We start from the raw sequence: 72,089 nt of genomic DNA, 5'->3' as shown, positions 1-72,089 counted from the left end.
TGTAATGGGCTCAGATTCCTCCCAACTGATATGCAGGACTGATCAATAGTTATCAGAAATGTTTAGCTGCAATTATTACTGCCCAAGGGGGATACAAATGAAGTGAAACCAATTTTTACTTTGGTCCTTAACCATATATTTATTTATTATTTATTTATTAATTTAATTTCTATACCGCCCTTCTTCCGAAGGACTCAGGGCGGTGTACAGGGCAATAAAATGCAATAAAATACAATATACAAAAGTTAAGATAAGAATTAAATAAAAAAGCCTAATTAGGGAGCGGAAAGAGATACATACGCCGGGTAAGGCATACCCCCCATAGATCTCTCACCTCTAGGGAGGGTAGCAGATGGTATAACTGATATATAAAATCCCCAAAGTTCTATTTATGAAAAAAAATCATGTTTTGACCAATAGCTGATGAATGCAACACATATAGAAAAGAAACTCTTCAGAGTGGTTTCTATTATGTTGTTCAGAAAGACAGACCTACTCTGTCTCATTTTAATCATTACCACTTTATTAAAATCTCTCATATGCATTCTGTTCAGAGGTTGACTTAAGAATTTTAAGAGATTTGTTGCAAAGGAGACTTTAACCAGCTAGTCTTGGCCACTACACTCCATCTCCCTTTTTTTTCCCTTTCTGAAAAGCATATCTTTATTCAAGGAGCCTGATCTATGCTGATTTACGAACGTGGTGATATAGTGTTACCAAAATAGGTCTTTGGATTATTTCAAGCAATCATCATTAAAGAAATAAGCATCACGGCTTGCATCACGGAGACCTGGCTGGGCCAAGAGGGAGGTGTTTCCCTCTCGGAGTTATGCCCACCGGGCTTCCGGGTGCTTCACCAGCCATGGGCCCAGGGCAGGTGTGGGAGGGTGGCGGTTATTATTAGGGAGAGTCATAGACCCGATTCATAATGGAGGTCACACACTCGACCTGCTTTTTATCTCTGGGCAGTGGATTAATGATCTGGGTAGGGGTGATTTAACCATACATCCTCTGTCATGGTCCGATCATTTTCTTCTCTGGCTAGACTTTCAGTATGCCATCCAGGTGGTTCCGCCCCAGGTGCCTGATGGAACCTGAGAGGTTCCGGATGGAGCTTGGGACATTTCCTGCTTCCCTTGCCCACGGCTCTGCCAAGGCCCTAGTGTTAGCCTGGGAGAGGGGGGCTGCTGGGGCCTTGGATCAAGTTGTGCCTTTGTGGCCTCTGACCCGGCGTGGATCCCGGGTGGCCCCCTGGTTTACCGAGGGACTCCGAGAGATGAAGCGCCAGAAAAGACACCTAGAGAGTCGTTGGAGGTCCAGCAGATCCGAATCTGACCGAACACAGTTGAGAACTTATCTTAAGTCTTACCTCGTGGCGATGGAAGCAGCAAAGCGTGCTTACTTTTCCGCTCTCATCGCATCTGCAGATAACCACCCAGCTGCCCTGTTTAGAGTCACCCGCTCACTGCTTAATCAGCGACCGAGGGATGACCCCTTGCAGGGTATGGCTGAGGAATTTGTACAGTATCTGCAGGACAAAATTGCTCAGATTCGGTCTGGTTTGGACTCTGACTGGGTAGAATCTGGCAGAGTGGAAGGGGCAGGTCTTGGTTATACCATCTGGGGTGAGTTTGACCCTGTATCTGCAGGATGATGTGGACAGGATTATGCACAGACTGAGCACTACAACCTGTTTACTGGACCCATGTCCCTCCTGGCTAGTTTCGGCCGCCAGGGAGGTGACAGGGGGCTGGCTCCATGAAGTTGTCAATGCTTCATTGACAGAGGGTGTCTTCCCTTCCGCCTTAAAAGAGGCGGTGGTGAGGCCTCCCCTCAAGAAGCCTGCTTTGGATCCGGCCTCGTTGAATAACTATCGTCCTGTCTCCAACCTTCACTTTGTAGCGAAGGTTGTTGAGAGTGTTGTGGCGTGTCAGCTTCCGCAATTCCTGGATGAAGCGGACTACCTGGACCCGTACCAGTCCGGTTTCAGATCTCATTACAGCACGGAAACGGCATTGGTTGCACTGATGGATGATCTCTGGTGGGCCTGGGACAGGGGCTGTTCCTCTGTCCTGGTCCTACTTGACCTCTCAGCAGCTTTTGATACCATCAACCATGGTATCTTGCTGCGACGGCTTGAGGGGTTGGGAGTGGGAGGCACTGTTTTACAGTGGTTCTCCTCCTACCTCTCGGGACGTTTGCAGTTTGTATTGGCAGGGGGGCAGAGATCCACCCCGAGGCACCTTTCCTGTGGGGTGCCTCAGGGGTCGGTTCTCTCCCCCCTCCTGTTCAACATCTATATGAAGCCGCTGGGTGAGATCATTCATGGTTTTGGGGTGAGGTATACCCAGTTGTTCATCTCCACCCCAAACCAACCCAGTGATGCCCTTGATGTGATGTCCCAGTGCCTGGAGGTGGTACGGGTCTGGATGGGAAGGAACAGGCTCAGGCTCAACCCCTCCAAGACTGAGTGGCTGTGGATACCGGCATCTCGTATTGTCCAACATGTTCCATCTCTTTTGATGGGGGGGAGGTATTGCCCCCCTCTGAAAGGGCTTGCAACTTGGGTGTCCTCCTGGATTCACGGCTTAATTTGGAAGAACATTTAACTGCTGTGATTAGGGGGGCCTTTGCTCAGGTTTACCTGGTGCACCAGTTGTGCCCCTTTTGGGACCGAGATGCCCTATGCACAGTCACCCATGCCCTTGTCACTTCTCGCCTGGATTACTGTAATGCTCTCTACATGGGGCTGCCCTTGAAGTACACCCAGAGGCTTCAGCTGGTGCAAAATGCATTCGCGCGGGTACTTATGGGAGTTCCTCGATACTCCTATGTTACTCCACTCCTGTGCAAGCTTCATTGGCTTCCAGTTGTCCTCCAGGTGCGATTCAAGGTGCTGGTAATTACCTTTAAAGCCCTACATGGCTTAGGCCCGGAGTATTTGCGAGACCACCTGCTGCCATTGTCAACCTCCCATCGCCCGGTTCACTCACACAGGGTCGGCCTACTCAGAGTTCTATCGGTTAAGCAATGCCAGCTGGCAACCCCTAGGGGGAGAGCCTTCTCTGTGGGTGTGCCGATCCTCTGGAATAAGCTGCCTCCGGAGCTGCGGATGGCCCCTGACCTTCGGTCCTTTTGCTGTGACCTGAAGACATGGATGTTTCAACAATCGGGCCTGGACTGACTATGGTTTTAAATTTGGTTTTATGGGGTTAAATTACTATGTATCGAACATATCTACTGTTTAATTCTTTTTTAAATTTGTATTTTCATGTTCTTTTTTAGTTTTTATTGTTGTGAACCGCCCTGAGTCCTTAGGGAGAAGGTTGGCATATAAATATAATAAATCAAATCAAATCAAATCAAAATGATCTTAAGATTATTGTGCAAAATTAGCCTGAAAGGAGGTTCTTGTGTATGTAAATTTGCAAAGTTATGCAACTATTTGTGAAATCATAATATTAGAATAAAAATTGCATACTTCGTCAGATAGAGAGCCAGTGTGGTGAAATGGTTAAGATGTTAGACTAGGAACAGGGAGAGTCAGGTTTTGTTTCTCAAGTAAAGAAGCCAGTTGGGTGACCCTGGGCCAGTCCTCTTCTTTCAGCCCTAACAATATCAAATTCAGCAACAAGGTGGGTGATTAAAAGAATTCCTTGTTGCATCATGCATTAAAAAACAAACAAACATAAATCCCCACCAACAATCCCACAACCAAACTGAACAAATGCTAAAAACAGCAACAATAATATGTCACATTACATTGTTGTTGGTTTTTTTTCCCACACATCAAGACTTATATGTCTCCCTGGGGGCGGGGGGAACACAAACAAATGAACAACTGGACTCCCAGATGGGTGTTTGATCACTTCAATTAAAACTATATGTTAGAAGGGCAAAGTAATATATTTGAAGCATTAGTTTGGCAGCAGCCTGATAGCACATTGTTTAGTATGAGAGCAAAATTTGTCATACAAGCAAAGCTTATTTCCAATTTTTTTTATTATTGTCTTAAATTATATAGCTGGTATAAGGATCGCCCCAAACAAGCATGAAAAATTGTGTAAAGGATGATTACATGCACACATATTCACATCTACTGGTGGAGTGGGAAGAAGAGAAAGACTAAGAATCACATTTGCATTTCAAAGCAGCAGAAATAAATTTGTGATCAAAACAAAGAGTAAATGAGACTCATTTTATTAAGTTATCTGATTGATAAGAAAATTACCAAATCTAAATTCCCTTGGAATGGAAAAGTAAAACTGTTTTCTTTCTCTTTCTCTTTCTTTCTTTCTTTCTTTCTTTCTTTCTTTCTTTCTTTCTTTCTTTCTTTCTTTCTTTCTTTCTTTCTTTTCTTTTCTTTTCTTTTCTTTTCTTTGAGTTACTGAGATCTTGTTTGAATATGACCTTAACTGCTAACAAAACATGATGAGATCCCATCAGAACATTGTTTTCTACAAGATGGAATCCTTGCCTACAGGAGAAAAAGAAAAATCTACAATATTCAGATGTTAAAATAACAGGAGCAGCCAGCAGAACAGAGATAAAGAGTAATTAATTTCAGAATAAAAGTTCAATTCTTATACTATTTGAGGAAATGTTCTTCATAATCATAATGTAACAGTTACCTATTACAATGTCATACTCTTATTTTTTCCCCTGAAATAAGCAATTGGAAGAGTTACAAAATATTGTCTTTTTGTTCATATTGGAAAGTTTACTTAGGTGTAGGGCAAGGGTAGGCAATCTACTACTCCAGCAGAAGGAAGGAAGGAAGGAAGGAAGGAAGGAAGGAAGGAAGGAAGGAAGGAAGGAAGGAAGGAAGGGCAAACATTTTCACCAAGCCTCAGAAATACAGGTTTGCCATAAAAACTGTAAAAATATTTTAGTGCCACCTATGGTTATTCAAAATTTCTCATTTGTAATCTGGAAGATTAATTTTTAATAATCTTATCTAGGGAGACAGTGTGTGTTTTTATGTATTTTATTTTTCAAATCACACTCTGGATTGTCACATTTCCTACATCAAAGCTCCTAGAATAAAAAGTATCTCAGATTACAGAAGAAGAAATTTTTACAGCTATTAAGGAACTGAAGGTGGATAAAGCACCAGGCACTGATGGCTTGACTGCGGCCTATTATAAAAACTTACAATTAGAGATGATAAAACCGTTAAAGGAACTGTTCCAGACAATCCAGAGGGGGGGAAAGGTGCCCCCGTCTTGGAGAACAGCTTTTATCTCTTTGATTCCGAAGGAAGACCAGGATGCTACTTTAGTTAAAAATTACAGACCGATATCGCTTTTAAATACAGATTATAAGATATTTGCTAAGGTTTTGGCTAATAGACTGATGAGGGTTCTGCAACAGGTGATTCATGGGGACCAAACGGGGTTTATTAGTGGAAGACAAATGAAAACCAATGTGAGACATATAGTTGATGTGTTAGAGTTTTTGGAAAGGCACAACCAGATCTCTGCTGCGCTAATCTTTTTAGATGCTGAAAAGGCTTTTGATCAATTGAACTGGCAATTTTTGTTGAAAGTTTTAGACAAAATGGATTTTGGGGGAAAATTTTTACAACCGATTAGGGCATTATACCAAAAACAAACTGCCCGAATTATAGTTAACAATAGTTTGACAACAGTATGTAATATTGAGAAGGGCACAAGGCAAGGCTGTCCGCTGTCGCCCTTGTTATTTATATTAACATTAGAGATACTATTGGTTAAGATTCGGAATTCGGAAAAAATTAAGGGGATACAAGTTGGAGATCAGGATTACAGATTGAGAGCATTTGCAGATGATCTGGTTGTTACAGTGACCCAGCCAGAGAACTCTGTTGTGGACCTGATGGAGATAATAACACAATATGGGAAGGTTTCTGGATTTAAAGTAAATATACAGAAAACTAAAATTTTGGCTAGAAATATGACAGTTTCGCAGAAGGCTCTCTTAGAAGGATTAACTGGATTTGAGATTGTTAAAAGGGTTAAATATTTGGGGGTGATTTTGTCGCCCTCTAATACAAAGCTATATAAAAATAATTATGAAAAGTTATGGGGGAAAATTCAAAAAGAACTGGAGAGTTGGGAAAAATTGCAATTGTCTTTGTTGGGACGGATCGCAGCAGTGAAAATGAATGTCCTGCCCAAATTTTTATTCTTATTTCAAATGATACCGATTCTTAAGAAAGACTCTAACTTGGAGGAATGGCAGCGTGGTATCAATAAATTTGTGTGGGCAGGGAAAAAGCCACGAGTTAAACTTAAGATTATGCAGGATACTCGTGAGAGAGGTGGCCTTAAAATGCCTAATTTTAAATTATATTATGAAGCTGCTGCACTAGTAGGAATAAGTGATTGGATTAATTTGACACAATCGAGGTTATTAAATCTTGAGGGCCATGATCTGTTGTTTGGCTGGCATGCATATTTGTTGTATGATAAGAAGGTAGATACTGTGTTTAGGATGCATATTTTAAGACAGGCATTGCTGAGAGTTTGGAAGAAGTATAGACATAAGTTAAGCAGCAAGATACCATTGTGGGCAATCCCAAAACACGCAATAGAAAATATACATGCTGGTTTCAAACATGATGAGACTACTTACAAGGAAATTTTAAGTTTGGAAAGGAATATTTGGTGCTTGAAATCATATAGTTTCTTGCGAGAAGAGAAGGTTGTTCAGACTTGGTTTCAATATATTCAGTTACAGGCCAGGTGGAAAGAAGACCAAAAAAATGGATTTGCAACGACTGATGAAAATTTGATAAAGCAAATTAGAAATCAAGGACCAGCACATATTAAACGGATATATCTTGCATTGATAGAGATCGATTCAGAAACAGAGCTTGTTAAGGATTGTATGATAAAATGGGCCCAAAACATTCAGGAAGTTATTACAATGGACACGTGGGAAAAGATCTGGGTGAGGAATGTAAAATTCACTCAAGCTCAAAGTTTAAGAGAGAACTTTTACAAAATGTTTTATAGATGGCATCTAGATCCTAAAAAGCTTGCAAGTATGTATCCGAATTATCAGCCTAAATGTTGGAGGTGTGGTGATGAAGAGGCAACATATTTTCACATATGGTGGACATGTAAAAAGGTCAAGGCTTTTTGGATAAAAGTCTGGTGGAATATGCAGAAGATTTTTAAACGGAGGATAAAGTTTTGTCCGCAATTTTTTTTGTTGGGAATAATTGTTGACGCTACAGTTGTGGACTCTAAGTTGATGCTGAATTTAGTTACGGCAGCAAGACTTTTGATAGGTCAATATTGGAAGAAAGAGGAACTGCCGACTATACAAGAGTGGATTTTAAAGGTTTCCGACTTGGCAGAGATGGCGAAGATTTCGGCCTATTTGAAAGATTACTCGCAAGAACATTATATTATGGAATGGAGAAAATGGATTGAGTTTATCCAGAATAAGTATAGGGTCAAGAAGTTTTATCTAGCATTTGAATAAGTCTTCTTTCGTTTTCTTTTTTCTTTTTTTATTTTGTCTTCTATATATATTTAATAATGCTAAGTTTTGTTTGATCCTATATAAGTTAGAGAGTGATGGATTTTAGAATTTATAGTTGTTAGTATATGGTTGTTTATGATTGCTTTTTTATATATATATACCTTGTATTTAGCTCTGGGAAGTCCGGGGGGGGAGGGGGGTTAGGGGGAGGTGGGGGGGGAGGAGGGAGGGGGGAGGGGGGGGAAGGGGGGAGGTAGGGAGGGGAGGTAGGGAGGGGGAAGGGGGTTTTTTAAAGGAAAACTGTATTTTTAAAACTTTTCAATAAAAAAAAAAAAAAAAAAAAAGATTCCCAGAAAAAATAGTAAAATAAAGTTTTCCTTTTTTGGTACAAAAAAAAAAAAAAAAAAAAAAAGTATCTCTTAAACATAACTACTCACAAGCAATTTGTTTCATATAAATGCCAGTCCATGGTGTATTTGTTGACAATATTTTTTCCCCTAGTTCATTTGGTGACTATTCAAAGTTATAGCAGTGCTGAACAAGTGATACTTATGACTGGTCCTTGTAGTTGTGGCCAACACAGTGTCTCCATGGTCACATGCTTGCCATTTGCAACGTTCAGTCCAATGCCTAAAAAGAAAAGTCTTGGAGGAACCTGGCGGGAGGTTACAAATGCCAATCATGTGATATCATGCTTAATGACAGTCATATGATGTCACATTTTATAATTGTGTCACTTAGTGATGGAAATTATAGCCCAACTTATTAAATGAGGACTACCTGTATGCTTACTTCTGGCACACAACCTGGGCTTCAGCCCCAATACATTTGCAAAACAGGAGTAAAAGTGTGTGGGAATCACATTGGGAGACACAGAAAAGAGTCACAGCCAGGACAACGGTCAGATAAAAGGCAATGCAGTCTGCAGAAGTATTGTGGATGTGACAAATGTCTCAAAAGGGACCATCCCTATTTTTGGGGGGCTGGAAAGGCGATGGGGAGAAATGTCTTTTTAGATTTGCAAGATTCTGTTAATAGTTGCTCTGTAAGATGGGTAATCTCTAAATAGGATGAATTAAACTAATAAGAGAAACTTTGAATAACATAGAGCTGGTACATCATTCCCAGAAACATTTCAGTCAGCAAAGATAATATAGTTATCTTGTTTCACTTTAATGCCTTATGGTGAACACAAAACAAAAAACTCTGCCAACCCAAGCACTTGTAACAGTAACCCGCAATTTCAAAAACTGAAATGTTTATGTGTCATGTACTGCTACATTATTTCCTGAAGCTTATGCATTTTGCTTGCTGAGAACGCTGGAAATTGGTATCTACTTTTCTGTTGCTATAATTATTTCACTTTCTTTTTTATACTAAGCTACTAAAAAAAACACACAACTTTTTCATTGATATTTCATTAGGTACCTTGATGCCCTAATAGATGCAATTTCAAAAAGCAGTTCTTCAACTTCTTACTTGTATGTCTGTGGCAGCATATACTTGCTTTGTATGATGTGTTTGTATTAGCTATTATTATACCTAGAGTATGTTGATATAAATTGTTCTTGAATTATATTTCATTCACATACCTTTACTTTAATTTCTAATTTAGATTTGAACTTTTCTATAAAAGATCTTAGCCATAATAACTATGTTATTTTTTTTTTTTTACAAATGTATAATGTGGGTATTTATTGTAATGTAAATGTATGTGTGAGTATATTGGCACTTTACAACCATATTATTTGGCTTAAAATATATATTTAGATGGATTTAGTGATAACACTAATGCATGGTAAGAACTGTGTTCATTGATTTCTTCTGGCTTCCATGTATTAAAAAGCTCTTTTGTAAAATACAGAAAAATCAATAAGCTTAAATGTTTGAGAATTCCTTTATATACAGTCTGTCTCCATAAGATTTTTATCTTTCAATTTTTTAAAGGTTTTGGATGGACATATTTTATATACTGTACGTACAACGTACATGAGTAGAAAGAAAATGTTCCTCCTTAAGCAGCACTGAAAGATTGTGAGTTGCCAATCCTACCACTGGACAAAGTAAAACACATTGTCAAGAGGCAGATGGTTGGTGGCCTGAACTGTTCGTTGTATTTCTATTGCTGAGGAATCAAAGAAATGCCAAAGTGACATTGCCCTGCAATTCTACAGCAGAGGGTGGGGAACTATGGTCCCTTTAGGGCTTGTGAACTTCAACTCCCAGATTTCCTGAGCCACCCCTGTTCTACAGGTTCATGTGGGAAGAAGATTACAGGCACTGCTTGTGGCTTTGCCTTAGATCTGGGGTCTTCAAACTTGGCCCTTTTATGACTTGTGGACTTCAACTCCCAGAATTCCTCAGCCAGCGTGCCTGGCTGAGGAATTCTGGGAGTTGAAGTCCACAAGTCATAAAAAGGCCAAGTTTGAAGACCTCTGCCTTAGATAGCATATTGTCTTTGACCAGCTTGGAGCAATTGGGAGTGCTATAAGAGGCCTGAAGTGTGCTCTATATTTCTAATATATTTCACCTACATGGGAGGGAAAGTTTATGAATAATAATAAAAAGCTAAAATGAAATTCGGATTCTGTCAAATTGACCTTCAATAGTCATTAACGCTGCTGCCTGTTATATCTCTTAACATTTCAAAGAATCAGAGAATAAGAAAGGAATAAATTTCAGTCTCCAGCTGAGAGATGGGAACATGCTCATATGAGGTGCCCAAAAAACAATCTACAAAGTATCTTAAAAAGCATGCAGCTCCAGATGACTTATAGTTTCTCTTTGGTATGCAGATTATTTGGGAAGACTGAGAGGTTTCCATAAATGGAGGCTTTCATGTAAGTTAGATCACTGAAAGCCATAAGAAAAAGAGAATTCTGTAGAAGTGCAGACTTTCAAAATAATGTGAGACAGCTCCTTTCAAGGTCACTCAGCTAAACAGGAAATAAAGCAGTATAACAGAACTTCCTATCCTCTATATTTAGCAATCAAATAGAAAAGGAAATATTTACAGCGGACTCCTCACACTACATTCTTACATTCATTCTGATTCGTAATTTAGGATTCATTTTATGGAGGCTGTTGATACACAATTTCCAGAATTGGGCAAATATAAAGGAGTGCTGTTTGTTGTCTGTTTATATTTTGGTGTCGTGCCTGTCTGGGTGGGGAGAGGTCTTAGGGATTCTTTGGTTGGGCTTCTCTGTGGCAGTTTCTTGATTGGGGTATTGCTTACTTGATTATTGGTCTGAAGGTGACCTTAGAGATAATCTGTGCTGATCTGAGTGCTGATTACTGGTGGAGAAGTGCTGGGGTCTTTTTATCTTTTGGGCTGGTTGATTGTCTCTTTTGCATAATCTATAGATGTTGTTAATGTCTATGTGCCTATTGATGGCTGATTTGTCAGAGTGCCAAGCTTCTAGAAATTCCCTGGCATTTTTGGATTTGACCTGGTCTAGGATTGTCACATTTTCCCAATTGAAAATACGATTAAATCTGTCTATATGTTGTAAAATTAAGCAATTTTCATCATGCCTTTTGACTGCCAGTTGGTGTTCATGCCAGTTGGTGTTCTGCCAGTCTTCTGCCTGTTTGTCCTACACAGGGTTTGTTGTAGTTCTTACACTGTATATTGTAGATGACTCCTGTTTTTTTTCTTCTGGGGTTGCTGGGTCTTTGGGTTTACTTAGGATCTTCTGAAGGGCTTTAGTTGGCTTGTGTGCTATGCTGATTCCATGTGGTTGTAGTAGTTTATTTGTGGTTTCTGAGATATTCTTGATGTATGGCGGTGTAATTCTTTTTAGGGTTTGTGTTGGTTGTGCTGTATTGGGTTGAGTGGTCAGGGACTTTTTGATGAAGTTACATGGGTATCCATTTTGTTGGAATGTGTTGTATAGATGCTCCATTTCCTTTTTCTGCTTTCTGGGTTGCTGCAGTGAGTTTGGGCTCATTTAAATAAAGTCCTTACACAGCTTCTCTTGTGGGAGGTTGGGTTGTTGCTTTGGTAGTGGAGCACCTGGTTAGTATGGGTGGTTTTTCTGTAGACTTGTGTTTCTAGTTTGCCACTGTAGTCTCTGATGACCACAGATGCAAAGTCTACAAGGACTACCAAGGACCCCCCCTCCCTCCATTTCAACCCTGAACTACAAATATTCTTCTTCAAAGATGTATTTAAATTTAGAACTTCAGTCACATGGACCTACCTGTCATTTTCAATTTTCTATGTCTGCTGTCCCCCCAAGCAGTTTTGAAAATCATAATCTCCTGGGTTTTTTTTAACTTAATAACTACTTTTTTCTTCATTTCCTGGGTATGGAACCAGTTCCTTGCTATGTTGCTGTAGTTTGTAAATTGCTCCTTTCTCTGTGAATGTGAGTGAATAATTTGTTTTTCTCCTTCACTTTTCAAAAAGCAGCCTATTAAAGGGTGACAGGCCTCCTTGAATCTATATGTAGCTTAAATCCAGCAATGAAATAGAATGAAAAAAAAAATCATTATAGGCTTAGAAAAAGAAATTCTACTTCCCTGGCAGCTGTGATTAAAGCCATTTCTACTTTTCTCAGATGAAGCCCTCTCCAATCAGGTTTTAGAAAGAGGGATTTGCACACTATTCCCAGTTCTCTGCAGTCCTCCCCCACTTCTCCACATCCAAGTAATAAATTGCACAATCACAATCTACCTTAGGCTTGGTTGATAGAGTAATATATTAAGACATTATCTAGTTTTTCAAGTTATGTTTAAAAAGAAATCCAGAAGGCTTTCGCTGGTGAAGTCTGTGTAAGTATGAAAAAGTTCAAACTTTTGCAGGCATTGTCTCTGTTTTTTTAGATACTTTTTTCTTCCCTGTGAGAATATTAAGTGCCAGAAAAAGAATCTACTTTGAATATCGAGTTGGGGTGGGGAGTTTAACTTAAGCTTTTTAAGGCTTGTGGAGATATTTGCAGTTTTAAGAAGATGCTAGGGGCGCTGTCAAAACTTGTTGCTTGATTAATCACAATACATCCAATTACTAGAAGGAGAATAGGTAATGCTGTCGTGTGGCCCTTCCCAGATGCTCTATGTCAGCTTAACTCAATGCCCTTGTCTATTTCTTGTGATGGTTCTACTTCCAAACAAAGCTGTTGTTTTTTTAAAAAAATCATTTCTAAAGTAACCTATTAGATATGCATTTTATAAATAAATATACTATCTGAACCTTTTGTTTTCATTACAGAATGTTCTTTTTTAAAATAAACACAAATAAATATGACATTAAATAAAATCAGATAGGACAAAAAGCTTAGAAAACTCCACAGGGATATCTGCGGACACATTGATATCTATAGGAGTACATTAGAGAGCCAAGATTCTTAAAATAGTCACTTATTTTTTTTAGCTTTTTTTCTTTTTAAAGAACTGGGTTTAAATTGACTTAAAAATAAATTTATTTATTTAACAGTACACCATTATCCAACTCTGTTATTCTAACTGAAATATATAGCTACAAGAGTTAAATCATTATGGCTATGAATCTTAACATTTTTCCAGTCAGCTCATTGTAGTGAATTTGATTATCTGAGTTCGTGATTCTATTGTGTTAGTGTAATTCTATAGCAAAATCTATTAATTATCCTACCTTTTGTATGCCGAAAAAAACTTTTGTGCGCCTGAGTTTTGAAAGATTATTGTTAGAAAATATTTAAATCTCAGCTATATGCAAGCTTGACAGTTTTCTATTCTTCCTTAGTCATTAGATATTTATTTACTAAGCACACCTCTCTCATATTGTAAAAATGAGATAACAGCCTTTTATGGCATTGAAAAAGCAGTCCCAAAGCATTGGCTTCTGACTTTAGATAAAGTTGTCCATCTCTACAAAATATACTTTGATTTATATATATTATATCAACTCCCCACTATAGTGCCTCCAGAAAATCAAACACCTAAAGTAGAAGATGAAATTATATTTGCTATTATTAATTACCTCTTCACATCTAACAAGCACTTTCTGCTTCCAGAAAATAAAAAACCTAAAAATAGATGAAATTATGGTTTTGTTCAATATCTCAGCACTATTTATGTACACAGTTCTATAACTAGTGAAGCAATACATGGCAGCAGTAGTACACAACACACTGACCTTGCAAACACACTAACACTGAAATTTCCACAATCATGGAGCTCTCAACCAGTGCCTACTTCCTACTTTCAGTCTGATGGACAAATATACTAACAGCTCAGAAGAACATCATGGGACCACCCCACCAAGAATTCATAACAGAAACTGTAATGCAGCATTTAGAAACTATCGTACTCCCACACATGTAACCAAAATTATTGATCCAATGTATAGATGATGCCATCAACATAAGAAAAAAGGAACAGCTGGAGAAGATGCATAAAACAATTAGCATCTTCAAAGGAAAAAATTTCACAAGTGACAAAGAAAAAACACACACTTCCTTTTCCAGATATTCTTGTCAACAGAGGAAACAACAGCAAATTAGAAATGCAAATCTATAGAAAAACAAACCACACTAGCCAAGCGCTTCATTGCTAAGTAACAACCCAACCTCCCATATGAGGAGATGTGTAAGAACTTTGTTCAGACAAGTACAAATACACTACAGCAGTACAGAATATCAGAAAAAGAAAACAGACTGCCTACACATCTTCCAACCAAATGGATACACATGCAACTTTATCAAAAAGTGTCTAATGACTCAACTCACAGCACAGCCAACCCAAAGAAAAAAATAATACTATCATACATCAAAAGCTCATCAGAAACAACCACATGGCATCATGGCAGCACACAAACGGACTAAAGCTCTCCAAGACATCTTAATTAAACCAAAAGACTCCAAGCCCAGGAAGAAAAATCAGGAGTAATATATATCACAAGAGGGTAAAGACTCTTTACAGCCACTATGCAGGACAGACAGTGCATCACTGAATATTGAACACCAACTAGCAATCAGAAGACATGATAGAAAATTTGGAATTCTTGGAAGCTTGGCATTCAGACAAATCAGCTATCAGTAGACATATAGACATGAACCACATTTACACCCCATTCAAAAGAGACATTAAAAAGCTAATAAGGAAACAAAAAGACCAGAACTCATCCTTTCCAGCAGTTTACACCCATCAGGGATTAATACCAGATAAACAATCAAGCAGGAAACAAAAACCTACCAAGGAGAAAGCCACATTCCCACCAACACTGGCAGGGCAAGTTACTGTATACAAACAGGGAGTAGACTCTACACTCACTAGCAGTGTTGATTTTACCTAATTATGTAATGAAATGTCTGCAAGCAAACAACCAAGCTGTCAAGGTTCTGACTGACAAACCCAATGAAATAAGCATAGCTGAGATGATCCAATCTCTAATGCAAAACTTTATCTGTGCATCATTTTGGCACAGATGAAAAGAAAACCAGCTCTGGCTAATTAGTGCCAAAATCAGTACATTAAAAGTATAGAGTCTCCCTTCCCCCTAACTGTGCAGATCACATTGTCCAATGAAGTGTAGGAAGAAAAGTCTTCATAATGGTTCAGTCCAAGCCGGTGATAAACAACATGGTGACTGCTTTAGGAAGAAGGTTGCAGTTTATTGCAGAGGAGAGCCAGACAGAAAGATGGTTCTAGCAGAAAAAGGATTGAGCACATGTAGGGAGTGGGTTTTTATACCCCCTGGAGCCTTTTGTTTGGAGTTATTTTCTGTTTCAGGCTTTGTATTTCCTGTGTCACATATTCTGATCTGAGTCTGCATGTGCCTTTCTGGTATTCTTGATGGTGGTGGGTCAATCCTATTATGTCCAAAGGTCATACCCTGCTTCCCTGGGGCTGGGGTATGTAGATTTTAGAACTTTGTCTTTCTAAGCTTCTAGCTCCAGCCTTCTTGATGATTTATATTTGCATTTCTATAGAACTGGTTTTCTGCTTGGGGGAAGGAGACCTGGGACTATTAAGAAAACTGGGTATGCTTTCCTGGTTCTTCAATATCTTTTTAGGAAATATATTCTTCTGCCCTTTTAAAATTTCCTTTTCTGGGGAGCTGACTTCCCACAGAAGTGTCAGACAATTATTATGAGAGAGTGTTTTTAGTTCTCAGTAAACAACTCTTTGGGACGCGGTGGCTCAGTGGGTTAGGTAGGACGCTGAGCTTGTCGATCAGAAGGTCGGCAGTTTGGCGGGTCGAATCCTGAGTGCTGCGTAACAGAGTGAGCGCCTGTTACTCATCCCAGCTTCTGCCAACCTAGCAGTTCGAAAGCACGTAAAAATGCAAGTAGAAAAATAGGGACCACTATGGTGGGAAGGTAACAGCGTTCCGTGTGCCTTTGGCGTCTAGTCATGCTGGCCACATGACCACGGAGACGTTCTCGGACAAGCGCTGGCTCTTCGGCTTTGAAACGGAGATGAGCACCGGCCCCTAGAGTTGGAAACGACTAGCACGCATGTGTGGGGGAACCTTTACCTTTACCTAAACAACTCTTGAGCAATCTTGGTTTTCACGGCTTGGCAGTCCGATGTCTGAAGCCTGCATTCCATTCTTCTCTCCCCTCCCCCCCGAATCTGTAGGCAAGCTAAGAAGCAGTAATGGATGCCGCAGCATAGGTATTCTTCACAGCTTGACACAAGCTCACAGAGCATCAAGGACTCTACAATTCAAACCTGAGCTATATACAGTATATTTTTTATATTAAAAATTACAAATAGAAAATCCTATGTTGTTTATGTTTGTATTATTCCAATATATGTGCAGTATTGTTTTTTGTGTGTGAATGCAGGAGGAATCAAGAACAGAACGGAGCATTGGATAAAAGATGAAGTTTAACTGGAACACCCCATAGGGTCACATTTCACTGCAGATGTATTTGTTTCCCTAAAAGGATAATTGATCAGAGTTTTCAGCATATATTTGTAACCAGGCAAAAAGCCAGCTGGCTGACCTTGGTCCACTTACTCTCTCTCAGCTCTAGGTAATGGCAAACCACTTCTGAAAAAGTGCCAAAAAAATTACAGGGACTTGTCTAAGGCAGTTGCCAAGAGTGAGAACTGAGTTGAAGACATTCTTCCTCCTTCCCTCCCTCCCCCCCAAAAAAGGTAACTGTCAATTAGTGAGAGCATTTGAAGATTAAACTGGTAAATTTTCAATTCTCTGGTTAACTCTGTGCCCCAGTGTTGTCCTTTCTATAGTTATTGAGCAGTGATTGGAGAAATCCAGCCTTGGATCCAGTCACAGTCATGAGATGTTTTTAAAGCAGGCACTATCACTCAGCACAGTCAAGATGAAATTGGAAGAACTCATACTATGCATGCTGCCTTTTCACTCAAAGAGAAAAGACAGATGCAATTTAACAACAACAGGTTAATTGAGAAAAATGGTACATCAGTTCCCTCTATAAATAGCACTTCTTTTATATGTGATGGAGAATGATGGCTACTTTCAAGAAACAAGAGTGTTCACATTTAACTTCATTATGACTTAATAGAATGTCATGTATTTGCATTTCAGGATACCTTTATTAAAAGACTGTTTTTATATCAAGAGTTTAAAGCATTGAATGTTTTGCAGTTTCTAGACCAAACTCCCTATTGCCTGTGACATCATCTGAGTGGTTTCTTTCTTTCTTTCTTTCTTTCTTTCTTTCTTTTTTTTTAACTTCAGGGTTATAAATATCTGACCTGAAGGTAATCAAATGAATGCAAGGTTGATCTGAACATATCTGGAGCCAGAAGAGAACTGTATGTACTGATAGTAATTGCTTGAGTGAATTTATAAATGAAAGAAACCCTGGCCTCTTGTATTTCATATTATTTTTATAATACACTTTTCAATTATGCAACATTCTAAGTGCAACCATAATATTTGTCCCTTTGAATTTGTAGCTCCCTATATCAAGGTCCCGTCACAAGCCTCTCACTGATGTGTCACACCTGACCCATCACAAGACCCTCACTTGACACACCCACACTTTAAAAAAAACAAAACCAAGTTTTATTAATTTTCTAATTTTACATCCAAAATATTTATGAAGCAATGTGGTGATTGGATAATCAAAAGTCCAATAACAAAATCTTTTTGTACATAGGTCAAGATAGATCAACAAAAATTCCCTCTCCAGTTCCCTTAGTCACAATATCAAAATCAAATTAATGCATTTCTGGTTGTGACAGAGTCAATTAGAACAATTATCAATATATTTTCACATGTACTTATCCATGTCCTCTTTTTAAGTTTTATGTAATTTCAATACAGTGCTCCAAATTAGCCTATAGTATCTAAGAAACTTAATTTTTGGGTAACCCACGTTTCCCCTATTTCATTATATAGTAATTATCATATCTGAAATACATACATTGTTCATTTAAGTGCATTCTTGTTATATTTCAAAAACATATTCTATTTGTCATCTTTGTAATTATCAATGATTAACCAGGTATCTTTTGTTGTGTCATTCCAAGTTCTATAATATAATTCAAAGTTATGCTCTAGTAGCTAATTTTCATTCCCTTAAAAATCTAGGTCCTAAATATAAAATCAATTTATATCTTTTAACAGTTCCCCTTAGCCCTTTAAAAGAGATTTTAAGCTTTATTATTAAAAATCCCAACATTAAAAAAACTCCATTTTTAAAAATCTAACTCTAGCTTTCTTTTTGTGCCAGGCAGACTTCCATATCATTGCCTTTAACTTCTCAAATGTGTCTCCCTTTCTTCCTACACATGTTGTTTGAATCCAGGGAGACCATCCAGTTGACAAATTTTCAAGGAGAGTGACCCCTTTATAGTCATTAAATTGTCATTCTAATAAATCAGGTCTCCATGTTTGGCATACTATAGTTGTCATTAATTCAGTCTGGTCTTTTTCTTCTTTCAGTCCCATCAGGCTTAGGTAAGAGGTCATGTCCGGTGTTATAGTTTTTGTTTGTTTGGTTAGATTCTTAATGTACTGTATTTGAAGGCCTTTGGCATCTTCCATCTTAGTATTGCTTTCTTCAGCTTCTGTTGTTTGTTGAATTGTAGATTTTATAGTTGAAATTGAAGTTTAGACATTAAGGCTCTCAGTAAATTATACTTGTTGTTCTTTAGAGTCCCCTATTTTGTTGTTGATTTCCTCCTCTTCTGGTCGTTTGTGGGTTGTCAGTTCATCAATTGAAGTCAGAGTCTCATTTGGTGAGTTTATGCTGTCAGACTTGTCTTTAAGTCTGGCTTTCATTTGTTCAGTCATTGCCAAAATTGTATCAAGTATAAGTGTATAGTAATGTGGTGGAATATATTCCTCCATTTCTTTGATGTTTACAGATAGTCTTTAGTGGAGGTTATTTTGATAAGAGTCAGTGAATGTCCACCTCCACTATTCCTAAAGGTTGTTTTCAATGCCAGGTGTTCCCAATTTTTATTTTAAAAGATAATGTCAGGGACACATCTGTTACAGTCAGATATCACAATAAAAAAAGGTTTACTTGCTATACCAGGTTTCGCCACAAGCTGTCCTCAATAGCATGTAAAATCTTTTTCCAGACTAATATGAGGCTTTTATCCAATTAATTCATTTTTAGCAGTAAATAGGGTAGTAGGTCCCCACAGAGATAAGAACGTTTTAGTAGCCAAAAAATTCCAGAGGTACAAATAGGGTTGTTTAATTATTTAGCTTAGTTATTTGATTTCTTTTGAGGCTTTAAGGTTTTAGTTCCCCAAGTAGGCAGTCGTCGATCTTTCAAGAGAGGGGGAGAAGATTTTCAGAAGAGTCCCACAGGAAAGTAATTAGGGAAGTAAGAAAGGTAAGGTCTCACCCAAATCCTCCAGATTGCTTTGTTGTGCTTGATGGTGATTTTGGCTTTTGGCAGGGAGCAGCTTAGTGATCGGCCATGTTGATGGCCGATCTCTTCTTCTTCGGGCCAGAGGAGCTGCTCCAGATCAAACGGATGACTGCTGCCCTTCCACAATCACAGGGAGGGGCTCCTCACGGTGGTCGCCCCTCCAGGGCAACTTTTAACCCTTTTCAGGATCCTCCAAGGAAGAAAGATCAGATGGCGGGGAGAGCGTTCTTTTCTCATGTTCGCTGGTGCCGCGTGTACAGACCAGAAGCCTCCCACACTTGAAGCTCTTATAAACAGAAGAGCACTGACAGAGACATCCCCTAAACCCTGCTGAAGATGTTACCTAGCCTGGTAATGAAATGTTTGGAAACTAACCCACAAGCTCAGAGAACAAACCTTCACCCTCATATATTGTTATTACAGCAGTAAATATGCCTTTAAATGAAGTCCATTGATGTGCATAACAAATGTACCAAGTGTTATCTTCTGAGTCACCAGCTGCTTGTAGACACCTTCCTTAGCTGTTCTTTATCTCCAGCTTCTTAAAATTGGCAATATGAGTGTGGATGGGAAATACTGTATAAAATACTTTAAAGTTTTTCTTTTTCTATTATTCCTTTCATTGGTTTTCTTGGGTGAATTTCAAATGTTCAGTCCAAGTCCTTTGGTTCCTTTTCTTACTGCTTCATAAAGCTTTACAAACTTATGTAGTTATATTTTAGGTGTCAAATAGAAAGGATAGAGCTAGGGCAAGCTGTTTAGGCAGATGCTCTATCATTTGTTCTTTCATGCTTCAAGATGAACTTAAAAGAAAACAAGATCTGCTTAAGAAATCCCTGCAGGCACATCTAACATTAGGCCTAAGCTGAAATGGCTTCTTCCATTTTTGTCATTCTACTCAAAAGATGACAGAATGAGGATGGCTATTTTACTGTTTCTCAGGTATGAAAAAAGATGGCAACAGTTTGGTTGACCTTGCTTTCCAGCTTTTAAAATTGTACACACTCTTGTTTTTTGCATCAGGGAAGATGCAAATGCATTGCATTTGGAGAAAAATAGGGCAGGAAGGGCAGCCGGCAGGCGCTAACTTTTTTCTCTTTTTCAATGAGAAAATATATGTGCATGGACAGATATTTGTACAGAGAAAAGAAGACAAGTGGCATGCCCCTTTTTAAAATGAAACTCTACAACATGTCTTCCAAATCTATTCCCTTTTATTTGATGTTTGAAAGACTGTTACCTTTTCTTCCCATATGGTTTTGCTTCTTTATTTCCTGATTACGGCCACTCTTTGCTACTCACTTTCAACAGAGCTTAATTCCTCCTTAACATTTCATTCCTTATTAATCAAATTTGATACATTATATTGCTACCTTAGTCCTACAGTGAAGAGCACTCCAAGAAGTAATTTATCAGAAGCACGCTGTTTTTATTTAACTAGCCCAATTAAGAAGCAATCCTCACTTCTTATAGTTTTGCACAAGAAGGGAACATTATTGTTTATTAAACTGCATTTGAACATTTTTCAGCTTTGGCGAGCAAGAAAAACAAAGAACTTAGAATAGGAAATATCTTCCTTTTCTGCAGAAATCGTAGGAAACAGAAGATAAAATCTGTGAAGCAAGACTCTTTTTAAAATTCCTGTTTATAGTGCAACATCATAAGTTTGTGATTCACTTTTAGAAAGATAATTTAAAAATAAAAACAAAACAACTTCAGCACAAATAAAGTCAATCGGTATATTATGGAGATGAAGCAAATAGTCAGATGAGACTGCAACACCTCTGATAACCAAGAGTGTAGATATTGTAACAATTCCCAATGTGAGAATATTCTTCTGCAGGTGAGAAATTAGAAAATATAATGACACTATTACTTCTATAGCTCATTTCTGTCTTTATTCAGTTGTTTGAAATGCTTGGAAATAATGCTCAGCTTCCAGCAAGCATCTTTCATAAACCTGCTGCTTAGGGAATTTCAAATTAGATATCAAAAGGGCAATTTATAAATACAAAACATTTCTTCTCCTAGTACATCTGCTAATATACTTTATCTCTACATTTTCTTTCTGAGGCTTCTTTCTGTTTGGGTTTAGATGAAAAACAATATATTGTAAAAGCATCATTTCACACCCATTATGGTTGTTTCACTGAATTGGGTTAAACAACACAAGCTATGCTGATCCCAAGGATTTGTTCACTTCCCCAAATACTTCAGGCCTCCCAATTTAAATTCAATTTTAAGTTTATAATGATGGTTGGCAGTTTGGCAGGTTGAATCCCGAGTGCCACGTAGCAGAGTGAGCGCCTGTGACTCGTCCCAGCTTCTGCCAACCTAGCAGTTCGAAACACGTAAAAATGCAAGTAGAAAAATAGGGACCACTACAGTAAGAAGGTAACAGCGTTCCATGAGCCTTTGGCATCTAGTCATGCTGGCCACATGACCACGGAGACGTCCTTGGACAAGCTCTGGCTCTTCGGCTTTGAAACGGAGATGAGCACCAGCCCCTAGAGTTGGAAACGACTAGCATGCATGTGCGGGGGAACCTTTATCTTTTAATATCTCATGAGGTTATTGTACCTTGCAACAACCTCACTTAAAATTTTGCAGATTTCAGTGACCTCATATTCTAGTCCTACAAGTTTATAACAATTTGGAATGAGACTGGATGGCAACATTGAAAAGTCTTGCTGAAATATCTTAATATCTAAGGAATGACATCATTGGACTTCAAGATTTAGTGGTCCTGACATTTGTTTGTTTGCACCTGGGCCAATACATGATTTCACATGATGGCATCATACCCTGTTATACATGTACCAAGAATGTAGAAAACTGCAGTTTCATTCAGCTTCGCATTTGATTCATAACAGATGACAGAATAAGTTCTCTAAGATTTTAGGTGGGAGTTTTTAAGCTTCCTGGAAATATCAAGGTTAAACCTGGATCCATTTGCATCACATGCAAGGAGTGTCCACTGTCACTGACCTTCAGCCCTTTCTACTGTAGCATCCATATGTATGTAAGAAGGAAAGGTTCAGCCCTTGCATTTTATATTAAATAATAATATTTTTACTGAGAATAGCCAAAAACAAATATGCTTAAATATTTATTGAGGGAAGAACTTAGAAAAAATAAAATAAACAGTCAAGAAGAGGTGAGCATCAATACCATGTAGTCTATCAAGGCCTGCTCTGTTCCTAAGGCTTCCCCATGTCCCACCCTTTCGTACACACATTAATTATCTTGATCTTAAACATTCTTAAGAATGTTTGTCTTTAATTAAATTAAAAACAAAAATAATAAGTGGAACAGACTTGCCAAAATAAGAAACAGGGTTCAAGACATAGAAAACTACTTAAAACATTTCTACTCCAATAATTGTTGGGACGCGGTGGCTCAGTGGGTTAGGACGCTGAGCTTGTTGATCAGAAGGTCGGCAGTTTGGCGGGTCGAATCCCGAGTGCCGCGTAACAGAGTGAGCTCCTGTTACTCATCCCAGCTTCTGCCAACCTAGCAGTTCAAAAGCACATAAAAATGCAAGTAGAAAAATAGGGACCACTACGGTGGGAAGGTAACAGCATTCCGTGCGCCTCTGGCGTCTAGTCATGCCGGCCACATGACCACGGAGATGTCCTCGGAAAAGCGCTGGCTCTTCGGCTTTGAAACGGAGATGAACACTGGCCCCTAGAGTTGGAAACGACTAGCACGCATGTGTGGGGGAACCTTTACCTTTACCTTTACTCCAATAATGGTATGACATACAAAGAAGTTATTTCAGGGAAACATTGTAAACTCAGGGAGATACTCTTGTTAACTTTAGGGACAGAACTGTAGGGATAAAAACACCTATATTGAACATCAATATAGATTTGATATATTTTTGTATTATGGCTCTGGATATACACTATACCTATCTGAAGGAGAAAGCTGGTTTAAAAATAGGAAATATGAATGAATGAATGAACAAACAAATTGCATTCCCCACATAGCATCACTTAGAAATGGCATAGTTATATATAACTTATTTTTTAATTCACAATGAAGCATAACATTACAACATATGTATACTATATATACCATACCAGATATTGAAAATGCATCTTTCAAAAACTGAGTAGAAGTATGAAAATGAAATTTTTTGGCTAGATTCAACTAGTCATTATTTTCCACCATTTGGTGACTTTTGTTAGATGCAGAGATTAGGGCATCGGGCTAAAAACTGGGAAGCTGTGAGTTCTAGTTCTACCTTGGGCATGATATCAGCTGGGAAACCTTAGGCTAGTACTTTCTTTCAGCCCTAGGATGTAGGAAATAGCAAATTACTTCTGAAATCTTGCCAAGAAAACTGCAGGGACTTTAGCAAGGCAGTCTTCAAGAATAGGACACAATTAAATGGAAAGGGGTAAAAAAAACACATGGAAATAAATACCTTATAGGTCACAAGGAAGATCCAAATGTAATATTTTATAAAAGGTGACTCATGTTCCAACAAGTTGTCTTCATGGCATTGTGTTAAAGAGATAGGGGTGTGGTCCACTTTTCTCCCCTGCATATATAATATGCTAATACAGAAAAGGTTAGTTAGCCAGTTGAAGCAAATTTGTCTGTAATTCAGGAAGGTCTGAATTTCAAATCCCTCCAGAATTACTTATCAAGCTTTGTACATAGTATCTTTATATTGTAAATTACTTTTATGTTTGAGCCTTTTATCTATATTTCTCCTTATACCATTTAAGATAAGCAGGACAGCATGCTTCCCAGTGCTTTTTTTTTGTAAAAGTTAAAGGTGCCGGAACTCACACATGTCATACAACCCGCCTTGCCTATCCTACAAGGTTCCATCCAAAAAAGGTGCCGGAACTCCGTTCTGAGCGTTCTATGAGAAAAAAAGCCCTGATGCTTCCTAATTTAACATATGCTACTGGGGAGGGAGGGATTAAACCCCTGCATACTTGAAATCATGTTTCCCATAAAACACTATTCTTAGCAAAATGTCCATGTTGGAGTTCCTGAGTTATTGACAAGATTTGTCATCAGACCATCCCAAGCGTTTCCTGCTACTATCTTACTTAAAAATATCCTCAGCAGTGGGTTGACTGAAATATGACCAAGTCACTGACAAGAGTTGCTACCAAGGCATCTCCAGATAGGATTGTTTATACTCCCTGTTCCTTAAGGAACATATAAAAAAAGTGATACATGTCCCTAGCAAGTTGAATGGATGTGCATTAGAATTTCATATTTTCTTTGTAGCTCTCTTTATATTTATTCAATAAAATCTTTTTGGGCGTTTCACCCTGATTTGAGTCTATTGTCTCTGTATCCTAAAGATCCAATTGTCTCATAGCTGGCCACCTGGTGGCAACACAATGGTCAATAAATGATCTGGTTTAGAAACACTGAAAATAATTTGAATAGCTCCTGAATTTCAAATGACCTTGAAATATTCTCCTGCTTATTAAAGCTATTTCTAAATAAGACAACATTAATTTAAATGCACTTAATTTAAATGTTGAGATTATGAGAAGAAAGAAGAAAAAGAACAGCATCTGTAACTCCTCTTTTGAAACAAATACATTATTGTTGAAGTGCTTTCTAAGTGTTTGAACAAATGCAAGCAAATCCTATGAAATCCTTTTCAGAAATAATATTCACCTCAGATTGCCATTATATGTGCAATTTCCATACCTGTATGATAACATGAAAGAATTGTCCTGACGCTAAAGAACATCAGACCTCTGGGAAATAAATGATGTACCAAAGACAGCTCCATGAAAACGGGAGCTATTCATTGTGGAGGAAAGATGAACCAGCAAGTAGATCAACTCTTTGATAATTCTACTCAGGACAAAGAGAGGAATTGAGATAATCAACAAGTGTTCCTGACAGTTGCTCCTCATAATGAGTTTTTACTGCTGTAATACAATATTTTAATAAAATTACTAAGAAGAATGATAGAAGCAATTTAAATTATCAAGCCATTTGAAACATTTTAGTATCAGATTATTTTAGTTTTCTAGGTAACCTTATTTGCTGTCTGTATGAGCCATAGTGAGACTGCGATAGAGAATTTTCCAGTATGAAACAGCTACAAGTACTTTGTTAGAAATCATCTGGTGCAGAAAGGAAAAAAAATTATCATCTGAGAAAGGGTCACCTGTGAGCTGTTGTGATCCCTTTGGGGACTGCTTGCATTTAAGAGACTTTGAGGGGCAAAATGAGTCTTTTCAGATGCTTAATGAACCAAATTCGCTCCTTGAAACTCTTGAATCCTCCTTTCCCCTTTAGGAGTGTGCTGTCAATATGCCACACACAACTGTTGTGACTCTCAAGCCAATGGAATGTACACACCTCTGTGCAACTTTAAACTCTGTATATGAATTTGGACTTCATTATCTATAATGGACACGGTGGCTCAGTGGGTTAGGACACTGAGCTTGTCGATCAGAAGGTCGGCAGTTTGGCGGGTCGAATCCCGAGTGCCGCGTAACAGAGTGAGCGCCTGTTACTTGTCCCAGCTTCTGCCAACCTAGCAGTTCAAAAGCACGTAAAAATGCAAGTAGAAAAATAGGGACCACTACGGTGGGAAGGTAACAGCATTCCGTGCGCCTTTGGCATCTAGTCATGCCGTCCACATGACCACGGAGACATCCTCGGACAAGCGCTGGCTCTTCGACTTTGAAACGGAGATGAGCACCGGACCCTAGAGTCAGAAACGACTAGCACGCATGTGCAGGGGAACCTTTACCTTTACCTTATCTATAATGGCAGTATTCTGTATGGTTTTTTTTAAAAAAAAATCCCCTTTATGATTCAGTCAAAAAGCATTATTTTGATACTTTTCTCTGGTCAATCCTTTTGTGCTTGATTTGGAAATACCGTAAAAGTCCTCTTTTCCATTCCCTGATCTTGATATAGCTACCTTAGTTTTCTTCCTCGTTTACCCTGCAGCCACAATTGAATATGATTGCAGTGTTCCTCCTGCTGCTGCATGACTGGAGTATTAAGAAGCAGGAAAGGAGACTTATCTAATTACATTATGCAGCCTGCTTCCTCAGCTTGATATGCAGTGTTCTCTGCATGGCACAGTATGGTATGAGAACAAAATAATTAGTGGAAAACCTGCCGCAAGTTCTTTCATTTCATTTGATGAAGTCTGATTGGGAAAGCATTGAAAAAGCTTAATTGAGCAAACAAAATTATTAGATAGGGTGCTAATTGCAAAAGGCAGGACACTGCCAGTCAAACAGTCCCCTGGGATACTTGTCCAGGAGCTTTCCTTTTGTAGAATAAAAACATAAGATAAAGTATACTATATTATTTTACAAAAATAGGATGGGTCAAAGAATTCACGCTTGCACTTTGTGAAATTCTGAAGAAAAAGGTAATCCATCCTTTTTCACTACCTCCTTTTATTCTATCCCTCTGTGTTTCTAAAAATCACTCAATGTGGTACAATAAAGTATTGACCTATTGTAGAAGACAATCAGCTTCTAGTCTATGGAACCTCACAATCTCTCAGCCCAGCCTAATGTATGCATTTTGGGGGGGTGGGGTGGAAATTGATGAGAATACTCTGCATGGCAGTTTGACTTCTAAGAAAATGATAAAGAACTAAATGGGAGCCCCCTGCAACCAAGAAGTGATAGAGGATTAAATGGAATTAAGATTGACATATTAAGCATCTCGTGAGTGTAAACATTGACTTCCAGGCACCACCTCAGCTAGAATGAGGCTGTAAAGAAGAAATACTCTAATCCTTTACTTTCCTCTGTGATTTCAGCTTGGACTGGGAAGCTTCTACATGATGCTAGTAGTAAGAGTGTTCCAATTAATCAGAACTGTCAATTTGTGAAAGAAATAGCAACACTAAAGTGCACACTACGAGGTTGCCCGAAAGAATCCAAACCCTATTATTTTAAAAATGCCTTCATAAGATATTGCACGTCCCCCCCTCCAATATCAGTAAATGTTACCAGTGATGTTGCTCAAAGTTAGTTAAAATAATGCTGTATATCTCTTTGTAAAGAAATGTAGCATTACGTTTTTCTTTTGCCTAGTATTGCTTGCAATCTCTATCCCTAGATTTTCCATTCTAAAAATTATTCTTCAGGCTAAAGAAAATATGTGGCATTAAGCTGTTGTTGGATTACAATTTCCATTCATGATTATTCTATATGGGACTAACGAGAAAGTATAAAACATCTGAAAACACACTCCTCACATATGTTTGCTGAACTTGCCTTGACTAAACCATTCTCCCTATTAGTCCTTATTTTTACAATTTGGAGGAAAACTTCAGCTGCCTCTTCAAAATTTTGCTTCAAGTTAACTACAATATAAAATCATAAAATCTCTCACAGGTCTTTAAGACTGTATCATATACACAGGTAACTCCCATTAGTATCGAAAAATTGGCCAGATGGCCTGAAGAACTACTGACTGAATGGAAAGTGAGGGCAATATTTTTTTCTTAGTTTTGTCTTCGATAAAATCAACTTGTAACTGTTTGAACTTCAGATTTTAAATTTTTACTTGCTTCACATCTTTTATGTAAAATATCTGAAGTGAAAAATCTACTTTTTCAGGACAGCAATCTTATGAACCTTCTGTTGAAAAGGCCACTCACAGTCTATGAAAAAAGTTGACAGTCTAATTCATTCCACAAGAGGGCATTTGCTTTCCTTGTAAAGATGACTTTCTTTGCAGACAGAAATTGCTCCTGGTTTTGTTCTTCTTTCTTATTGTGCATTCCTAAATTTGAAAAAAAAGGCAGAATAAATTAACATCAGATTAAATTAACATCATTTCCTTTACAACTCATTCATTGTTCCTCCTGTAATTACCTTTTGCACTTAAAAAAGTAAATGAATGTGACCTTTAAATATTCAATGGTACCATGCATTATTTCTATTGTAACATCCAGTAAACCTTTATAGAGAAAACATCAGTGCTCTATTCTCCTCATCCAATATGGAAAATTATCATACTGAAACAGAAACTTAACTTTTAAATAAATTTGAATTTAAATAAAATTGAGCAGCTTTCCCAACATTTCAAGTATATCAAGTTGGGAAAAGGATCTCAAATATCCACAATGGAAAGAATTATTTGAGAAACAATGTATATTTATCTATGCTTCCAGTGACATTATGATTATTATACTCAGGGCTTTTTTTCTCATAGAATGCTCAGAACGGCGTTCCGGCACCTTTTTTTGCAAAAAATAAAATAAAAAAGAAGCTCCCTCTATTGGCTTTAGGAGTAGGCAATCTTGGCTCTTTTTTATGACTCGTGGACTTCAACTCCCAGAAATCCTGAGCCAGCCACGCTGAGGGGAAAGAGAGAGGTTTCCAAACTGAGCCATGCTGGCTCAGGAATTCTGGGAGTTGAAGTCCTTGAGTCATAAAAGAGCCAAGGTTGCCTACCCTGCACTAGAGGAGGACATTAAAATTATTTACAAGGTTACTTCTTTAGGAACTAAACTTTTAGAATCTAAAACAACTAATTCAAAAAAGCCAACAGGAAAGAACCTCACATTTTTCATCTGCTTCTGTCTTTTGGAAGGTAAAATTAGATAACTAAATAATCTATTTCCTATGTTAACATCTCTGCAATGAAATCAATAAAGGTAACAGGAAAGAAATGAGAAACATTTTTCTCAATGTAATATGTCTAATTTAGCTGATGCTAGAAAAAATAGTATCTTTTGTACACTCTTGAAAACTATTTTGAATCTATAACCATCTATTACAACTAAACCACTTTAAATTAAACAATTCTTAAGAATGAAATATTCTTAATTTGGACTTTACTTTTACTGTTTGGACTGTTGTGTGTTTTGAAAAATAGATTATTTAGAATCTAGTTATGTTGCACTTCAGTCTTTAAATAAGTATATACATAACAATATATGATGTTTTCCATGGTGAGCTTAACATCAATAACAACATTTATTAAAAAGGCTAAAATAATTTCTGGTGGTATTATCTGTACATTAAAATTTTGTTTAGTCACAATCTTTCACTTTTCACATTCTGGACAAGCACTGGTCATGTATCCTAGCAAAAGATGTTACATATGTGCATAAGTGTAGTCAGTAGCATATGCCATTTTTAAAATATCAAACATGCAAAGAAACAAAAATAAGTCCAAAATATCTGTATTACATCCAGAAATGCCAACTTTGCAACCAATGTATCTCATCCATAACTATGGCACCCTAAGGATACCTGCATACATGCAAATGCTTCTCTGAGATCAGTAACACAGCAGGGATTGCTTTTTCCTTCCAGTAACAGATTGCTGGGAAATACAAAACATGGCCTTGAGAATTCCAATGTTTGTTACAAATTTTTCTGGATGTGGTTGGAAAGAGGCTGTTTGGCACCAGAGACCATTGCCACGAGGAACACAGCTCTTGGTCGGGGTTTGGAGCAGCTCTGAGTGGGGGCTCAGAACGGGCCGCAGCATGGCAACTGTGGGGAGGGGAATCTCCATGGCAGCTGTGGGGAGGGGAATCTCTGCAGCATGTGGCTCCAAGCCTCAGGGGCAGGGGTGCAAAGGATGGGCGCCGACGCCGTAGCAAGACACCAGAATCGCTCCCAGTGACAGCACCTCTGAGTTCCGGCACCTTTTTTTTTTTAGAAAAAAAAAACACTAATTATACTAATAATCATTTTCTCTATTTCTCTAGGGAACAAAGAATATCTTAAGTGTCTGTCCTTCATTTTACAGTATTCTTGTGAAAAACTAGTTTTAAACTTTTAGATTATTCCTAAAACAGGCAATTTGTATTTGGCAGTACAAATTAGCAAGACTTCAGTTCAATGTAAACAACAACACAATGAGTGCTTTTCTTTCCAGATATCCTCCAACCAATTGATTGTCATTGATTGCTTTCTTCACTATTACTGTGTTCCAAATGCTAATCAGAATACTATGTACTAGTCATTGTTCCTTGCTGACATGAAATCTGATCAGGATCAAATTAGATGCCTGAAGATGAAAAACAGATCAATCCTGTAATTTAGCCTGCTCATCTAACAATATGCAGTACATTTTTGACAATCTGTTTCTAGACAACTAGAGACAAACAGACCATTAAAATCCTATTTGGCCTCTAATGCACCCTTTTCAGCCAGGAGGCCATCACAATGTTTGCAATTCTCAGACATTCCAGGCAACATTTAGTTGCAATATTGATGTCTTTGGAGAACATTACCCTAGGAATCAATCAATCTTACGTTACTTAAAAGCCAGATGAATAGGACCATGTATGGTGTGAATAAAGGTATGGAAGAGTTGCAATGGCTTTAAATTAGATATATTAAAAAATGGAAATCAAGCTTCACAGAGTCCAGTAATATTTATTTTCTAAGTGTTTATTAGGCAATCCTCAATAACTACTTGGAATTAATCATATTGGAACATAATTAGATGGGCATGAATTCAAAATTTAAAACCATCAAGGAGAAAATTAACCTTTGAGTTTTTCCCTCTGTGTTTGAAGAATTTATGTCTTAAAATAAGAAAGCAACAATACAAGAGGCTGACTAAGCATATGTGACATACAGTATATTATATCACTTCACTACACTAAAACTTTGTAATTTTTTTTAAAAAAATCAAGTTCTTTTACAAACTAGCAGAACACAAAATAAAAGGACACATGGTTATGTCTTGAAACAGGTTACAAGAGAAAGCTAGCATGCATTTTCTAAACTTATTTTGCTTTGAACTTTTTGGTTGCTTTTTTCTCAAAACACTTAATAGATTTTCTGGTCTAGAGCTAATAAGCATGTGAGGCAATTTAGCTTTGCTTTCTCTGACCAAGAGGTATTTTCCTTGTACGGATAAAAGAGTGTTCTTCTTAATGAGGTTCCTTGCATTACCTCAAAGCGCCAATAGTACAGCTCACCTTTGAAGAGCAGCAAAGTGAAGCATGGCAGCTATTTGGTTTCAGTTTTAAAAATGGTGAGAGGGTGTTGCAATACAAAGCAGCTCTGAAAAAATGCTTTTCTTGAAGCATCATTGAACTGAGATTCTCATTTCAAGCTTTGCCTAACTGTGGTATCTAATTCAGTCAAAAGTGAATCTGCATGCAATTAATATTAAGACTGCAAAAACAATTTCTGCTCATGTACAGTCAATGTTCAGTAAAGACAGAGACACTGGAAGCCAGGTTTTTAATCCATGAAAGTGCAGAAGCTTTTTTTTTAAATAAACATTATTGATCAAGAAAGACTCATCCTGGGCAAAAACTATATTTTAGGGGGAATTGATTTATGCAAATACTCTGGGGCAGCTTAGATTTGAAACACTCTTCCCAGAGAAGCAAAGATAAGATGGAGAGTAGCTGGTGTCCTAAGGCAGAGGTCCCCAACCTATGGTCCGTGACCTGGGCTAGGTCTGTGGGCTCTTGGCCAGCAGGTAGTAAGAATTCAGACTTACATAAAAGAAGTCTGAAATGAAAATGACAAAGGAACCTGGGCTAATGCCTCCTTAAGTAACACCAGCTGCCTGCAATTAGTGCAGGTTCGCATCCCACCAGGCTCAAGGTTGACTCAGCCTTCCATCCTTCCAAGGTAGGTAAAATGAGGACCCAGATTGTTGGGGGCAATAAGCTGACTTTGTAATAATGCCGCTTGGGGTGTGTGTGAAAGCCCTAATAAGCAGGCATATACATAGAATGAAGGCTACTGCTAAGCTTGTAAGCCGCCCTGAGTCTTCGGAGAAGGGCGGGATATAAATGGAATTAAAATAAAAAATAAAATAAAAATAAAGGCAAAGCTAAACTAAAAGCAAGAGGAGTGGATTCTTCATTTGTTCAAGGCCTAAAATAATAAGAGTATAGCCATCTACAATAAAATCAACAAATAATACCCCCTTTGCACAATTGTGCCCATATAATGTATTCCTGAAAAATTAACTAATATAACATGTGGTTTGGTCCTTATTTTCTCCAAATACATAGATCAAAAGTTTTATTAATGCATTTCACCAAAATGTACATCATGTATATACCTTTCATATTACAGAGAAGAAGAGTAGTCACTGCAAGTGGCATTTTATAGAAACTTTTAAAAGGAGCAGGTAGCAACAGTGAGAAGGACTCAAAGCATACTTGAAAGACTTAGTTTCAGCTTGGTAGCACTCACATATTTTTTTTAAAAAAAATTACCATACACTACCTTTGAAATTTTAGGAGACTAGTTTGGTGGTATTTTGGAGAGTGACTTGGCAATCTAAGCAATTTCTGCATTCAAAATCTCCCAGTTTAGCTTGAAGCTTGAATGTCTTGGAATCTTTTATTAGCCTTAATAATAATTTTAATATAATATATGTCTCAAAATAATTATTTCCTGCCCAATCAACTTGCATATATAATTTGGAGGGCAACGTTAAGCAAACAAGCAGCAAACTGTAAATATTTGTTGGGGGTAAAGCATAGTATTCTGTATTATATCGCTATTCAAACTAAATTACTCTCATCTACTTATTTGTGTGAACATATCATTTTAAATAAATACAACTCCTATGTAGTGCTTTCAAGAAGGTTCCAGATATCAATAGCTTTAGAAGCTATAATTTAAGATAAGATAAATCTTATCACTGGTGATTCAACACTTTCTGTTTTTATTTCATTTTTAAAGGAGAAGAATTGAAACCTGAGGTAACTCTACCTGTTAAGGGGGAAAAAATCAGCTTGCCATACTGTAATATATCAAGTTACTTTGAACACTATGATTAAATTTCATAATGTGAATAATACCACCTTGACATCTGGAATTTTGAAGTCTTTCTACAATGCAGATTTTTATCACCACTAATGAATATTGTAGCAAAATGTAACCTTTTGGATTTCTTCCTTTAACTGCTCTAACCTCCAGTTTTTCATTCTAATCAAGTTGAGAGCTGGGTTGTGGCTTCACTTATTTTATTGTTACTGGTTTTGGTTGTTTAGTGAACCATTCTTTAAGGTCAGGGTTGTTAGTATATAAAGTTTAGAGGAATATATATATATATATTCCTCTAAACTTTCAAAGAGCCAATAATAATTGTAGTCATCAGTTTAAAGTGGACAGTTAGCATGGGAGAAAAAAAATTGTTTTTCCAGTTCACTACTTTCTTCAAAACAGCTCTATAGGATTGCTAATTATTATTAGCCTCTCAGAGCAAATCATAGATCACCTGAGTCTTCAAATCTGATGTGATGCTGATTTTTTTTCTTTTACTACTGCATTTGATTAGGTAACCGAAATGTCCAGTTGCCTCTGGATGAGCTCTTATTTTTTCTTACGCTCCTAGCTCCTATTACAGCTTTGGGCAACTCTGAAATAAAGATTCACTTGCCTTTCATTTGCTCTTGATCACAATTGCCAGTGGCAGTTTTTAAGTACGTATTTCAAAAGTAGAAGGTTGCTTATACAATACGTGGCCTCGTGTGACTTTGATCCAAATGTTGCATTGTACTCAGTCTGGTAAAAAAAAAAATCCAGGTGAAGTTTTCTGAAGGAAAATGTCTTTTGTTTCACTGATAGGCATTTTACAGCATTCAGAAAATGACCAATAATACACCATGCCCCCAGTAACATAAGTAATAATATGGCAGCTCTAATATAGACACACTTGAAATTCAAGGTTCAATATAGTTTTGTTTGAGGTGGAGAAAGAGCAGATATAATTTCTCAGCTGTATATATAATAAATAAAATTTCTGATAACAAAATTAATGGATATGGGAGAACCACAAATTAAGGCTTAAAATAGGATCGCTAAATTTAATCATAGTATTTATCAATAAACTGGGCATGCTATATCTGGGATGCAAAAATCTAGGTGACCATGGCATCTAGCAAAGAATTGGAACTGTCTGAATCTATGGATCTTCTTTTAATTTTGCAGGCCAAAAAAGATATGACTACTACCATTACTACTACAAACAAACAAGCAAACAAACAAAAATAAAATTAGTGGCATTATAATATACAATTTTCATATGCAAAACCTTTTCATAAATTGCAGATAAATTTCACATGTGTATTACATAATGCATTTTATATGTTTTTAACAGGTTTTGAGTTATATTTCCAATGATGGTTTGAAAGTGTTTATGCATTAGAAATAGCCAGCTGAAATATTTGAGTTTTATGCACACTGTGGAATACTTATACCTCATCAATATACATATACAATTCTGAATTATTTATCAACAAAGTCTACTAGCTTGTGAGAAAAAGCTAAGAACAGCTATAAAATTCATTGAGATAATGATATGTAATAGGTTATCAGCCTCTTTTTTCTTGAGATTTTTTTTCTCTTTCACTTTCTTTCTGAGATAATGTTTTTATTATTTGGTTTTCAAATAATATTTTTATACTACTACTAATAATAATAATAAAGTTGGAAGGGACCTTGGAGGTCATCTAGTCCGATCCCCTGCTCAGGCAGGAAATCCTATACCATTTCAGACAAATGGCTGTCCAGTCTCTTCTTAAAAACTTCCAGTGTTGGAGCATTCACCCTTTCTGGAGGCAGGTTGGTACACTGATTAATTGTTCTAGCTGTCAGGAAATGTCTCCTTAGTTCAGGTGCTTTGGAGAATAGCTTGACTCCCTCTTCTTTGTGGCAACCCCTGAGATATCATGTCACCCCTCGTCCTTCTTGTCATTAAACTAGACATACCCAATTCCAGCAACTGTTTCTTATATGTTTTAACCTCCAGACCCCTAATCACCTTTGTTGCTCTCCTTTGTACTCTTTCTAGAGTATCAACATCTTTTTTACATTGTGGTGACCAAAACTGGATGCTGTATTCCAAGTGTGGCCTTACCAAGGCATTGTAAAGTGATATTAACACTTTACATGATCTTGATGTCAATGCTGCAAACATTGACAAGTTTTTGCAGTGACAATGTAAGAGACAGCCTTTTGTTTAAACTGCTTCACTTTGAATCTTGAAGGGAGGGAATTTTTCTAAAGCCTGCATACAGAATGGGAGGAGAGACCTCATATGTGAAACTAATTGGATAATGTGATTTATGATGTGTAGATAAGGCTGGGGATTGTGTGTGTGCAACGATGGGTTTGGGGGGAGGAGATTTCAGATTCTGGCATCCCTCCATGAGTGCCGATGTTTTGTTTCATTACTAAGACTTTTTAGATAAATAATATGCCTGCAATTTGTTTGATTTGTCTTATTCATCGGAACCATGACATCTTGATTCTATCCCTCTGTTAATGCAGACTAGCACTGTGTTGGCTTTTTTGTTAATTGCAGCACCTGCTGGCTCATATTTAAGTGATTGTCCACTAGGACTCCAAGATCCCTCTCACAGTTGCTACTATTGAGCAAGGTACCCCCTATACCACAGGTCTGCAACCCACGGCTCTTTCAGCCATCTCCTGCGACTCCCAGTCGTCTGCCATGTGCAGTCCAAAAAAAAATGGGACTAAAAAAGTTCAACCAATCAATTCAAATATGCAGGGTAGGTGCATATCTCGCCTTGGCTCCACTCTTCAGTCAATCCCTGTTCTGCACATGCGCGCATGTACGTGCATGTGCACACATTTTTTGCGGCTCCCAGTTTTTCCTTTTGTGAGGGAACTGGTTCCGAGTGGCTCTTTCACTGTTTTAGGTTGCTGAGCCCTGCCCTATACTATACCTGTGCATTTGGTTTTTCTTGCCTAAATGTAGAATCTTACTTTTTCCATCATTGAATTTCATTTTGTTAGATAGTGCACAATGTTCAGGTCTGTCAAGATCCTTCTGTCTTCTGGAGCGTTGCAAATTCCTGCCAGTTTGGTGTCCTCTGAAAATTTGATGAGTTCCCCATCTATCCCTCATCCAAATCATTGATGAAGATGTTGAAGAGCACTGGGCCCAGAACAGAGCCCTGGGGCACCCCACTACTCACTTCCCTCCATGTAGATGCAGTTCCATTGAGGACTACATGCTGAGTACGCCCAATCAGCCAGCTACGAATCCATCCTGGTGGCAATGCTATCTAACCCACATTTTTGTATCTTATCAAGTAGTAGGTTGTGGTCTATTTTATCAATTGCCTTACTGAAGTCCAAATAAATTATATCCACAGCATTCCTCTGGTCCACTAATTTTGTCACTTGGTCAAAGAATGCAATATGATTTGTCTGGCGTGATCTGTTTTTGATAAACCCATGTTGGCTTTTGGTAATGACTTTGTTTGCCTCTAGGTGTTTGCTGATTCGTTGCTTGATTATCTTTTCCAGAATCTTCCCAGGTATTGAGGTCAGTCTGATAGATCTGTAGTTTCCTGGATCCATTTTTTTTCTTTATTTCATAATAAACCTTTTTTTTATTGCCAAGAGTTTTGGATATATAGACCTTGGACAAGCTTATTAACCATAAATAAAATAACTTGTGTATGTGTTTATAAATATATAAACTGTTTACTGAATGCCTATCTGGATTAGTCCTTGCTGTTTTCTTTGCTGCATTTGTAGAAGTGATTTGATATTGGCTTTTTCCTGGGGTTAAGTGAGAGTGACTAGCCTAGCTTAGCTTACTAGCTTTGTGCCTAGAGTAGGACTAGAATATTCACAGCCTCCTAGTTTCTAGACTAGTACCTTAACCATTAGTGTTTGTGTGTGTGTGTGTGTGTGAGAGAGAGTGAGTGCATGTGCATATCTTATACACATACATCTGAAATTCCAGTAATTTGTTGTTTGCTTCTTTTCTTTTTTTTCTGGTTCTGTGCTGTACATTTTGTTTCCATCAACTTCTAACATGATTATTTTCAATGTTCTATGCCTTTAGTGTGTCCTTTAGCTTTATTATTTGCAAGTTTTTCTCATTAAATTTAACTCAGTTAAATGGATTTTTTTTAATTTTCATTTTTTCCTTGTCCCCTTGTTTCTTTATTTGCTTCATAACTTTCTTAGTTTCCAAGCAGTCATAAACTAGGGATCCTATACTGATCTTAGACATACCTCTAAGATACTGTCAAACTTGCTGCGTTACATGATGTGTCATGACATATTGTGACTTTTTTTGCATTGCCAGAGCTGGGCTGGGTGCAGCCTCCATATGATGCAACCGGCCCGCGGACTGGCAGTTTAACACCCCTGCTGTAAGAGGAGAATTATAGAAAATTGTGCAATTTTAAATTGAAAAAGCTTTTATATACAAAACTACAAAATTTGTTTCTACACAAGAAAGATATTTTATCTAAAAGTGTCATAACTGACTATAAATTAAGGAAATTCAGTATCTCCTAGAAGAGTCAAAGCTGTGTTTAAATTTTGTAGTAGAATAAGTAATTATGAGCCTAGAAGAAGCACAAATTAAAGAAGATAAACAATAACTAAATGAAATACAGACAATATGGAGAACAATTATATATATATATATTAAAACTTTTAATTCAGCTCAATTTTAAAACAACTAAGTAAATGTTGGCCAGTTGGAATCATACTTTGTTGATAGAGAACTGATTCAAAAATGAGATTGATAAATTATTGATATTGTTTCCTTAGATTTTCTTTATCAAAATTATGCTTACCATTAGACTTTAAGTTACCTAATCTGGGGAATATGACAGGCACAACTGCAACCATTGAAGATAATAAATCAGCATTGGGGAGAAACAGTATAGTTTCTCCCCAATGCTGATTTATTAGTTTATGTATTAGTTTACATATCATCAATCATTCAATATCATTTCAGAAACAAATCTTATCATGGTTTTGAATACCTTCACTCCAGCTTATAATAAAATACATGAAATATTGTGCTAATGTCATGCCTGATGTGTCATGCCTTCAATTTTTATCAACAAGAGATGATAACAGAGCCTACCATGCAAATACCAAGTAAGAATACCCTACAAACTTCAAACAAAAACTTAACATACAACTTCCATCTGGCAATCACAAGGCCAGATGGCTGCATAAACTCCTCAGAGAAAACAGCAGCTGTTTATATTTGAGGATGTTATTTAATCAGCTGGCAGAACTATTCAGTCTGTTGCTGGTGTTACTGTAGCACATGAGCCTTCCATATCAGGAGCATTATTTTATTTAGAAGGGCAGACACAGAAGATTATCACTTTTATTAAGCAGTTGTAGCAGGTTTGTGAACTTTAATGCCTGCAGGCATCCGCATACTGATGAATCAATAAGCAACCCTGGGCAGCCATTACTGAACAATAACCATTCTTATTGGCAGAAGATCAGATTATCATAGGTTGCTATGCTACATGTTGTGATAGATTCTCATGCAGTGAGTGATTCATCACTTGTTTGAATGCATGAACAAAGGCTCAGCCCAATACTTTGGTTCCCTGTGATAAAACAGAAAGAATGCTCCTCTTCAGAAGTCTAAGCTCAGAGTCAAACATGAAAAATAATTTATTTCAGAGGGAGAAAATTCTATAGGTGAGCTCTCTGATGGAAATTTCCCCCCCTTCTCCTCTGTCCCACTTTCTCTGTCTCTTTATACAGCAAATTACTAATTAAAATAAACAACTACCATTCTTCTGCCTTTGAATGACACCTCAAAACAGCTGGAGAATGAAATGGAATGAAAAATTCATATCTTTAAAACAGGAAGACTAAGTGCAGAAACCAATGCACCCTAATTAAGGAATGTGTAACACTCATGTCAGCAGCACTTCATATAGAGTAAATCTGTATAGGATTCGCATCATCCTGATTTTGATAAGTAACACCATCTTATCTATGGGAATCTAAGTTTCTTGCTAAGAGTAAATGACATTAATCAAGGGATTGATAGTGGCAGGAAAGACTGGGTGTGCACACATGACTCTGATGCTGGTGCTCAGCCTTTATTTATCTAGTCGAAGGAGATGGAAGGTATATGTCTGCAGGTGCAACAGTTGCTGGATAGCTTTCTACTGGTTGGTCACATTGAAAGGAAAACCATGGGCATCAAACAATCATTTTACTTAATAGACCTGCTGGTACTTATTCAGGATATCACAATTCCTCAGGAAGACAGAAGAGACATATGAGAGAAAGGGTTTGACACTGGGGGAAGTGCATTTTATGCTGATATAGTCTCGAGTATAGGTAAGTAGAGACACAGAGACAGTGAGCAAAGGACCTTTGCAGGAAGACAGAGGGCAGTTGATGGAATTCAAAAAGTCAACTCCTGCAAGGAATTTATGCTTATATTCAGTTAGTTTTCTCATCCTTTCATGCGTGCTGACGTGGGTGCTACATTTCTTAAATTAGGGTGCATTAAAACTATTATATTCTAAATTCAGTCAAATGTGAATGGAAACTCTTTTTTGTCTTTCCATATAACAATGGAAGTTTTGGGACTGAAGGAAGAGAATTATATATATCTTCCCCAATTGTTATGAAGGAATGCATGAAACAGACTTTTAAAAGTGTTAATGAACAGTTGCCCTGACCTCACCCCAAAGCAGTATAGGGCTGTCCAACTGCCAACCCACGGGCCAGACACGTCATCCAGAAGCCACGCCCACCCCATTGCCAGCAATGGCAAAACTGTCCTGAAACATTGTGTGATGTCACGTGACATCACAAGTTTGACATGTCTGGATTACAAGGTCATAAAAAGAAAAAAAAAAGAATAAACTCCTTTAGTTCAATTCTGAATACACTTACAATAACATAAGACTGTATGCCATCAGGTTGGTTCTGATTCCTAGCAACCACATGGAAATATTGATCCTTCGGGTCTTCTGACAGTATGCCCACTGTGATTGTAATTTATCTGCCTTACTGTTCGTTTTCCTCTTTTTTCCCCCTTCTATTTTACCCTAATTGCAAACTTCTCAAGAGAACTAGGTCTCTGCATAATGTGTATAAGTACAATAATTTCAGCCAAGTCCTTTGTGTTTCAAGTGAGAACTGTGGGTTGATTTGTTCTAACATCCATTTGTTTGTTTTCCTGGCTATTCATGATAATCTCAGGAGTTTTCTCCAGTAGAAAAGACTTGAAAATAAGTCAGTGCTCTTTCTTTGTCTTCTTCAGATCCAATTTTTACTTTCATAGAGTGTTACAGGCAAAGCATGGACATTTCTTATCCTTGTATACGTAGATGCAAAATGGAACTGAAATATTTTTTTCAAGTTGATAGCTTTATTGTTGATAGCTTCTGATTTTTAAAATCAAGTATCTACCACTTCAATATATTCATTGTCAGTTCTAAGACTGGCAGTTGTACCTGACGTCATTAGTTTGATCTTATTTTTTTCACTGTGCTTTTTGAGTTTCATTTCTAAAACTTGCAAATCATTTGCATTTCCAGTTATTACAGTACTGTTATTAACATAGCACAGGTTATTGAAGTTTCTTTCTCCAATTGTAAAATCATAACTTTTAGAATCCTACTTTCCTCAACATATATTTAACATATAGGTTAAATAAATAAAGGAGAGATTACAGCCTTATTTCTTTGTTGACCTGCAGCCAATTTGTTCCATCGTGTTCCATTCAGACAGTGATTGCTTGACCAGTGATTAGGTTTTACTAGAGTACAATAAGCTATCCTAGGTTTTCCATGTTCCTAAGCACATTCCACATTTCACATGGTCAACCAAATTGCAGGTCTTTCTATAATCAGTGAAGTATATATTGGCTTCTTTCTCTTTTTGGCTCTCTCAATTACCTAGTGCATATGAGCAATAATGCTTCTTATTCCTAGGCCTCTTCAAAAGCCAGTTTGCCATTTGGCATTTCCCTTTCTAATAGGACTTTAATTTGCATTGGATGGTCCTAAGCATTGTTTGGATAGAGCATGTAATTGAAAATATTATACAATAGTTTGCACATTCTGTTAAGTCTTTGGTTTTGATCTCTTTCAGTCTGTTAGCTAATGTAGTGTTTTAGAGAGTTTGGCAAAGTTTGGTTAGACTGGTTCTTCTCCTGTAGCTTGTCATATTTCTGTAGATATTTAATCAATTTCTATAGCCTTCTCATTTGGTAATGACCAGAGTACTGAGTTAACATCATCTTTGTATACTAGAGTTCTTGTAAGTAAGCAATATATTCTTATCTTGGATATTGTACAGAATTTCAGTATATTCTTTCCACCTTTGATCTTCTTGGAATCAATTAGGTTCTATGCACTGCCATGCTTTAGTATTCTAAGTCATGACTTAGATTTTCTTCTGAGTTCTATCTGTGTTCAGATATTATTTTATATTTATATTTTTCTGTTTAATTTGTATAATTATTTAATCTGATCTTTCAAATTTTTGGAATGTTGTATTTTGTAATAATTACTATACATGTTATTATTTAATCACTTTATTTTTATTCCCAATAGACAGTGTTAACAAATTTATGCTGTTAAAAATTTCAATTTTAATTTCACATGAGTTCACCATTAATCTTTCTTTCATCTCCCTTTTTTAAAAGAAGTGTATATATTTTTATGGTATGGCTTCCCCCCAACCCTCCCCCACTAACTATTACAGTCATTACCAACTGTAGCTACTTACCTCTTTGATCTGATTCTTATTTATAGCACATGCATGTGTGTACACACACATATAATTAGTTGCTTCATTGTTGAGGAATTCACAAAAAGTTTAAAATTCACCTCTGTTCAATTTTTTTTGGTAAAAAATAAATAAAAGTGCCATCTCGCTAAAAAAATCTTGCCCATCCCTTGATGGTACTTCTAGATCTATTATTATCATTAAGGGCACAAGTGTTCCCTGTGGCATGATTTTAGACTGGGGCATAACCTCATTTCAACAATCCAGGCCCTGCTGAACTCTCAGCTAGTATATTGTAGATGCTACTCTCTGGTAGGTAGCCAGAAAATCCAATAATACTAAATAAAGCAGTAAGAATGCAAAAGGTACTAGGTGTTGCATGAGTTTTACTGCTTTTCAAGACATTCAGATACTTTCAGGACCCAATTCAAGGTGCCATAATTACAGCTTTCCATAAAGTTGAACCACAATAAAAGAGTCACTTGTTTTTGTTTTTTAGTCCATATTTGCATTCCTTTCCCATTTCTTAGTGGTTTCACTGCATCTGAAAGAACTTTCTATTAGTGCAAGTGTATAGAAGTACCACTATGAGGTAACACACATATTCTAAGACAGAGGTCGCCAATCTTTTGGGCACCAGGGACCAGTTCCATGGAGAAATGTTTTTCTGTGGACTGGAGTGTGCGTGGTTTTGTGTGCTGCCTGCATCCCATGAATAGAGCTTTGCTTGTTTGTGTGGACTGGTTGCTGGCATGCTGCAGCCCAGGACCGCGGGTTGGGGACCCCTGTTCTGAGAGAAGACTTCATTGATTTAATTGAGTTGATGTATATTATATGTACATACATGTATTCATGATGTGCATTTACTTTAGAAAAATTCAATGGGTTACTCAATCCTTTGAACTATTACTAGGAACAATATATGATATAAACTAATATACTGTATTAAAAATATATTTAATGTATGTAGTATTTATTTATATATTATAATTATTGTACAATACTGTTTTGAAAAATATTGTAAAATAATTTCTATTCATATTTATGCAAATTTTATTTTCATTTTTCTTAATTTTTCAACAATTAAATCATCAGGAGAAGATAATCTATGAAAGAAGGGGGGGGAGAGAAACAACAGTGGTTAAAAGTTGAAGAAACTTTTGGAAGGTTTATTAGAACTTTCCACAGCCTTCTACTCATCCATTCATCAGACTTAAAAAGCCTTTAATACATTGGAAAAAAAATCACCATGTTGCTATACAAAAGTAGAGTTATCAAGCAAGATACATACTACAAAGTGCTGAAATAGGCTTTTCTAACATCAGCTGAATTCTGTGAAAAACTTGGAAGTCATAACCTTGGTTAGAAAGAAGAGGTGTAGTAGCTCTGATGCTTCTTCACTTCAGGGAGGAAGGATAGAATCCATTACTTCAGGTACAATGACAAGGCAAAATGATGCTAAGTTTGGGAATAAACTGCTGATCAAGAGAAAACTACCAATGTAAATATTTAGAACTTTTCTTCCCTCTGCTGCCTGTGATGATGTGGTTTTGTTTGCAGCAAGATTTATTTGACAGAGGCTTATGTTTTATATTCATTCTTCAGAAAAGTATTGTTTTCTTGTACAGAAGATCTGTTTGCTATTGTGTTAGCCTCAGCAAAGGCAGATGACAAGAATTAAATAGTATTTTGACATTAAAAACACATCACTGCCTTTTTTAATGAGATTTCAGGGAACAAAACCAGCTAAGGAAAGATTGCAGTTTAAATTGACTGAGTGTATAAAGTGTTGTCATTACTTGTGCTGTTGTTACTTTCTTATATATCTAGATTATGGCCTTGTTTTGCTGTATCTTTTTCTCCTTCCCAGAAATGATTTTCCCCCCTTTCTGTTGGAAAAATAATGGCAATTATTAAATTGTGGTCATTGCTTTAAATTAGAAAACATTTTTCTATCGTGAACACAAAACATTAACAGATACAGTCTGATTTGTTTCATTTTTTCCCCTCAGAATAAAGCTTGAATGCAGGCCTTTATTATAGCTCTCCTTTTACAATAAGGTAAAGGTAAGGTAAAGGTTCCCCCGCACGTGCGTGCTAGTCATTTCCGACTCTAGGGGCCGGTGCTCATCTCCGTTTCAAAGCCAAAGAGCCAGCGCTTGTCCGAAGACCTCTCCGTGGTCATGTGGCCGGCATGACTAGACGCCAAAGGCGCACGGAACGCTGTTACCTTCCCACCGTAGTGGTCCCTATTTTTCTACTTGCATTCTTACGTGCTTTCGAACTGCTAGGTTGGCAGAAGCTGGGACGAGTAACAGGCGCTCACTCTGTTACGCGGCACTTGGGATTCGACCCGCCAAACTGCCGACCTTCTGATCGACAAACTCAGCATCCTAACCCACTGAGCCACCGCGTCCCTTTTCCTTTTACAATAAACCATCGTTTAAAAACAAAAGCAGCAGCTGGGTTCACACAACACAGTGAGCTAAAACCAAGTAGGGTCACATGATGGCTTAACTTAATAAATGAACCTAGACACAATAGTAGCATGCTGGGGTCTAATATAAGAAATGCTGTTAACCAGGCTGGTAGAAGTAATTAAGCTGGAAAATAATTTGTATTTGTTACTTTGGAGAACAATTTGCTGACATTCTTAGAAGAAATATAAATGTGACTCTTCTAATCATCTTTTTCTTATCTCCTTTGTCTCATTTCTTGTAAGGATAGAAATGGGAGAATGGAACAGAAACATTATTTGAAAGAACCAAATCAAATTTTATTGATATTAGTTGGCTATATAAAGGGCACTGCTAGTGTTGGGATGAGAACTTGAATAGAGGAATGTGTAAAGTAAACAACCATATGGGAAGCTTGTTTCCCACCAATTTTAACTTACCAGTATTTTACTTACAGTACACCATTAAGAGACAGTTTGGTGCAATGGTTAAAGGCAACAGGCTAGAAATGGAGAGAGTGAGTTTTAATCCCACTTTAGGCACAAAGCCAGTTGGGTGACCTTGGGCCAGTCATTCTCTCTTAGCTCTAGGAGAATGGCAATGGTAATTCATAAAAAAAAAATCTTGCCAAGAAAACTCCAGGGCATTGGTAGTCATAGCAGTCAAAAACTGACTCAAAGACATGAAAAATTTAAAAAATGACATTCCTAAATCTAAATGACATAAAAGGAACAGGAAATAGAATAGAATAGAGCTGGAAGGGACCTTGGAGTTCTTCTAGACTATGCAGGAGAACCTATACCATCTCAGACAAGTTACTGTCCAGTCTCTTCTTAAAAACCTCCAGTGATGGAGCGCCCATGATCTCTGAAGGCAAACTGTTCCACTGATTAATTGTCCTCACTATTAGGAACTTTCTCCCTAATTCCAAGTTGCTTCTCTCTTTGATCAGTTTCCACCTATTGTTTCTTGTCCTGCTCTTTGGTACTTTGGAGAATAATTTGACCCCCTGGACAGGAATAGACAGGAAATAATGCTATTACTGGGTATAGAAGCAAGACATAGCATGGAATTGATAGCAATTCACTGAGTGATAGAATGAAAAGAAATTCAAGATACCCCACAAAAATTAAGCTACTGTAAGAACTAAATTTCGAACCTAGCAGTTCGAAAGCATGTAAAAATGCAAGTAGAAAAATAGGGACCACTACGGTGGGAAGGTAACAGCGTTCCGTGCACCTTTGGCATCTAGTCATGCCACAGCCACATGACCATGGAGACGTCCTCGGACAAGCGCTGGCTTTTTGGCTTTGAAACAGAGATGAGCACGGCCCCTAGAGTTGGAAACGACTAGCACGCATGTGCGGGGGAACCTTTACCTTTACCTTTAAGAACTAAATATGAAGCAAAGTTATAACATTATGTCAATCAGCAACAAGATCACTTGAACACTAAGCATGTATTATCTCATAAGCAGAAGCCAAAGATTAAGAAGAAAACATACTCATGTTCATTATAAAGCAGATCATAACTGAATTTTCTGCTAGGAGTTTCCAATCCTGTATATGGTATCCTGGATTTATAAATCATAAACCAAGGCCCTGTAATCTAGTCCATAAATTATAAATTTAAACAGAATTAGAAGTTAGGTAGAATTTCTACCAGAATTATGAAGTTGCCTTCTTACCACATTTTATATAGAGTGTCAGTGAATCATGCAAACAGTTAAAACAGGTTAAAGGTTACCTTTATAGTAGTCAAATTGACTTGCATATATTGTAATAGTCCTGAGAGGGTTAAAGTCAAGCACCACATCCTTTATCTAGCACACTGATGAACCAGCTGCTTTCATAAACAAAGGAGATAAACATGAATATGACATAAGAAGCCCATGTCTTCCAAAGATGATTAATAAGAATAAAATTGTGCTTAGACAAGAACCTTGATTTGCCCTCTTTTACAGCAACTCTGTTTCCATAAGATAATATACTAATTCCACTTACAGAAAGTAAATGTTCAAATAAGACATTTACTGATGTGATCTCCAATCCTTGACATAATCTTGTTACCACCCATCCAGGGGCAGAAAACTGAGGTTACAGGTCCACAATGGAGAATATAATTCAGTGATGGATTTTTATTCATTAGTTTCCTCCAGAAACTCAAGATGATGTACATAGTGTTGCAATTAAATTAATTTGCATTTATTGTAACCCTACATGAAACAAGCAATTAACATATCCATTGGATTGTATAAGAACTGACCTGTAGTTGGGTCAATTTTCAAGCTGAATGAAATGAACCTTAATAATAATAATAATAATAATAATAATAATAATAATAATAATAATAATAATAATAATAATAATAATAATAATAATAATAATAATAAGAAGAAGAAGAAGAAGAAGAAGAAGAAGAAGAAGAAGAAGAAGAAGAGGAGGAGGAGGAGGAGGAAGGGACCTTGGAGGTCATCTAGTCCAACCCCCTGCTAAGGCAGGAAACCCTATACCATTTCAGACAAATGGCTGTCCAGTCTCTTCTTAAAAACTTCCAGTGTTGGAGCATTCACCACTTCTGGAGGCAGGTTGTTCCACTGGTTAATTGTTCTAACTGTCAGGAAGTTTCTCCTTAGTTCTAGGTTGCTTCTCTCCTTGACTAGTTTCCATCCATTGCTTCTTGTCCTGCTTTCAGGTGCTTTGGAGAATAGCTTGGCTCCCTCTTCTTTGTGGCAGCCCCTGAGATATTGGAACACTGCTATCATGTCACCCCTCACCCTTCTCTTCATTAAACTACACATACCCAATTCCAACAACCGTTCCCTATATGTTTTAGCCTCCAATCCCCCAATCATCTTTGTTGCCCTTCTCTGTACTCTTTCTAGAGCAGGGGTGTCAAACTCAATTTCATTGAGGGCCGCATCAGCATTGCGGTTGTCCTCAGGGGGCTGGGTGGGTGTGGCCTACTGGGTGGGTGTGGCTAAAGTGCGTATGGCCTACTGGGTGGGCATGGCCAGCTCTACATCGTTCGCATCAAGGTTGCCTATGGGAGCCTGGGCAGGAGTGGGACAGATCTGAGGGTCTCTGGGCCAGGGCCAAGGCAGTGGGGGCCGTTCCCTCACTGTTTCCAGGATGGCTTCGCGGGCCGCATAAAACCCGCGGGCCTTGGCTCAGAATATTCAAGAAGTTATCACAATGGACACTTGGGAAAAGATCTGGGTGAGGAACGTAAAATTTACACAAGCTCAAAACTTAAGAGAGAACTTTTATAAAATGTTTTATAGGTGGCATTTAGATCCTAAAAAGCTTGCAAGTATGTATCCGAACTACCAACCTAAATGTTGGAGATGTGGTGGCGAAGACGCAACGTATTTTCATATATGGTGGACCTGTAAAAAGGTTAAAGCTTTTTGGATTAAAATCTGGTGGAATATGCAGAAGATATTTAAGCAAAGGATAAAGTTTTGTCCGCAATTGTTCTTATTGGGCATAATTACAGATACTACTGTTGTGGACACCAAGTTGATGCTGAACTTAATTACGGCAGCAAGACTTTTAGTAGGCCAATATTGGAAGAAGGAGGAACTGCCGACTATAGAAGAATGGACTCTAAAAGTTTCTGACCTGGCGGAAATGGCAAAGATTTCGGCTTATTTGAAAGACCATTCGCAACAATGTTATATTATGGAGTGGAAAAAGTGGATTGATTATATCCAGAACAAATATGGGACCAAAAAGTTTCATTTAGCATTTGTATAAGTTTTTTTATGTGATATTAGTATTGCTTGTAGTCATTTCATATGAGCTAGAGTGCGATAGACTTAATAGTTTATTGTTGTTAACATATGGTTGTTTATGATTGTTTTTTACTTTTATACCTTGTATTTAGCTCTGGGAAGTCAGGGAGGGGGGAGGGGGGAAGGGGGGGAGGGTTAGGGAGGGTTAGGAAGGGTTGGGTGGAGGGAGGGGGGAGGGATTGTTAAAGATAAAATGTATTGTAAAACTTTTCAATAAAAAAAACCCGGGCCTTGTGTTTGACATGTCTGTTCTAGAGTCTCGACATCTTTTTTACATCATGGTGACCAAAACTGTATGCAGTATTCCAGGTGTGGCCTTACCAAGGCATTGTAAAGTGGTATTAGTACTTCACGTGATCTTGATTCTATCCCTCTGTTAAAGCAGCCTAGCACTGTGTTGGCTTTTTCAGCAGCTGCAGCACACTGCTGGCTCATATTTAAGTGATTGTCCACTAGGACTCCAAGATCTCTCTCACAGTTACTACTATTGAGCAAGGTACCACCTATACTATACCTATGCATTTGATTTTTCCTGCCTAAATGTAGAACCTTACTTTTTTCACAATTCAATTTCATTTTGTTAGATAGTGCCCAGTGTTCAAGTCTGTCCAGATCCTCCTGTATCTTAAGCCTATCTTCTGGAGTATTGGCTATTCCTGCCGGTTTGGTGTCCTCTGAAAATTTGATGAGTTCCCCATCTATCCCCTCATCCAAATCGTTGATGAAGATGTTGAAGAGCACTGGGCCCAGAACAGAGCCCTGGGGCATCCCACTACACACTTCCTTCCATGTAGATGCAGTTACATTGAGGACCACACGCTGAGTACGGCCTGTCAGCCAGCTACGAATCCATCTGGTGGTGATGCTGTCTAACCCACATTTTTCTATCTTATCAAGTAGTAGGTTGTGATCTACTTTATCAAATGCCTTACTGAAGTCCAAGTAAATTATATCTACAGCATTCCTCTGGTCAACTAGTTTTGTCACTTGGTCAAAGAATGCAATAAGTTTTGTCTGGCATGATCTGTTTTTGACAAACCCATGTTGGCTTTTAGTGATAACTTTGTTTGCATCAAGGTGTTCGTTGATTTTTTGTTTGATTATCTTTTCCAGAATCTTAATGTTTTAAGTACAGTTGTAAACATGAAATTAAGACAGTTCTATATACTACTTCTGTGATGATTGCAGCATACGTATACCTATAACTGGTTTGTAAGCACAACATAAGTGGAGCATCCATCCAGTTGAGAAACCTCAATTGTTTTAACTTAGCAAATGGGAGCTAAAATGTTTCGGTGAGTAGTAAATTAAAGGGATTTTTTTTGCTGTTGTGAGGAATAAAGCAATAAAAGAGAAATCTGCAATATGAGCATAAGATATAATCATGATTAAGCATAAAACCAGAAAAAAAGGGACCGGATTATTCTGTTTTTCTTAAAAGGTTCCCCCCACCACCACACATACACTTTTGTCACAAAATAAAAATATAAGTATTGGTTCTCTTTGAGCTTGGTTGTTTTCTTGCATTACCCAAATAGGTAAAATCATCAGTGCTAGAATTACCTAGTTGTGTAATGAAACATCTGCAAGAAAACAACCAAGCTCAGAGAACACCAAAGACTCCACAGTTCAGCCCTGAGCTCAAATATTCTCTTCTAGCAATATAAGAACTGCTCTAGGGTTATTGTAGCATTAAACCATATATAGCATTACAGATTTAAGTTTGTTGCTCCTGACAATGTAATTCTAATTGAAAATGGTTATAATTACCCTTCCCTATTATATTAGAAATTTAAATTAATCCATTTCTGATCCTAAATTCAAGAATGCTGTATTTATTTTAATTGCCTTTTCTTTCTAGGGGAGATTGGATTTAAGTAATAAACCTGCTAAAATGTATTTTCCTTGCTTTCTTTCACAAAACAGTGAGACAACTGATCACAAATTTTTCTCTCACACATACTACTTGATCTTTATGCAATTAATTTCAGCAAGATGCATACACAATGTTTTCTCTACCTTTGTGAGAACCTGTGTAATTTTTTTCACTGAAAAAAGCAGCTGATTGTTTGCCAAAGTTCCTATTCATAACACTTATATGATTCATTCTCCTGTCTTCATGTAGTCACATCTGCTCTGTCTAGACTTCTGTTGCCAAGGTACTTAATAAGGCTGAAATTGCTGTTATTTTGCCAAATATTGAAAAAAACAACTTTTTATACATTATTAACATTTAAAAACATGGGGAAATGAATTGGCTAAAAGTCTGGATGAATTTTAATCATAATGAATGTAGATGAGTTCTCCTTTGCAATCATATCTCAGTTCTCTTATTTCAGCATGTACATAAAAGGTTTCATTTGAAATTTAGTTTTCAATTGAGAAAGAGTCTGTCTGTCTGTCTGTCTACACACACACACACACACACACACACACAAATTTTATCTATCTTAATCAACTATTAAACATCTAATAAGAAAATAGAACAATGAGTTTGGGCCAATTCCCAGGTGACTGTGAGTTCTAATCTAGGCATGAAAGATGGCTAGGTGACTTCAGCCAATCACCAGGAGACTGGGATTTCTAGTCTGATTTTAAGCATGATACATGACTGGGAGACTTTGGGCTAGTTAAAGGTAAAGGTAAAGGTTCCCCCGCACATGAGTGCTAGTCGTTTCCAACTCTAGGGGCCAGTGCTCATCTCCATTTCAAAGCCGAAGAGCCAGCGCTTGTCTGAGGACACCTCCGTGGTCATGTGGCCAGTATGACTAGACGCCAAAGGTGCACGTAACGCTGTTACCTTCCCACCGTAGTGGTCCCTATTTTTCTACTTGCATTTTTTACATGCTTTTGAACTGCTAGGTTGGCAGAAGCTGGGACGAGTAACAGGCGCTCACTCTGTTATGCGGCACTCGGGATTCGACTCGCCAAACTGCCGACCATCTGATCGACAAGCTCAGCGTCCTAACCCACTGAGCCACCGCGTCCCTTGGGCTAGTTACTTTGTCTCAACACAACTCACCTCATGGGGTTGTTTGGGGAAAATAGAGAAAGGAAGAGTTTTAGGTATGTTCCCTGCTTTGAGTTATTTATAAAAATAATGAAGAAAGAGATTCTAGACATCTAGAAAAATGTAGCTCAGGCTTATACAATCTGTGGCTTGGACAGCCTGCAGGCTTTTTTTTTTAAACTAGCATCTCTCCTGCTATCAAATCTTGCTGCTGCCATAAAGGATTTGCCACCATCTAGGTTTTGGCAACCACCTCCACCCAGAAATTATTCCTTTGCAACCCAGTGATTTTATTTTTTATATATTTTAATAATATTTTATTAAAGTACAAAAATAAACTATAGAAACTGAGGAAAAGAAAACAAGCATAAAAATAAAAAATAAAGGGCAGAGAGGAAAACAGGAAATTAATAAATAACATATTTTAAATGTATTAATATAGTCCTTTTCCCTCTGAGTTGTGCATAGACAACATTTTTATAAGGGAACATTTGTGTGCATTTCAGCTTTATTCATTTCAAATAACAGATTAAATCAGAACCAGTTATATATGTATACACTCTCTTCGTATGTGTCAAGCCCCGTGGGCTCGACATCACGAGGGGAGCAGGGGGAACGCCGCGCAAACCGCCCACCCGAACCTCATTGCTGAAGCCACCCAGGAGCGGCACAACCAGCAGTCAAACGGCCAGCTGCACAAGTCCCACGGCCATGCCACCGACGGGCAGCTGCTCCGGGGCTTTCCGGCGTGTCTGCGTCGACAGAGCTGCCGAAAGGACCCACAGGCAGTCAGAAAGGCAGCCGCAGCTTGTCCTTGGACTATCCAGCTGCCTGTTCCTCGGCGGGGGCGCCGGGTGGCTCAGAGCGAAGTCCAGACAGCGGGGCGTTGTGGGGAGCTGCTAAGGGGGCTGTAACACTGATGTGCTGGATGGTGGAGGGGAGCACAGAAGGTGGGTGGGGGAGCACGACAGGGGGGTTAAGGGCATACACTCACCTGGAGGCTGTGTGGGAGCTCAGGCACAAAGGGCGGGGTGCCGTGCGGAGAGTTGGGAAGGGGGCGGGTTTTTCAGCAGACTCAGCCGAATGCTGGTTTGCATGGGGAAGGGTGGGGCCAATTACCCCCAATGTATAAAAGGCGCGTTGGGACGGCTAGCTCCCAACGCTGACTTTGTATCTGCTAGGATTTTTTCTGAAGTAAAGAAAACCTCGTCGTCACCCGTACCATGTTGTCGTCGTTCTTTCAGCATGGACGGCTGTGACAGTATGTTTACAAGTTTCAGTTTCAGTTTCTTTAAGTTATTGTCTGATCTAGACAAAACAAATCTGAAAACCCTCAAATATTTAGTACTCTGTGATACACTCAAAATCTATAATATAAGCAACCTATGATATGTCATAACTTTAAATCTTTGATTATGCATTACAAAGCTGAATTACACTAAAGTTTACACTTAGTGCCCTTTATAATAATTACAATTTTGAGTTAGAAGTTTGTCATGATTTTAAAGCCATTAGTCCAACATATTCTAAAGCAGAGCTATGTCAGGCATATTCTTCTTGGGTTATAATATACAACTATGTTATGAATATCATTATTCTGCCTGTTACTATCATTGTGCCAAGAAAGATCATTATTAAAACAAATATCAATTCTTACTGGATATTTTCTGCATGAAAAGTACATTTCATTTTGAGACTGAACTTCAGACAAATAGAAACATTCAGAAATCACTGTTACTTTGTTGGCTTTTCCTTGTCAACACTTCCAAGACCATAAACAACCAAATATTTGAAAATTTACAAACATACAAACTAAAAAAACCCAATAAAATATTCTAATTTTAAAAAAGCTGCTAGAAACCTACAGAATCATTTTTTAAAAATCATCAAATGATCAGTTAAGATGGTGCCTACAGTGGAACTAACTAGGGGTATTTTAATTAGTAATTTTTAATTATTTATTGTAATGGGCTAGTTTTATTTAATCTTATTAACTTTTGTATGTTGTATTTTTATTGTATTTTTATTACCCTGTACACCGCCCTGAGTCCTTCGGGAGAAGGGCGGTATAGAAATTAAATAAATAAATAAATAAATAAATAAATAAATAAATAAATAAATGTCACTTAAATTTTCTAAAGGTAAAGGTAAAGCACATGCACGCTAGTCATTTCCAACTCTAGGGGCTGGTGCTCATCTCCGTTTCATAGCTGAAGAGCCAGCGTTTGTCCGAGGACGTCTCCATGGTCATGTGGCCGGCATGATTAGACGCCAAAGGCGCATGGAACGCTGTTACCTTCCCACCGTAGTGGTTCCTATTTTTCTACTTGTGTTTTTACGTGCTTTCGAACTGCTAGGTTGGCAGAAGCTGGGATGAGTAACAGCCACTCGGGATTCCACCTGCCAAACTGCCGACCTTCTGACTGACAAGCTCAGCATCCTAACCCACTGAGCTACCACTTCCCAATTTTCTAGATGTCCCCAAATTAAATGGTCTTTAACAACATCATTATTAACAACACAAAGATTACTTTACGGATTCAATTTTGGGAATAAAAATTACAAAAATATTTCATTTTATTTATTAGGAACTACAGAATCTAATTTATTATAGGATTGTTTTTAATCTGTTGAAACATATTTATATAAGAAAATAAAAACTTTTCATTCATTGTTGTAAAGAAAAGCCTGTAAAAGGGTAGTGCTTAAGCATCAGGTCACTGAACTGCTTGATGGGTGTCATGACCCAGAAAAATAGATTCAAAACATGGAAAGCCATAAAGTCTTTTTGGAAACTTCACAAGTTCTCTGCAATTAATACTGTTAACCATCTTGCCCTTGAATCTTGGTTCCCAGTAAGAACTTTGAACTCAGAGTAGAACTATGTAAATTTACTTCATGGATTTCACTATTTAAAATTGCTTGATAGATTTAACTGCTTGATTTCTTCAGCTGCTTAATAGACATGAAAAGTAGAAACATTGAACAGTTTTCTGTTTTTTAAAAAAACTTGTATTACTTTCTTCCCCTCAGCCTTCCATCCTTCTGAGGTAGGTAAAATGAGGACCCAGATTGTTGGGGGCAATAAGCTGACTTTGTAATAATGCCACTTGGGGGGGCAAAAGCCCTAATAAGCAGGCATATACATAGAATGAAGGCTATTGCTAAGCACATTTAATTTGTGCTTAGATTGTAAGCCGCCCTGAGTCTTCGGAGAAGGGCGGGATATAAATGGGATTAAAAAAATAAATAAATAAAGCTAACCCATCTTTTTAGGTGCATAACAGCCAGGGTAAGCACAAAGTGGTATCATCAAAAACATTAGTGTGGTGGTCCTAACAGAGAAGGAAGCATGAAAGCAAAGACGCTTTTGGAAAATATGGGTAAATATTGGCAGCAGCAGCTGAAGGCTCAGTGGCAGCAGCTGGGTGAAAGCCTCTTCAATGAAGTAATGCTGGAAAAGGAGGCCAAGAGAACACTGAGAGACACTTTAGAAAGAGATGGGCACTGAGGAACTCAGAGACTTCCAATGAAATTAACCCCAGTGCTCTGGTAAGCCCTAATAATGCAAGCCCTAAGAAAATCTCAAAGTATTGGCAACATTAGAAAGGAATTAGAATAAACCACTCATAAGAATTAAGGATCCTACATAAGACCTCAAGAAACCAATCAGCAGAATAGCATATCAGAAACAGAAGATACCAAATCATTCCCTCCAACGAGCATGAAAAAGCGTAAGAAAAGCATAGCATCTGCTAGTCTTTTTCAGGGCTGGAGAGATGGAGCTAAATAGAATTTAAAGGATAGGCATAAGAATATTAGAAACCTAAGCATAAATTAATTGAAATTAAAGATATAACTAGAACAATGGGTTAACAAATAAATAATGGACATTGAACTGAGAACATAAGCAAATAAATATAGTTAAAATTTGAAAGGTAAGATAGAATATAATAAAGGAAATGATAGTCAAAAGAGAGAAAGAAAAAAAATAAAGGGCCTATTGAAGAAGAATCAGAACAAGTTTACCATGGCTTATTCATTAGGAAAACATTTGTAGTTTCTCTAAAGCACGGGTGTCAAACTCACAATGTCACATAACGTGTCGCAATGTATCATGACTTTTCCCCCATTGCTGGCAATGGGGTGGGCACAGTTTTAGCGTGATGCATACGGCCCGTGGGCCAGCAGTTTGACACCCCTGCTCTAAAGTAATAAATTGTACATATTCAACTGAAGGTTAAAATATATTGTGCTTATGTGTGTTGTATTATTTCCCTCCCTCCCCCCCAAAAAAACCCTGTAATAATAGACTTTGCTGACTTGCAACCTTGAATTAAACCTGAACCCTCTCTTCTATTGCTGTAAGAGAGAAAAGATTAGGGCAAACTCATAGATATGACTCTTTCCTTAGAAGCTCTTTAACGATTTGTATTCATTCCTAAGAAACAAATGGAGCAGGAAATAATGTTGGAGCCTAAGCCTGCTCTTGATCTTCTGTGATGCCTCTGATCCAATTAGGCCATTGCAAGTCTAGAGAAGACAGCTGGAGAAGGAAAGAATAGCCAGAGACTGAAAGAAAATTGGGACATCACCAAGTAATTCACCAATTCCTGATATATAGAGGCAGGTTTACATTTAATTGATGAAACAACAGCAGATTTAAGTAATTTAATGAGCAGCACATTGAGTTAAGAACAAACTACAGTATGTCATATAAATCCAACCTAGATTTTTTCCCCCGAAAAAATCTTTATCTGCATGGCGTCTATTCCCAAGCATCTCCAAATGTAAATGTTCAATCATAAATCCTCCTATGCATGATAAAATGCCCAGAACTTAAATGATGTACTGAAATTCAGAAAGAAAAGAACAGTCTGGATTTCCATGGAAAGCTAATCTCAGAGTATGGAAGCAATGATTTAAAAAATGACATTCTATCAGATATCAATCTCCTACAGCTGGAACCTGAAAGGACTCTGAAAACATCATTCATGAACATGATCAATGTACTTTCCATGTTACATTTGGCCTGAAAACTAATTGTCAAGGATCTGGCCTGGTGGGGGTACTTGGGTTTTTTATAGGTTTGTTTTATTATTCTGGTTTTAACTTGGGCATTAATTTAATTATCTTTTAATGTTTGTACTGTTGTTTATATTTATGCCCTGTGAACCGCCCTGAGTCCCTTTGGGAGAAGGGCGGTATAAAAATCTCAATAAATCTTAAATCTTAAATCTTAATCTTAAATAACCTGCCTCTTCTAGAGTCTTCTGGATTTCCAAAGTTATCGCTTTCTCAAGTGAAGATTCTTTAAGCAAGGGGACAAATTATACCGTCATTCAGCAATAATGAGAACACCTCTTACTCAAAGAAGTATTTGTTACCACTCAAATCTAATCTCTTGCCACCTCAGAAGAATCTTCAAACATAATGTGCAGATTGAGAACCTATCACTAGAGAGTCCTATCTGCTTCCTCTTGACTCAGAGTCAAATCAATCTCAGATCACTTCACAGGACACAGCCCGAGTCACCTCCATATTATAGCAGCCATTTTAATGCATGTTTAGGGTAAGGAGCCTGTTGCTACACTTGCTGATCTGTCCTGAAATTTAAGTTTTAACATCTCTGGTTGAAAACATATCAAAACTTGATAAATTACTTGAATTAATTGACTTTGTCAAATCAAATACAATTAGGACAATTTATTATTCCAAGCAAGTAGTATACCTTTTTTCTTTCTAATTTATGATCCTTCAATAAAGCCTAAAATTGGAAAGCATTAGACAGAACTCATGACTTACCAGAATATATTGTTAATAAGCAATATGATAAAATTATACATCAAGTTCAATGGTTTGTTTGATATATGTTAGGGCTGAACTTTTGAAAATATTGTATACCAGAGATCAATCCACCTAATCTTCAGAAGGTCACAAACTGTCAGGCTAAGCGTAAGAATAGCAAAGAGCAATTCAGCAGAGTTCAATTTTTTGTTTGTCAACATATGGTATAATAATATCTTGCCAGACCAAACCCTTATTACTCTTACCCTAAGAGATAAACCCTGAGAGATTCCTTGTGGAAAACTGACAGACCATCAGAAATTTTCCTCCCATCTGCCCTTCACTCCCTTTCTGGATCTTGACAAGGGATAGAGGAAGAGATTCGGGATAGCCACTTCTAGAATGCTTTAAGTGTAAAACCATTACGCATGCAGAAAGCAAAATAATGAATGAAATACAAAAGCAAGGTTGATTTGATTATCTAGATTGAACGACTGAGAGAATTAGTGAAGGATATGAGGGAATCATGTAAAACCAAACACATTACTAGAAGCCAAAATCATGAAGCTATGTCTGATTTACTTTGGCCATGTCATGCATTCAGATTCATTGGAGAAGTCAGTGATACTTAGTGGAATAAAAAGAAGGGGCTAGCAAAGAACATGCTGACTTGATACTATTAAAACTGACACAAAGATGAACATCTAACAACCAAAAGAAGCTGTGCTTGACAGGGTGGCATGGAGACCACTTGCCTACACAGTCGCCATGAGCTGGTCATGACTGAATGGTTAAAACAACAACATGAGGATAATGAGAGTTTTGGATGTGGAACAGACCATTAATTGATGATTTCCAGAGCAGATCTTGCAAAACATTGAAGGAAAGAAGTGAGAAAATGATAATGAAGGTAGAATAACTTCAGAAAGAGAAAAATGCTTTGTAGAGTGCAATTTATGAAATATCAAACATTTTAAAGACAAAAATGGAAATGTTAGTCAAAGTATCTGGATTACCAGCCTCTTACAACATAGAGGTTCAAATGAATGGGTTTGTCATGAAATATGTCTGTGCGGTTATAGAAAATGTAAACATAATGAAATGAAGCATCTAAAGGCCAATCTTATTTTCAATGTCCTGAAGGATGAGCATACAAAGCTGCTGCTAAAATTTTAATGCTGGCAATAATCTTCATAGCCTGAGAGATGCTGTTGCAATTATTGCATTACTTTTCAAGGCCATCCAGTCACCAAAGGTTTGCACAACTATGCATTGGCCTAAGTGCTACAGAATTTGGATATGCACAAAGGTTATTGCTGGCAAACAGGAGGAAACCATATTGCTTTTTCTTGTTTATTAGAAACAAGAACCAACTTCAATTACTAGTTGTGATGTTGTTGTTAATTTAACATATAGAGTTGTGCCTCTCTGCACCTCTAGTGTTGATTGCAAAAAGCCAGGAAAAAGTGAAGATCAGCATATGGCTTTAATACCAGTTTCAATTTCTTCACCTTTTGCTATGCCATTCTGTTATCAATAATTCATGCAAATAAAAATAGAACCACCACGGGCCTCATCTAACTTTCTATAATAAGGAACAAAGTAGTCAAGAACTACATCAATGAGGCAAATAATTGAAGGTCAGGGAGTTTAAACACCATTCTGTATCTGAATGCTAACACTAGTGCTGCTTTGGGGACTTAGAATGATTGCAGATAGAGGAATATGATGTTCTTGGTTGACTATCCAATACAAGTAATTTCTAGGGGAATTCAATGAGTTGTAATTTTTTAGTACCCAGATATTGAGCTACAGTATTGATTGAGAAAGAATGAGGAAGGATATCCGATTACAAGTTCTTTTTGTTCTAAACAGATGCAGTACTTTCCAGTGTTCATCTGTCTTTGAAATACCCTTTTGCATTTACAGATGTGCTACAATGTATTTCATTAGACTAGATAATGAATGTTAAATATTACTTATACCATAGATGTTATAGGAATATATTGTTTATCAGGTAAGAGGTTTTTTTTTTAACTTTCTTGCTGGGAGTGGCCTCCCCAGTTTTGCAGTCCTAAACAAGACTGTGTTAGCATGATGTCATTAATGGTCAGTGACATGATTGTTCATCATCATCACCAACAATTAACCCTCTCCAAAATCTAAATTAAAAACAAATGGGCTAAAATCTTGGCCATACACTTCTGATGATGTTATCTGATCCTTTCCAAGGGACATTACAAAATAGATATGCTCATATTTTGCCCACGTTTATTCTAAAGCTTTATAATTTTAACTTTTTATTTTATGGTAAAGCATTTGTTCCACAGTAGAAATGTGCAGAATTCAGTTGATGTTTATAATTAATTCTTTCTTTTAGATCCTACCTTATCTACCTTTCTGTTTTTGTTCTAAAAAACTATCAGCTTCAATTATTTTAAGAGAAATGATCTCAAAATTGTGTATGATTAGAAAATTAAACAAATCCCGATAAAGGCCAATATATAAAGCAACATGTACTTTTAAATGATGAGTTTTTAATTTTGCCATCCTTTGTCTGAACTGGGAATTACAGTTGATGGTTTCCAAATAAATATATCAAGACCTGAAAGCCAACTTACATTATTATTGATCTGATATACCTATGGAATATGGCTAAAAATCTAACTTTTTCCCCCACTTGAGAGAAACTAGACATAAAGATAAAACAAAGTAATTGTTTGTAAGTCTTTGTAGTCTTCCATCATTTGAATCAGACTGTTATATTTTATTTTATACTGAATTTCCATTTAATTTTATTAAAAGGTTGATATTTGCAACACATTATTGGTGCCAAGATAGGGCTAATTAGAAATTTAAGCTAAATTAGTATTTATGGTATGTTTTACTTCTTGACAGATGGTGTAGAGGACAACTGGAAATCTATTTATAACTAGTTTATGTAGATAGACATAAAATATCATAATGAATAAATGCAGTTTAGTATTTTGGGGCCAATCCAAAGGACAGTGATCAGTCTGTCAAAGTGGAAGGAAATCAATGAGTTGAATATTGATCTAGCATCATCTTTTGTTTGTTTTGCGTCTAATGGATGACTCAGTTTATGGTAGAAATCTAGTCTGCTTGAACTGACTGAAATATTTAGTTCAGAAAACAAATGAGTTTAGTTTAATCTTCAACTCTTGAGACCCATAATAATTTCATCTGTTTATATCTTAAAAATCTGTGTATCAAGAGACTTTTTTAAAAAAAAAGAACTCAACAACATTAAATATTCATTCACTGATGCCCTTAATTTTTTCCCATCTCACTACAGAGAAATATAAAAATAAGCAATTGATTTCTCTATGGACATTCAAATAAACACTATTTTATTATATGGATGACAATGAAATGAGGTATGTAAAATTGGAAGATTGAGATGTTTAACTGAGTGCAAATTCAGTGAAGGGTTGCTATTGGCCAGCCATTGTTTTAGGCTGCCAAGAAGAAAGGAAATTTAGTTCTGCTGGATTAAATATTATTTACAAGGCTGAATTCCAGCATAGCAATCAGAGAGCAACATCCTTGAAAATGGAACTTTCATGCAAGAGTTGACTGAGAATAACAGGAATATAACCCATGTTCACTTTGGCTGCCTTCAAGAATGCCAACATATCTTCGTGTAATTTTGCTGATTAGTGAGGAAGAAGAATCCCTTGCTTGCTAACCAGTGTGAATACCCATTGTGATAACAGAGAAGTTCTATGAGTTCTTTGGAACAAATAACTATGCTGTCAAATAACACTTCTTTAAATAAGTCAATTACGTATTAAGGAATAGCTTACACTGGAAGTGGAGAGGTTGTTGAAAAGTAAACCTAGAGGGCAGACTTTTTGCACAATCTGGGAGAAAGTGGTTGCCTTATGGAATAATATTAGTATTGATATGGATGATGATGATGATGATAATGATAGGGTTGGGTGGGGTCTTGGAGGTCATCTAGTCCAACCCCCTGCTCAGGCAGGAAACCCTATACCATTTCAGACAAATGGCTGTCCAGTCTCTTAAAAACTTACAGTGTTGGAGCATTCACAACTTCTGGAGGCAGGTTGTTCCACTAATTAATTGTTCTAACTGTCAGGAAAGTTCTCTTTAGTTCTAGGTTGCTTCTCTGCTTGATTAATTTCCATCCATTTCATTTGGGTTATTTCAGTTTCCTAAGCCTAACCCTTACAGTAGGTGTACTTGGAATACTTCTAAATAAATGATGTATGAACTAATATCCAGGGAATAAATATTTAGAATGAATTTTGATGAAAATAATATAGGGAGAAAGATATACCTGCATAATGTGATGTGGGTGCTGGAGGAGATTTTGCTTTTGGCTGCCATTTTGACTTTTGAATTTTTGTCCCACCCTTGCAGAAATCATAGCTTTTTCCAAATAAAGAAAAAAAAATCCGAAACAGCAGTTCAAAGAGATTTGTCCCACAGACAAAAATTAATTGGTTGCTGAATATATATACCATCACCAGGAAAAGGTAGGTGCAAAGCTGAATATGGATTTTCTTTTGTTTTGCTCTTTTACTAATATAAAATGTCTTGAAGTTGTTTTAACAAAGGAAGTAAATTGGCTGTATCTCCCTAAGATGTTCCCCAAGTGATATTAATTCCTAGCCTGGCTCTGTGTCGATTATCAACCTGAATGATTTCCCTTCCTTTTTTAATAGTAATTGTTATGTACTGGGTTTGTTGCTTAATGACGAAGCCTAGGCGAGTGAGTTCAGCAAAGTACATTGTTTATTGCTTGCAGGATCTGAACTGGGAAACAGGGTTGCCAATGCAGCAATTTATACCCTGGCCTCTAGGCGGCAGCCAATAGGTTTAAAGCAACCTATTGCCACCCTAGAGGCAACCAACAGCAGCACTGGAGATGGGTTGTCTGGGGAGCTGGGAGCCGTTAGACAGCTTCCCTGCTCAAGCAACCTTCCAGCAGTTAATCCACGTGGTGTTCCCTTAACAAGAGAAGCCCAATACATTACAGTAATTTTATTAGAATTAAAGAGATAAAACCTAATACAAAGTAAAAAAAAGAAGAAAAAAAGAATATATATATATATATATATATATATATATATATATATATATATATATATATATATATATATATATGTGTGTGTGTGTGTGTGTGTGTGTGTGTGTGTGTGTGTGTGTGTGTGTGTGTGTGTGTGTTAAATGCTTGTTAACTATTTAGATTACCTTGCTAGGCCCCAAACATGGGACAAATCTTTATTTCCTGTTTCGGCCTAACCAAAGGCCATCCACAGGCAGTAGTCACAACAGCTTATATTTGTGTAAATTTTAGATTGCTAACAAAGAATTAAAGGGAGACTGATATGCATTTCAAACTTATTTGTTTTCATCAGTATATAGATAGATAGATAGATAGATAGATAGATAGATAGATAGATAGATAGATAGATAGATAGATAGATAGATAGATAGATAGATATAGTGCAGGGGAAAATAGAAAATAGAAAAGAAAGAAAAAAGAGTGATCTCTTCTTCACATATCCCATCTCTTATCTGTAAACAAATCCTTAAAGCCTTGTAATTCAGTCCTGCTCCAACAATGGGTTTTCAGAGATAACGTATCTATTTTTACCTTGATCAAATAAGCTGTATTTATTTTACATATTTTACATTTAATGGTTTAGGCAATTACTTAATGGCCACAACTGAGGGTGTTGGGACTGTGGTCATTAAGGCAGTTACATGGTTGCCTCAATTTATGATTACAATGACTTACAATCATATTTTTGGCCCCATCTCTTGTAATAAATCCAGGACTATCAGTAATCTTTAATTCCTTCATTCTGATGCAATTGTCAGCTCTCTAATTTCAGTTCACCCAGTTCTTCCTTCCTCTCAACCCACCTCAGATTTTTTTTCTTTTGATGCAAGTAAATCCTGACTTGAGATTTTGAATGTTCAAGCAATGTTAGATTTATAGAATGATAAAAGAATGTGTTAGATTTTACACCCAAGCTTAAAATTTGTTATTTTTTATTCTTAGAAAATATATATAATAAAATTTTAGCAGTATGACAACCTAAGCAGTTTTGATAGAAATGACATTGATGAAGACAGTGAATTGATAGTCCTAAACCTTCAATAAAACATTTCATGAGAATCATTCAAGCTTAGCTTTTATTTAATTATTACCTCCTTCCTATATTCCTTTCCAGCTTGACCTAGCTGACATCTGCAGCAGTCATTTATCAAAGACCAGATCAGAAAGAGACACAAAACAGTGCCAGGAAGTCTGAGCCAACATGAAATTTTTCTCCATGACAACACTTAGCACTCATTTGTAAAAGAAAAAAAAGTAGGGTTAAAAGCATAATTGTAAAAATCTGTTAGGGAAACCATCTCTGTCTCTGTCTCTGTCTCTGTCTCTGTCTCTGTCTCTGTCTCTGTCTCTGTCTCTGTCTCTCTCTCTCTCTCTCTCTCTCTCTCTCTATCTATCTATCTATCTATCTATCTATCTATCTATCTATCTATCTATCTATCATAGGAATTGTCACTTATTTACCACAATTGGAAATTACAGTTCCATCACTAAGTAATGCAATTAAATTAAACACAATGTGACCAAGCCTAGCTTACATAACTTTTGCTGTGATTGTTAATTGCCTGCGATTAAATGCAATGTCAAGTGACCATAACTTTTGACGTACTGTTATCTTCCCCATTCTCTTCTTTTTCAGAAACCAGTTGTGAAGGTCACAAAATGTGATCACATGACTTCAGGATGCTACAATTGTTATACATTCAAAGACTGGTCATAAATCTTCTTTTTCTCCACTGTTGTAATATCAAAGGGTTGCTGAGAGACACATTCGGTAAGTGAGAACTTCTTGTAATTCCCAACAGCTTGCATTTCAAACATTGAAATACTATAGAGAATATTAGTGAACTACAGAGAGGTTATTTTTGTTGATCAATAATATCAAGCTTCAAAACTCTGAATTATCCTCTGTATTAAGTTTCATGGAAATGCCACTTGCATAATGTGCAGAAGAGAACCTTGCAGCTAATGACTAAATAGTTGAATTGGCATTTATCACCATTACTTTCTAAAAAATATAATATCTAATACCTAATTCTCTTGTCCTGTCATACGAATATCACGGTCTATGGTATAAAGTGGTGCAAGGTTCAGCAGAACTAACAAGAATATATTCTCTCTCCATTTCCCAGTATGGGTCATCCACCAAGCCAGTTAAAGTTGTTTTATTCCCAAAAAATATCCAAAAGCTTGACTGTAATAGATCAAGGTTAAAACACAGTACAGATGCTAAATAAAATAAAATAAAATAAAATAAAAGATTATAAATCAACAAGAACTCTGAAGCTGGGAGGTTTCATTACATTTGTGAAGTTAGCTAAGGATTTAGAGACAGCTTGAAAACTTTTAATATAGCTTGACCAATGGAGGTATCCCCCCCAATAAAACCCTTCTCAAACTTGCATGAATGACCTCTTGTTACAATAAGCTACAGGTTGTCCTCAAGGTACGAACCTAATGGAGCCTGCCCATTAGGCTCATAAGTCAAAAAAATTGTAAAATTTTACAAAATTTTACAAATTTTTAAAATTAATTAATTGAATCCAATGGATTGTTAAATGAACAAAGATCTGACTTACTATTTCCTCCAATTTATAATTGATCACTGCCTGAACTGAGAGGCTTTCTCCGCTGCTGCCAGCTACCCATCAGCTGTTTCCGGTGCAGCCTTCCACTCAGGAACTGAATTGCTTCCAAGCAGACTGCAAAACTCTGTTTGCAACTGCTTTTTTTAAAAACCATTATTGCTAGTCTGCTTAAAAAAACAACACTTGCCACTAATTAGCTTAAAAGTCTCCAGCCAGGCACCCAGAGGGAGATGGGAGGGGGCGGTTTACAGAACTGTTACCTTGCAACAGTAACAGAGATGGAAGGGACCTTGAAGTCATCTAGTCTAACCCACTGCTCTCACAAGAGAGTATTTCTGATAAAACTTCCAGTAATGGGGCACCCACAACTTCTGGAGGCAATTTAATTTTAAAACCTACAAACTACAATAATATATGCTAATCTCCAAAATAAAAGCAAGAAAACACAACGTTATAGAATGCTTCACGTAGATGCTGGCTAGCATTTCTACAAGCAAACTTTATCTTTGCAAAGTACTGTACTTACAAACACAATTGTTTGCAAAGTACAATACTTAAAAAGAAGAGCAGTTTCCAAAGTGCTTGCAAACAAACAGTTTGCAACCATTATAGAGTAACAAAAATATTTCTTTTAAAATATTTACAGAAGCAATTCTAGCACTCCAATCCCTCAGCACAGGCTGCAAAACTCACCAGTTCTTGTTTGGCCATGTGACCAGGGACAAAAAAATAATCTTCCGGCTTCAGGAAATTGCATTTGTAGCCCGATCAGCACAGGCAACTCACAAAGTTAAAATGGCCATTGCTTGCAGCAGTGAGTGAATCCAAGTTACATGGCTACAGAAGCTTCTCTTTTGGTCACAATTTTTGAATTTCTAATGTAAGTACCCTTTCTGAATAAATTTGTTTTTGTGAAAACTCATTAAATGAACATTCCTACCTGGGGGATTACCTGTATTTTCCATGCCCAACATATTCCTATCCAGATTGCTTCAATCTCAAGCAGGGCTTTTTTTCTCATAGAACGCTCAGAACGGAGTTCCGGCACCTTTTTGGGATGGAACCTTGTAGGGTAGGCAAGGTGGGTTGTGTGACATATGTGAGTTCCGGCACCTTTTTAAAAAACAAAAACAAAAAAGCACTGATCTCAGGTATCAAAATGACTTAAAAGTACCTACCTAATTAAAAAATACATAAAATGACAGCTTGCAGTTTCCTTAACGCGACACTGTCATTTGGTAATATGCAAACTTTTGCTTTTATGGGTACTTACAGGTCATTTTTCCCCCCTTATTTTTCCTTATTTGATAAAAAAATAGTGTTTTGTAATGGAAGTTCTACTTCTTCCCCACCAAAATATTGGTAGTAAAATATAAAATATATGTCTTCCTGCTACAGAATATGTGTCAGAAAATGAGCATTCGAATATTCACCTGAATTTGTCTTTAACTAAAAACTAGGCAACCTGTAACCATTGGGTTATTTCAGAGATATTTCCTTAGCCAAGCAGAGAAACAGAAAGACTTCCTGCTCTCTCCCCCACTGAGTTTGCTTGTGGGAAGTTGGCAGGGAGCATTAGATATTATAGATAGTCCTTGACTTACAACAGTTTGTTTTGTGAACATTCAAAGTTATAGTGACACTAAAGAAAATGACTTATGACTGTTTTTCACACTTATGACCATTGTAGCATCCCTATGGTCACATGATCAAAATTCAAATGCTTGGCAACCCATATTTGTGACACTTGCAGTGTCCTGGGATCATGCAAACGTCTGACAAACAAAGTCAATTCACTTAATATGCATGTTACTAACAACGACTGCAATGATTTACTTAGCAACTCTGGTAAGAAAGGTTGTAAAATGGGACAAAATTCACTTAACAACTCTCTTGCTTAGCAACAGAGGTTTTGGGCTCAGTTGTGGTTGTAAGTCAAGGATTAACTGTAATCCTCCTCCTATTCAGTTAACCCATGCCAATTGCTGGGGGAAAAACCAAAAGGAATCATAGATCACAAGGAAAACACTAGGAATGGTGTTTACCCATTGACCAGCAGTGTCCCTTAGCCAGCCAGCCCTACCTCACCAGCAGGCATCTGAGTTACTTTGCCAGACATTTAGTATTTATTACTGTTACCATTTATCTTCCAGGAAGCATCTCACCTGATATTCTTCCCTAGTCCTAGTGACAGTAGATGGGAATGCCACAATCTTTACTGCCTTTCTGGGAGTAGTAGAAATGGTTTGTGTGTGAAGTAATTTATATCATGCATTCTCCAGGCCCTGTAGCATGAAGGCTAGAGACTTCAGCTCTTCTTTGGGTGATAGACCAATTGCACCAGAGATAAATGTCTGAGCTCATATTAATGATTACAAAAACATTTTCATTTTAAATATTAAAACGTAACCATGCAATATTGAAAAACATAAAATGCAGAGCACAGCTGCCTAATTCACTAAGAAAATACTGTCTGTAACTTTGTTAACAGACAAAAGGAAAATATAGTGTGTCCAGCAAATGAATTAACCCCAAAAATCCAAGACCATAATATGAAGGCTGGTCTTCTTCAATTCTTAAAAAATCCACTATAATTCTATCTACAGAATGGAATCCTGCTATTCATCCAAGTCTTCAATTTCAAGCATAAATTCTTTAGATATGATTTATCTGTATTAGGCATTAAGAGCTAAAATAAACATAATTATTAAGTTTGTATATATAAACTTCCTTTTGCCATAATGTTTTCCAGGCTTTGACTTGCACCTAAAAACTTTGGTCTTGGGTTGCTGACCAATACTCAAAAGGCCATAAATCAAACTGTCTTCTTCCTCAGTTCCAGTTAGGTTGATAAAAGAGGGAAAAAAAACTTTCTATGGTCATCCTACCAATATGGAAAAACATCCCACACTGCGATCAGAGGTCAAGAACTTCAGTATATTAAAATACAGCTGCATTTTTCAGATTAATATGAATTGTTGTCAGCTAAGAATTCAAGTTAATGTCAATTTACTTTGTTTTATGCCCACTCAAGTAGAGCTTTTGGAGAATTTAGAAGAGTCAACAATTGCTAATATTTATAAGCATAAACTTTATAATTTTAATAATCAGGAGTTACAGTATATTTTTAATTAACATTTTTAATTCCAACTTATTTCCTTTTCTTTCTTAGCCAGGCTACTGCAAAATTAAATTTTGAATGTAGAAAATTAAGAAAAAAAACATTATATTGTGTTTTTCAGTGAAGAGTTCATTATGTTTGCCTGCAGTAAGTTACTTATGAAGGAATTCTTTGCATTTCTCGGATATAAAATAGCAACCTTGCATGGTGATGATAATGAGCATGATGCTAATGATGATGATTTGACTGAATGTTTAAAATTGCCTATAAATGAAAAATCAGTAATGAACAGCTTCCAAGGGCCAGTGTGATACAGTGATTGAATTACGAACAATCACATTTCATAAAATGTTCGGATCATCTCTAGTATAGATTTCATTGGTCCCACAAAATATATAGATTGTGTCCATTTTTTAAAAGAATGTTTATTAGAGACACATTTAATCTGTCTGAAAAATCAATGGTATTGGTTAATCATTACTAGCCTAATTTCTCTTTGGAAATTTTGGTGGAGGAACTTAAACTGAATCTTCAATGCAATTATATCTAAAGTCAGTTCCAATCATGTTCATGTATATTACAAAAGTTAATTGAACATGACATTGTTAATTGTTGTAAGGAAAAGCTGGACTAAATGTGGCAGTTTCTTAAAACATATGTTTGAACAGATGGCTTTAGCTCTTTGGAAATCCATGCTCTAGGAATAGATGCCTGAGTGCATTTTGATACAATCTAAAATACATGTTATACTTGTATGTAGGCAACTACCTGAGAAACAAGCAATATGTTGTTCAAGCTTCCATGGTCACTGGCATTTAAAATAATCATTTTACTATTTGAAATATTTCTTGGCTAAATTGCCTAATTGTCAGTGACCACTGGAACAATTAAAGGCAACTTTTTAAAAACATTTTACAATAAACTTGCACTTTCTGGGATACCTGAGAAATAGAATATACCGTATTTTCCGGCGTATAAGACGACCCAGCGTATAAGACGACCCCCGACTTTTAAGAAGATTTTCAAGGTTTTTCATCTTATACGCCGGAAAATACTTACATGCCCTGCCCTCCCTGTCCGTCGCAGAGGAGGCAAAGGCCCGACTGGCCCCGCCGGCCCTCCCGCTGCTCCCGCGCTTCTGCCGGCCCCCAAGGTGCAGCGTTTCCCAGGTGGCAGGCAGCGCCGGAGGGCAGCCACCACCCCACCACAGCCGGCGCCCCTCCTGCTCTCCCCCCAGGCCTTGAAGTTAAACTTCTCCCATTGGGCGCAGGGCGGGGCAGCTCCGCCCGCAGCCTCTTTTTTAGAACTCGTGCCGCTTCCCTCTCACCATCGGCCGAGGCGCGCTCAGCCCGGGCTCCCGGTCCCTCTTCCCGGCCGGCTTCCCGCCCTGCCCCTCATGGAGCTGGACTGGGTGTGCAGCCTCTCGGTGTGGCTGCTTTTTCTGGGCAGCCTGGCGGTGCGGCTCCTGCACTCGGACCTGTTGCTGAGCCTGCGGCTGCTGCTGCGTGTGGGGCTGCTGGCCGTCCTGCAGGTGCTGGGCCAGGCCGTCCTGCTGCTGCCCCTCAGTGCCACGCTCACAGCGGCTGCCTGCTGGCTTGTCTCGGCCAGCACCGCCCAGCGGAAGCGCATCCCCGCAGGGGGGAGAGCGGTGCTGGTGACAGGTGAGTCCGGCGGGCGTGAGGCCCTCCCCTCGGGCCAAGAGCCAATGGGCAGCGCCGCCTTCGCGTGGGGAGAGCCGCCCGACGCTCCCACCCAGCCGTGTCCCGGAGCCACGCCGGAGATAGCTTGGTTGCGTGGGGCAGCCCGGCCTGCGCAGGGTCCTGGAGAGCCAAGGACCCCGGGCCCGCTCCATCCTCCCTGCGTCAGGACCGAGCCTGGTCTCCGCGCTCGCCGAAACCAAGAGGAGGATGCTGGCAGCGGACGGGAGCTCCCTCCCCGATCCGCCGGGGAGCGTCTCCCAAAATGCAGCTTCTGGCGGCTGGGAGTCCGTCGGCCTGGTCGCTGGTGAGCTGGCCCATGGCTAGGGCCAGGGCCCAGGAACCGGTAGCCGGGTACGGGTGGGGGGAAGGAAAGCCGGGCACGGGCTTCTGCGGCTGGTTGCGAGGCCGGATGCGAGCGTCTGCTGGGAGAGATAGCGGGTAGCAGGGCGCGCTCTGCTTATGCTCAGATGCCGCTTGGGTGAGGGGGAGGGGCTTCCTGCCATTCCCGGGGTCTGGCATTTGCAAGGGGGAGGGGAAGGGGCTTAGAGGCTCTTGGGGGTGGGAAGGGAGAGTCACGATGGAGGGGGGACTGGACTAAGGAGGCTTGAAGTTGCTTTGCAAGAACGGGGACGCTCAACTGATTTATGTTTTTTTTCCGGCGTATAAGACGACCCAGCCTATAAGACGACCCCCCAACTTTTGAGAAGATTTTCATGGGTTAAAAAGTCATCTTATATGCCGGAAAATACGGTAGTATGAATTAAATGCAACCTAACATATTAATTATTCATTATTTAAGAATAATTTTGCATTTTTTCTTCCTTTTTTCCTATGTCAGCCCTTCTTCCAGTGGTGAGATTCAGCCAGTTCACACCACTTCGGCAGAACCAGTAGCTAATTTTTTGTTGCCCAGGCCCAGAATGGACTTCCAGAAGCGGCATCCACACAGAGAACCGGTTGTTCACATATTTGAATCCCACCACTGCCTTCTTCTCCTTCGTCAGCCCTTCCTTCCTTCCTTCCTTCCTTTCTTTCTTCCTTCCTTCCTTCCTTCCTTCCTTCCTTCCTTCCTTCCTTCCTTCCTTCCTTCCTTCCTTCCTTCTGTCCACCACTTATCACACCAATAAAGCAACTCTGGCTGGTTTACAAAATAGTTTGTTCTAAACTGATACCAGCATAGTATATAAACAGATGCAATGAGAGCAAAATGTATCACAAAACTATACACTAAAATAATAAAATAGCATAATAGCAAATTAGACTCATGAATATGGTAAACAGGACAGCACATAAATTGCCTTTAAAATGTTTGTACAGTTTAAGATTTTGGAGAGCATAATACTCTTCTGTAGCAGATGGTAAAAATTGCCATTGGCCTTTGGCCTTTATCCATCCTTGATAAATATGGAAATATAAAAGGTAAAGGTAAAGGTTCCCCTGCACATGCGTGCTAGTCGTTTCCGACTCTAGGGGCCGGTGCTCATCTCCGTTTCAAAGCCAAAGAGCCAGCGTTTGTCCAAGGACGTCTCCGTGGTCATGTGGCCGGCATGACTAGACGCCAAAGGTGCACGGAATGCTGTTACCTTCCCACCGTAGTGGTCCCTATTTTTCTACTTGCATTTTTACGTGCTTTTGAACTGCTAGGTTGGCAGAAGCTGGGACGAGTAACAGGCGCTCACTCTGCTACGCGGCACTCGGGATTCGACCCGCCAAACTGCCGACCTTCTGATCGACAAGCTCAGCGTCCTAACCCACTGAGCCACCGCGTCCCTTATGGAAATATAGAATGCTATTATCCAGTTCTTTAATTCAAGAGCAATGGATGATGAAAACTGCAGCTGGTCCTTTTAGGGGGGGGGAAAGGGAAGATTGGCTTACTTTTTGTGATGATATATTACTCATCCCCCAACTGGGTCATAAGCTCTAAAGTTCTCTTAGATTTGGAAGCAATGACCTCACCAATATGAGTACTTAATGTTTTATTCCAAGGCAGTATAAGAGACAGATAAAAACCAAAATGTATAGGAATCCTGAAAAATAATATATAACCCAAAACAGCAGTAAAAAATATTACACAAAACAGGAATTAAAAACATATAACAAGAATACAATACAATAAGAAAAAAGAAAGAAAAACCCAATACCTTTTTGCTTGCAACTAGGCCCAGATTCTCAAATATTAAGTATTTTCTTATGACTATAAGACATGTTCTGTTTCACAAAACATTCTTTCCATGTTTATTGATTCTCAAGGGAATACTTATAAAGAATTTTCTGTGAACCTCATGTTAGGAGTGTAAAATGTGAGTTGACAGTTCTGTGATGTGGTCATAAGCCTATTATGGCTTTGTTTGAGCTTAACATTTGGAATGGAATGGACTAGAACAGAACAGAAAAGAATAGAATACTTTATTTGGCCAAGTGTGATTAGACACACAAGGAATTTGTCTCCAGTGCCAAAGTTCTCAGTGTACATGCAAAGCAACAGAATAATCATCATCATTATAATACAAATAAGAGGGGGAAATAAAGAAGATAATAAGGATAAATATAATACTACAGCTATACAACATGGATAAATAGACATTTTTTGTTCCCAATTGGGTTTGTTTTTTCTGCCACTTTAGGTTTTGGTTCTTGTTTTTTTTTTGGTTGATTGTTTTGTTTTTTTTCTTATTTAACTTTTTAATAATTTGTAAATCCACCCAGTCATTGGGTGAGGGAAGCATATTTATTTCTTTTTGCTGACAA

Source organism: Vipera berus (genome assembly GCF_964194415.1).
Source record: "Vipera berus genome assembly, chromosome: 3".
NCBI classification, from domain to species: domain Eukaryota; kingdom Metazoa; phylum Chordata; class Lepidosauria; order Squamata; family Viperidae; genus Vipera; species Vipera berus.
The sequence above is the reverse complement of the archived record's forward strand: the minus strand, read 5'-3'. Positions refer to the sequence as shown.